The 72,089-nt window shown below is 37.1% G+C and overlaps 1 protein-coding gene and 1 long non-coding RNA gene across 2 annotated transcripts; one reads left to right on the top strand and one right to left on the bottom strand.

The window, feature by feature from the left end:
- Window positions 1-14,109: 14,109 nt before the first annotated feature.
- LOC129071204 (uncharacterized) lies at window positions 14,110-48,412 on the bottom strand. Its single transcript, XR_008529221.1, has 3 exons — window positions 47,759-48,412; window positions 45,120-45,214; window positions 14,110-14,226 (listed from the first exon to the last, which is right to left on the bottom strand). It is a non-coding gene; the product is annotated as an uncharacterized LOC129071204 (long non-coding RNA).
- On the top strand, window positions 44,180-61,388 carry SLC10A2 (solute carrier family 10 member 2). Its single transcript, XM_054574380.1, has 6 exons — window positions 44,180-44,556; window positions 50,223-50,341; window positions 54,374-54,462; window positions 55,503-55,678; window positions 58,474-58,631; window positions 61,261-61,388. The coding sequence occupies exons 1-6, from the start codon at window positions 44,180-44,182 to the stop codon at window positions 61,386-61,388; spliced, it is 1,047 nt and encodes a 348-aa protein (XP_054430355.1).
- Window positions 61,389-72,089: the final 10,701 nt, after the last annotated feature.

The raw sequence follows: 72,089 nt of genomic DNA, 5'->3' as shown, positions 1-72,089 counted from the left end.
AGGAAGCACAGAGAGTTCCAAACAAGATGGATGCAAAGAGGCCTACTCCAAGACAAATCATAATTAAAATGCCAAAGGTTAAAGATAAAGAAAGAATCTTAAAAGCAGCAAGAGAAAAGGAATTAATTACCTACATGGTGAGTTCCGATAAGACTGTCAGCAGTTAGTTACCTACAGGGGAGTTCCCATAAGACTGTAAGGTGACTGTCAAAAGAAACTTTGCAGGTTAGAAGGGATTGGCCTGCAAAGTCATGAAAAGCAGGGACCTACAGCCAAAATTGCACTACCCAACAAAGATATCATTTAAAATCGAAGGGTAGATAAAAAGCTTCCTAGATAAGAAAAAACTAAAGGAATTCATCACCAAACCATTATTATATGAAAGGTTAAAGGTATTTATTTAAGAAAAAGAAGATTAAAACTAAGAACAATAAAATTAAAATAATTTTATTTATATTTATATAAATAAATGTATAATTTATTTATACAAATAAATATGTATAATATACATTATATTATATTTATATATTTTTTATATATATATATAAAATCAACAACTGAATCTATAAAACAAACTAAGCAAACAAGAACAGAGGTAAGAATCATGGATAAGGAGAGGGTTTTGATGGTTGCCAGATGGGAGAGGGCATATGAAGGAATGGATGAAGAGTGAGGGTATTAAGAAGTTGAAATGAGTAGTTACAGAATAGCCATGGGGATATAAAGTGCACTATAGGAAATGGAGTAGCCAAAGAACTTATACACATGACTTATGGACATGAACCATGGTGTGGGGACTGGCCGAGGGAGTGGGGAGTGCTGGATAGAGGGCAGGAGGGGAAAAAAATGGGACAGCTATAATAGCATAATCAATAAAATGTAATTTAAAAAATAAAATAAAATAAAATAAAATGGTTAAAGGACATGCATAAACACTTCTCCAAAGAGGACATACCAATGGCCAATAGACATATAATAAGATGCTTAATGTCACTAATCATCAGAGAAATGCAACTTAAAGCCATAATGAGATATCACCTCACACTTGTCAGAATGGTTATCACCAATAAATTAACAAATTTTGGAAAGGATGTGGAGAAAAGGAAATCCTCATGCACTGTCAGTGGGAATGGAAACTGGCACAGCAACTGTGGAAGGCAGTATGGAGTTACCTCAAGGAAAAGAAATCAACAGAGACAAGAGGGAAGGAGGAAGGGGTGGGCAGGGAAAGGGAAGGGAAGGGGAAAGTCAAGGAACATATAGCAAGAACTCATGGACAAAACCAAAGGGGAAGAGCTGAGGGAGGGAAGAAGGGAAGGGGCAAGGGAAAGTGGTGGGGGGGAGGCAGAGACAAGTGTATTTAAAAATAAATAAATAAATAAAGGGGAAAAAAAAAAGAATCCAGGCTACAATGTCAGCTATAACCACAGAATCTAAAAAAATAAAAAAAATAAAAAAAAATTTAAAAAAAATTAAAAATGAAACTGCCTTATGACCCAGCAATTCATTTCTGAGAACATATCTGAAGTAATCGGATACACTAATTCAAAAGAATATATGCTCCCCAATGTTCATTGAAGCATTATTTATGATAGCCAAGATTTGGAAGCACCCCAGGTGCCCATCAGTAGATGAGTGGATAGAGAAATGGTACATTTACACAACTGCTCATCCCAGAAAAGGAACTCTTACCTTTTGTGACAGCATGAATGGACCTGGAGAGCATTATGCTAAGTGAAATAAGCTGTTCAAAAAAAGACAACTATCATATGATTTCACTTGTATGTGGGAATTTAATGAACAAAATTAACTAAAAAACAAAACAGAAACAGATTCATAAACACAAAGGACAGATTGACAGCTGTTTGAGGGAAGGGTGGTTGGGAGCTGGGTGAAAAAGGTGAGGGGATTAAGCAGAAAAAAAGCCTCATACACACATATAATAGTATGGTGATTATCATTAAATCATTTTTTAAAAGATTTTATTTATTTTTAGAGAGAGGGGAAGGGAGGGACAAAGAGAGGGAGAGTAATATCAATGTGTGGTTGCCTCCTGCACACCCCCTACTGGGGATCTGGCCTGCAATCCAGGCATGTGCCCTGACTAGGAATTGATCCAGCGATCCTTCAGTTCGCAGGCCACCACTCAATCCACTGACTCGCACCAGTTAGGGATTAAATCATTTTTAATCATGGCGCTTGCATGTTGCCATTGTTAGCTGACTCCTGACTTTTAGATTACCCTCCTTTCTTGGTACCTGTACATGAAAACATTTGACTTCCACTGTTCTATTCTTCAAGCTCCCTGTAAGCATGGTTTCGTAGTTGGCCTCTAGCTCCAATCTCTTCTAACTGTCTTGGGTAACTTTATGCAATATCTATTCTCTAGTGCCTCCCTCATAACACCATTCCCAAAGGTAACTAAACAATGTCAACAGGTACCTGCTCAAGTGCATGCTCGGAGTGCATCCTGAGACGACACTAGGTAAATCAGCATGGATGCATCTTGCTTGTTTGAAATGAGCCTTTGTTATATCACTTGTGATTAAAGAGTAACAGATAATATTTTTAAATACTTCTGATTTTTATATTCAAATGGAAGAAAATTTGCCAACAACGAGATGGCGCCCATCACACATCTCTCCTCCTGCTCTGCTTTTTCACTTCCCGGAAAGCCCAGAATAGAGGAAGTGTTTGGAAAAGAATGAGACACACCTAAATCAGAAGCAGCAATGAGTTGAATTAGTCAGGCTAGTCAGGCTTTCTTGAAAGCCAGCAGCAGGCTACAGCACGATCATGATTTACGCTCTCAGCTCTCCATGGTTATTGCCACCAACCTCTTTGTGGGCTTGTTCAAAGCTCATTATATGTTAGTCTCAACCTACTTTTCTAGCCATAGCTTCTTGGATCACATACATACATAATATACTCCAGAAAAGCTAGGGTATTTTATGTGCCCCAGCTATCCTTCTGAATGACTTACAACATTATTTTCACCACAAAGTTTTTTCCCTTTTCTCCCCAAGTCTTCTTCATTTTCTATACCAAATTATACTTCCTCCCTGATCACAATCACCATGTCCTCCCACTCTTGCAACAAGATGTGCAACAGTTTGCATGCTGAAAGCACTGAGTAAATATTTCACAAGTTAAATTGAATGTTGTGTTGTGGATAAATATCCTTTGATTTACTTTATATTTATTTAAATTTAGTGTGTTTTATTTTGCAAAGACTACTGAATATGTCAAATTAATTTTTTTCCGTTTTGTTCTTGTTACTGATGATGAACAATATTTTCTATAGACTGAGTATATACTGAAAGCCAAAGAAGAAGAGGGAGAAAATAGAAAATGAATCCTTAAACTTAATCTTCATGTTTGACATTTCCTGATGAAAGTCCACCAGCGTTTCACCAAACTCTCAGATAATCTGGATAATGTACTAGGCTATGGCTCCACTTAAATAAAATTTAAATAAAATTTAAGAAGCAATATTCTGTTATTATTCTTTGTGACCATACCTCTCACTTATCCTCCAGTTTATTTCTAAATAGTCTTTCATTCCCATGAACTTTAATGTTCTCTCCTTTTTTCTTTGTAAGCAAATGACTTCACAAGTGCAGAAAAATGAAATTAGGTTTAAGAATCCAAAGTTATGAATGCTGATAGAAAATAAACCACATCTCTATCCTCCCTGTGCTGGCTCCTTCATCTCTGAGATTTCTTATATCGGACTCTCTGCCTCTTAAATACCTTAAGGTCTAAAACTTGAAAGATGGAAAAGATGAAATTAATTATTTTAATGAGAACAATTGGGTACTGTGACTCTGTGTCAATATTTTAAGTACAAAGCAAAAGAGTGTTAATTCAAGAAAATACCTCAGATGTTTCATCTTGTTTTCCAACAGGAGCACCTGAAATTTTGTACTCAATTTGTTTAAATAGATTTTTTCTTTTTTTAAAATTTGTTCTTATTGTACAAATATATTTCTCTCTAATTTGGTGCCACCATTTTCCCTTGTCCCGCCCAACCACATCTCCCTCCCTCCATCCTACCCCACTTTGGCTCTGTCCATGGGTCCTTTATAGAAGTTCTTTCATTTGACCCTTCCCCTTTCTTTCCCTGTTACCTCACTCCTTCCTTCCCTCACATTACTGTCAGTTTCTTTTTTCTTTCAATATCGCTGGTTATATTTTCCATGCTTATTTCTTTTGTTGATTAGGTTCCACTTATAAGTGAGATCATATGGTATTTGTCTTTCACCCCTTCGCTTATTTCACTTACCATAATGCTCTCCAGTTCCATTCATACTGTTGCAAAGGGTAGTAGCTTTTTCTTACTTTATGCTGCATAGTATTCCATTATGTAAATGAACCACAGTTTTTTGATCCACTCATTTACTGATGAGCACTTAGGTTGCTTCCAGCACTTGGCTATTGTAAATTGTGCTGCTGTGAACACTGGGGTACCTAGGTTCTTTTGACCTGGTGTTTCGGGATTCTTAGGGTATAATCCCAGAAGTGGAATTGCCAAGTCAAAAGGCAGTTCAATTTTTAGCTTTTTGAGGAAATTCCACACTGTTTTCCACAGTGGCTGCACCAGTCTGCATTCCCACCAACAGTATACTAGGGTTCCCTTTTCTCTACAACCTCACCAGCACTTGTTGTTCATTGATTTGTTTATGATGGCCATTCTGACTAAGGTGAAATGGTATCACATTGTGCTTTCAATTTGCATTTCTCTGATGGCTAGTGATGCTGAGCATCCTTTGATATGTCTCTGGGCCCTCTGTATGTCCTCCTTGGAGAAGTGTCTGTTCAGGTCCTTAGCCCATTTTTTAAACAGACTGATTGTCTTTCTGGTGTGGAGTCATGTGTGTACTTTATATATTTTGGAGATCAAACCCATGTCCGAGATATCGTTAGCAAATATATCTTCCTATATGATTGGTTCCTTTTTCATTTTTCTGATGTTTTCTTTAGCTGTACAGAAGCTTTTTATTTTGATGAAGTCCCATTTCTTTATTCTTTCCGTTATACCCCTTGCTCTAGGGAACATATTGGTGAAAATATTGCTGCATGGGATATCTGAGAGTTCCCTGCCTACGTTCTCCTCTAGAACTTTTATGGTGTTGCGACTTATATTTAACTCTTTTATCCATTTTGAGTTTGTTTTTGTGTATGGTGTAAGTTGGTGGTCGAATATCAATTTTTTGCATGTAGCTGTCCAGCTCTCCCAACACCATTTGTTGAAGAAGCTATTTTTACTCCATTTTATGCTTCTGCCCCCTTTGTCAAATATTCATTGACCATATAGACATGGTTTATTTCTGGGCTCTCAATTCTGTTCCATTGATCTATATGTCTGTTCTTATGCCAGTACCAGACTGTTCTAATTACAGCAGCCTTGTAATATAGTTTATCATCAGGTATTCTGATCCCTCTTACTTTGTTCTTCTTTCTCAAAATTGCTGCACCTATTCTGGGTCGTTTATGGTTCCATACAAATTTTTGAAATGTCTGTTCTAGGTCTGTGAAATATGTCATTGGTAATTTAATAAGGATTGAGTTGAATATATAAGTTGCTTTGAGTAGTATGGACATTTTGATGATGTTAATTCTTCCAATCCGTGAACACAGTATATGCTTCCATTTATTTGTGTCTTCCTTAATATCTTTCTTTGGTTTGGTATAGTCTTCTGCCTACAGGTCTTCTACCGACAGTCTTCTACCACCTTGGTTTAGTTTATTTCTAGGTACTTTATTTTTCTTGTTGCTACAGCAAATGGGATTTTTTTTCCTGGTTTATGATTCTGATATTTCATTGTGTACGAAAATGCCTTCTATTTCTGAATATGGATTTTGTATCTTGCTGTTTTGCCAAATTCATTTATTAAGTGAAATAGTTACTTGGTGGAGTCTATGGGATTTCTATGTACACTATCATGTCATCTGTAAACAATGACATTTTTTCTTCCTCCTTTTCAATTTGGATGCCTTTTATTTTTTTTCTTTTCTGATTGCTGTGGATAGAACTTCCAGTGTCGAGATATGTTCTCTCTACTCCCACATTGCTGAGTGTTTTTACCATAAATAATTTTCCAAAACTATTGATAAGATCATGTGATTTGTGTCCTTCACTTTGTTTATGTGATGTATTGTGTTTATTGATTTGTGAATATTGTACCATCCTTGCCTCCCTGGAATGAATCCCACTTGATGATGGTGTATGAACCTTTTAAGGTATTGCAGGATGTGTTTTGCCAATATGTTGTTGAGGATTTTGGCAGCTATGTTCATCAGTGATATTGGCCTGTAGTTTTCTTTCTTTGTTATGCCTTTATCTGGATTTGGGATTAAGATGATGCTGGCCTCATAAAAAGAGTTTGGGAGTCTTCCCTCTTCTTGGATTTTTTGGAAAAGTCCAAGAAGGACAGGGGTTAGCTTGTCCTTAAAAATTGTGTAAAATTCTCCAGTGAAACCATGCAGTACAAGGCTCCTGTGTGCCTGGAGTTTTTTGATCACCTCTTCAAATTCACAGGCTATTATCGGCATTTCCAGGCTTTCTTCTTCTTCTTCATTCAATGTTGGAAGGTTATATTTTTCTAGAAATTTGTCCATTTCACCCAGGTTTTCAAGTTTCTTGGCATATAATAGTTCATAGTAATTTCTTATAATATTTTTTTATTTCTGCAGTATCAGTTGTTATTTCTCATCTTTCATTTCTGATATTATTTATTTGGGTCCTCTCCTTTTTTTTTTCTTGATGGGTCTGCTTAAAGGCTTGTTGATTTTGCTGATCTTTTCAAAGAACCAGCTCCCGGATTTGTTGGTCCTTTGAATTTTTCTTTTAGTCTCTATGTCATTCAATTCTGCTCTGATCTTGATTATTTCTTTCCTTCTACTTGCTCCAGACTTTGTTGTTGTTACTCAGGTTTTTGAAGCTGTAGGGTTAGGTGGTTTATTTGAAATGTTTCTATCTTTTTTAGGGAAGCCTGCATCACTATAAGCTTCCCTCTCAGGACTTCCTTCACTGTGTCCCATAGGTTTTAGACTGTTGTGTGTTCACTTTCATTTGATTCCAGAAAATGTTCAATTTCTTCTTTGATCTCATTTTTGACCCATTCATTGTTTAATAACATACTATTCAATCTCCATGTTTTTTAATGTTTTTGAGTTTTTTCCTTGTGGTTGATTTCTAGATTCAAGCCCTTGAGGTCTGTGAAAATGCTTGTTATGATTTCAATTTTCCTGAATTTGTCGAGGCTTGTTTTGTGTCCTATCATGTGGTCTATCTTTGAAAATATTCCATGTGCATTTGAAAAGAATGCATTTTGGTTCTTTGGCATGAAAGATTCTAATTATGTCGGTTAAACCCATTTGACCTAATGCATTGTTCTGTTCCACAATATCCTTGTTGATATTTTGTTTGGGAGATCTATATATTTTTGACAGCGGGGTGTTAAAATCCGCTACTATCAGTGTGTTGCTGTCTATATCTTTCTTGAAGATGGCCAAGATTTTCCTTATATATTTGGGTGCTCCTATGTTGGGTGCATATAGGTTTACAATGTTTATGTCTTCTTGATGGATTCTTCCTTTCAGTATTATAAAGTGTCCTTCTGGGTCTTTTTTATGGCCACTGTTTTGAAATCTATTTTGTCTGATATAAGTATTGCTACCCACGCTTTTTTTTTTGCCTGTCCATTTGCTTGAAATATTTTTTTCCATACCTTTAATTTCAGTCTGTGTAGGTTCTTTGTTCTGAGGTGGGTCTCTTGTAGACAGCATATGTGTGGGTCATGTTTTCTTATCCATTCAGCTATCCAATGTCTTTCGATTGAAGCATTTAATCCATTTACATTTTCAGTTATTATTGACACCTCTGTTTTTCCCTTTGTACTTGTGTTCTTCTCTTTCTCACTCTTTTTCTTCATCTTCTAAAAGCAGCCCCTTTAGCATATCTTGCAGTGCTGGTTTGGTAGAGGTGTGTTCTTTTAGCTTCCTTTTGTCTAGGAAACTCCTTATTTCACCTTCCACTTTAATTGAGAGCCTTGCTGGGTAGAACAGTCTTGGTTGCAGACCTTTGCTTTTCATGACTTGGAATATTTCTTGCCAGTCCCTTCTGGCTTGCAGTGTTTCTGCTGAGAAGTCACCTTCTAAACTTTTCGGGGCTCCCTTGTATGTGACTACCTCTTTCTCCCTTGCTTCCTTTGGGATTCTCTCTTTGTTTCTATTTGCCATTTTAATTATAATATGTCTTGGAATGGGCCTCCTTGGGTTCCTCTTGAATGGGACCCTCTGTGATTTCTGGACTTGCATGACTTTTTCTCTCCTCCAATTAGAGAAGTTTCCCATTATTACCTTTTAAACAGGTTCTTTGTCCCTTGCTCCTCTTCTTTTCCTTCTGGTATCCCTATTATACAGATATTATTACGTTTCAGTTTGTCTTCCATTTTCTTCAACACTTCTTCATTCTTTTTGAGACTTTTTTCATTTTCTTGCTCTTTCTGGGAGCTTTTTCTACCTTGTCCTCCAGCTTTCTAATTCAATCCTCTGCTTCATCTAGCCTGCTTTTGATTCATTCTACTGTGTTCTTCAATTCAGAAATTGTATTCTTCATTTCCTCTTGTCTCTTCTTGGTAGTTTCTATATCCTTTTTAATGCTGATATAGTTTGAAGTAAGTTCCTCATAGTTTCCCTGTAGTTTTTGGTAACTCTCTTTGAGCTCACTGAGCTTCTTTAGAACCATTGTTTTGAACTCAATATCTGATAGTTTACTTGCCTCTATTTCATTTAGTTCTCTTTGTGGAGATTCTTCCTTTCCCTTAGATTGGGGGGTGTTTCTTTTTCTTCTCATTATTTGTGAGGCTCTGCTTTTTTGTTTCTGTTTCTTAAATTGATCTGTATTGACTTCCTGACTTTGTGTGATGTGAACTTCTATGGTAGGAGAGCACTGTTTTTTTGGTTTTTTTGTTTTTGTTTTTGTTTTTTTTTTTTTCCTTTCTGGATCTGCTCCTGATGATGTCAGCTGCAGTTGACTCTGACTGACCTTAGGCAACTTTGAGAGACTTTCAGGAATCTGCTATCTGTGTCTGTCTCCTTCAGTTGTTAATCTAGTCACTCTGCTCTGTGCAGTCGGGCTTAAGCACCACATGGCAGGGCAAAGCCCCTCCTGTGTGGGGGGTTATTGTGTCCTCTCATGCTGCTGCAGCTCAGTGGAGTGGTCTGCCTGAGCAAAATGGCTGCTGCTATATGGGTGAGGAGTCAGCACCAGGTTCCTGCCAGCAACTCCCTCAGTTCTCTCCCCAAATCTTCGGTCTCCAGTCTCTACTCAAGCAACTCCAGATCACTAGGCAACCCCTTTGGCCAGGGATCTGCTATCTATGACTGCCACTGTGTATTCAGCAGTCAAGCTTGCACACCATCACTAGGGCAGAGCCTCATGGTTGCAGGACTATTGTGTCCTCTCATGCTGCTGCCACTCAGGGGCATGGTCTGCCTGAGCACAATGGCTGCTGCCACACGGTGGAGGAGTCAGCACCGGTTCCCACCAGCTACTCTCTCACTTCTCTCCCCAAAGCCTCCTTCCCCAGTCTCTCATCAAGCAGCTCCAGCCCACTCTGCCCCTCACTTTGCTGGAGACCAGGGTAAGTGGCTGCCAATACAAATGTATGTGTAGACCCTTTAAATGGCTCTTTGCGTCTCCAGCTGCTGTCTCTGGCAGAGAGCAACTCTGCCACTTTTTGTGGCTGGCTGTTTTCTGAGTATTTTGTGGGCTCTCATGCTGTAAGCTGGAGATCTCCACCCATTGTTCAGACCTCACTCTTCTCTGGGGGATCCAATTGGCCATTTAAATATCCCTCTTGTACTGCCACCCATGGGTGCCCAGACTGTCTTCTCGAGTCTCTACCATACTCCTTACCTTTTAAATTATGTTAAAGCCAATTCCTCTCTGCCCAAGGTTTTACAGCTCCTCTCTAGCTTTTGTTCTGTTATTTTCCAGGTGATTTCTCCACAATTTAGTTGTAATTCCAGATTGGTCCTGGGAGGAGGTCAGTGTGACTTCCATTCACTCCTCTGCCATCTTGTAGTCCCTTGTATAGATTTTTATAAGACCCATCATAACCCAGAATATTGTGATAAACAAGATATTTAATAGAAACAATAAAAAATTGATAAAAACTTTCAATATTTTTCCCCTTTAGAGTTTCCTTTGTCCTTTTCTTTTTTAAAATTATATTTTATTGTTTATGCTATAACAGTTGTCCCAGATTTTCCCCCTTTGCCTCCCTCCTTCCAGCCCCCAGCACACACTTCCTCAGGCAATCCCCACATCCACACCATTGCCCATGTCCATGGGTCATGCATATATGTTCTTTGGCTAATCCCTTTGCCTTCTTTCATCCAGTTCCCCCTCCTCCTCCCTTTTTACATGTCAGTCTGTTCCATATTTCTATTCCTCTGATTCTATGTTTTCTTCTTAGTTTATTTTGAACCAGTGGGAAAAAGGAGAGTACAGAGAGAGAGAGAGAGAGAGAGAAGGAAAAGAAAAGGGAAAAAGAAGAGAAAAAATACCAACATTAGGAGAGTTAACACAAACTGTCCTGTTATGAGCAGATTAAAAGAGCAAAGGGAAGACTTTCAACTAACTTAAACAGCATTTTTCAAAGCCCAGGGCTGAATCTCTCTAAAGAAAAAATTATGATCACTTTCTACATTAAAGGAATCCAAAAAAACCATTTGAAAAGTCCAAATGTGTGTTATTGTGACTCCATCATGTACCCATCTGTTATTTAGTCTGTGACATTTAAGTTATCCTCGTATGTTCAATGACCAAAAGGCTAAGTGTCTTAGAAGCTCTTTGTCCTTTTTCTTTTTTTTTTTTTTTTTTTGTCCTTTACCTTATATAGCACTTCTGTGCTGGAGGGAAGAGAACAAAGTGGGGTGAAAGGTATTGAGAAATTGGAATATACATTTTTAAAGAAAATAAGCAAGGAAGAAGAGAAACTATTTTAGTCATTGCCCTCTATCACAATTCTCCATTCAGACATTTCTATTCAAAGACTCAGATTTTCTTAAGAGCAAATGTGTCTGTTTGTTTCTCTTGCCATTTCCTTAACTTAAAATGTCTTCTATTTTCTATTCCCATTATTAGGATTGCCAGACTTAGCAAATAAACTTACAAGGCACATCCAGTTAAGTTTAAATTTCAAATAAACAACAAATTATTTTTAGTATTAAGTATATTCCACATAACATTGGGAAATCTTTTACTAAAAAAAAGATTCATTGTATATCTGAAATTCAAATTTAATCAATGTATCATTTATTTTAGTATAAGTATGTCCTAAATGTTTTATGGGGCATACTTACACTGAAAAGTTATTTGTTGTTTATCTGAAGTTCAAATTGAACTGGACCTCCTGCATTTTATATAGCAACTCTGTTCTTATGTAGATTCTCCCATCATTCAAGCCCAGATCAAATCTCACTTTTCAGTGAAGGCTTTCATATGCATTTTATTTTGAAGGGATTCATGCATTTATTTATCATCCTCTCCATCAACAAATATATATGGAACACCTGTTTTCCCCCCAAGAACTGCATTAGGAGTCCACAGCTGAAAGGCAGAGGATGGCCTTGAAGGCAGGCAATAATGATACAGAGGAATAAGCACGATGAGAGAGATATGCATGAAGCAGCACAGGAAATAAACAAGCCTCTTTGTAGGAATGCTGGCTATCCATCCTTATCTCCTACCTGTATCTCTATCAACATTTGCAGCTATATCTTTTATTACTTGGTCTCTCCCCAGTATCATATTTTGTTCATAGTAGGTGCTAATATTTGTTTTAGTGCAATGAAGCTCTGTTTCTTTTCATTCATTTACTCTTCATTGGAGTTTTTAGAAAGATACCAGAGGACTGGGGTTGATTTGTTTTGCTTTAACCAACGTGTGAGAAATTGTGCCTTTTTCAACTGTACTAAATGTGACCGGCTTCAGTCTGTGTGCCTTACATAGCCATTTAATCCTTACACGCTGTTGATGAACTAGCACAGTTTATATGTAATTTTATAGGAGAGGAAACAGACACCTATGGTTCAGTAACTTGCACAAATCACATGAATAGCAAAGGTGAAGCTAGGAGTCAAACCCAATAGTCTGGCTTTAGAGTGCTGTGTTGGCACTCTATGAAAGAGGAGGTAATTTTAAAAATTAAAGTTAAGTAAGCTTCTGAAATTTTCTGCAGATACTTCATATGTTCTTTTTTTTTTTTAAAGAGCAATTGTTTTTATATTTCTAATGATCCACAAATGAGCCACGGTAGCTCAAACATAATTCCAGGGAAGAAACTTTAAGGAGAAAGAAGCTAAAATTATACCATCTTATGTAATAAAAGTATATGTTAGTTCATTTCCTTTCCCTACTGTACCATCTGACCAATTCTTTTGGTCTGTGCTGTTACAGTCCAGAGCCCGGATCCAATGGCAAGCACTGTGCACATTCCAGGTCAATAGCCAAACTGATTGAGCTGAGAAAGCAGAGTCATGAAATCTTTTTCAAGTAACTGTTTAACTTGAGGTTAGTTATCATGTAGTTAAAGTAAGTAAAAACACCCTTCAGCATTTGGTAGAAAATTTAAGGAAAAGAAACGTGATACAGAGAGATGTGCTTATTATTGACAAACTTAAGTATACTGAAGGCTCTATAGTCTTAGTGATTTCGTAAATTTAACCTGTAAAAAAGCTACTTGATAAATATTTTAAAATATCCATTTTCTCATTTGCATAAAATGTGGATACTTAAACCATAAGAGATTAATTTGGAAGCACTCCAAGTCCTCATTCTCTAAAAAGAGGACTGTCTATTCCCACTATTAACGGCTGGGATTTCTAGCAAATTCATCATGATTTAAATTTCAGCTGCCTAGGATAGCAATAGGAATAGATTTTTTTAAAAACATTTTTACAATGGAGAGAGATGAAGAACTAACAGTGCTCATGAAAAGATTTTCATCTTCGTGAAATCATCTTCCTCTATGAATAGCAGAGGCTACTGGGGTCTGGTCCCAGGGTTTATGTTCCACTTGGAGTAGTGCAGAATATCAGGAGATTAGCTTAGCATAATCTTGGCTAGTAAATTATGGCATAAAAAAATAAGCAAAATGGTTGGAATGAGCTGTTTGTCCCTAGATGGCATACTGATATCAAAGCTAAGCCTCCATTAATACTTTTTTATATCTGTTTACTGTAAAAAACAGTCTATGGCCTTTATTACTTTCAGAGTCAGAAGGCAGTACAGAAATGGGAAGTTACAGCAAACTTTGTTTAATACTTACATAAATCAAAAGTTTTAAAATTTCAAAAATATACAAAATTATATTACTTTGGAAAAATTGTCCAATATATATTATTATTATGAACTTAATATGTAATTGATAATAGTATGACATTTAGAAAAATATAAAATGTCAACAGAGACATTTTTTGTAAACATGTCATAAAGATCTTTGTTCATAACAATAACAGATAAATAGATTTGGAGAAATAATGGAATATAAGAGGTTGAAAGAACTTTAAAGATTATTCTGTTCACTCACCTGAAGATTTAATATACTCTCTAGTATCTTCTCCCAAGTCTAGAAGGTTATAGCTTAAATGGACTTAAGACTGTAGAACATCACCCAGTAGTTTAGCCTATATTTCCATTTCTTACTTATATTATTATGTGTTGATCATCTTGTCTTCATACTGACACCTACCAGTAAACTTGTCTTTAAAATATGATGATATATATGCCCCACCACAAGAAACCTTAATTCTCAAGTTTCCTAAAAAGAGACATTAGAGAAGTAAAGAATATGATATGCAATTTAATACTATGGAGAGCAAGCATTTTAATTTTTATTCATTAACTGTGCTAAATAACATTATTACAAGCCTTCTGGCATTCAGGACATGTTAATTGGATCTAACTGTAGAGTGATTGAAGCTTACAATACTGTGTAGAAAGCTTTGTTTAAAAATATTCCTGAGCTCTGGTAAAATGTGTATTTCCAAGAATCAATTGATGTAAATTCCCATAAAAAGAGGTGGATTCACCACAATTTACTTACATATAGGCTTGATTTCTCTATGGCGTATCTTGTTTCCACAAACAGAAAATCTCATGGATTTGGAAATCATCCATCAGAATGCCCTTCCCTGTTATGGAAGGAGGGACTAATAGGAGGAAAAAAGAGAGCTTCTCAGATGTGGTAAGAACTCTAAAAATCTCTGCAACATCTTGAGGAATAGCACCCTGGAGTTTTGGACTCTCTGGAAAGTTGCTGCAGCCCTAGTAAATTTTTAAATATTTAACTATAATCTATTCCACCTGTTTCACTGAGGATTATCTTAACATTTGATAATTGAGAAAAGCATTTTGAATTTTTGATGCACATATGGCAGAATAATTTTTGCGATGTTAATATTGGGAGTTTGCTATAAGAGTTCCATCTTTATTTCTAGCAGTTGGCCACTATTTGGATTTCTGTAACTCAGAATGGCGGAGAGAGATCGCATTGCTTAGCAGAAACCAAGGTGATGACCATGAGTAGGGAAGGTAGAATTGATGACCTGGGCCAATTTTTGGCTCTGGCTCTTCTCTTTTACCTTGTTTTTTCAAAGCTGGTTTTAGGATTACATTATTTTTTTCTGCATGTTTTTCCCTTGGGTTTGTCCTTCTGTGACTTTTTAAAGAAACAGAGAACAAAGATTAAATTAGGTGGATATAAAAATAAGTCTAAAGATACATGGTGAGTTGTTTTAGATTAAGGGTTATGAAGCAAAGTGCTAAAGAAATACAATGTAATTTTGTGCATCCTTATGTTTTGTGTATATGACTCCTCTGGCAATTTTGGAGGTGGCTGTAAATACAGTTGATTCTTGAACAAAGTGAAGAATAGGGACATTGACCCCTGTATGGTAGTAGAAAATCCATGTAAAACTTTTGACTTCTCTAAAACTTAACTGCAGTCATCATCCCTTGGTATCTGTGAGGGATTTGGTTTCCAGGACCCCTCTCAGACACCCAAATCCACAAATGCTCAGGTCCCTTATATAAAATGGTAGAAAACAAGGCATACAGTCATCTTTTGCCCTCTGCAGAGTCCCACCACTGCCTTTGCTGACCATTCATTATCTTTAAATAGGTTTTTGTTAATGTTTCTGTCTTCTCTCCTCCTCACCAGTGACAACCAAGATGTGAACAAACAAAAAACTGCAAATAAATAAAGACCCAGAGAACAACTGGGCCATAGGTAACTAGATTAAACATTGTTACTGGGTGTGTGAGATGGTATTTCTGGATGGGATTAGCATTTGAATCAGTGAACTCAGTATTTCACCTTCCCCAGTGTAAGTGGACATCATCCAATTGACTGAGGGCATGAATAGAACAAAAGGCAGAGGAGGGAAGAATTCACCCTTTTTGTCTGCCTCACTGATTAAACTGAGTCATCTCATCTCATCTTTTGCCCTCAAACGGAGAACAATTGGCTTCACTGGTTCTCAGGCCTTTGGACTGAGACTGAATTGTACCACTGCCTTTCCTGGGTCTCCACCTTGAAGATGGTGGCTCTTCTCAGCCATCATAATTACATGAGCCAATTTCTAATAACATCTACTTCTGTCTCTATCTATCTCCTGCACCCCTCCCTGCCCTTAATCCTGACTAATATACCAATCAGGATTGGGCTTCTAGGCCCTGGTTTTTCAGACTTCTGCCAAGAAACACCAAATCAGTTTTTTACTTGACATGTTTATTTATTAATTTAATTCACAGGAGATACCTTAATTTTAGATTTGGAGTAGTCATTATCTAATTCTATAAGTAACATAACATTATGTTGACGGGAGAGACCTGGTTCTTCTTGCTGATGAAAAGAATTACATATCAGCAAATCTATTAGTGTACAATGAGAGTTCATTAGTGATCCATTCCCATGGAAGAGAATGGGCCTAACTAAGATGCGGGGGGGGGGGGGGGGAGGGGCAGGGGAAGGTCAAGGGATGGGGAAAGACAGAGGTTCAGGGCAAAGCAGGGTGGCAAAAGTAAGAATAGCTGAAGGCCAAGGTGAAAAGGCCCTGGGAGGCCTGAGGCCTGCCAGTCAGAGAGCCAAGAATGCCCAGAGCATCAAGAGCACCCAGCACACCAAGAGAGCGAGTCCTTTGTTCTGAGGACTTATATACTTGGTGGGATGGGAGTAAAATGTTACATATCGATTAATGGGTAATTATGGTTCCAGTTTTCCTTGGGGAGATGTGACTACCCAAATTGAGGTATGTGTGCTGTGTGGGGGTCTGTTAGCCTAAATCCTCATCTTCCTCCAGACTCCATTTATTCATCTTGTGTAATACAGATATGTGACAGGAGACTATTAATTACAGTTGGGGCAATTACTCAAAGTTATTTGTGGGCTGATTCTTTGGGCCCTGTGGACCCTCTCTCGCATTTCAGGCCTTGAGAGGAAAGCAAGTTTCAAGGCTTTCTTTCCCAGATACTGGAAATACTACATAGAATTTCAAGGAATTCCCTCCTTCTGTGCTAACATAGTGTTTCTTGTGATGTTGGAACACTTGACAGTATTATCGGACCAGGCTCAAGACTGCTGAGTCAGTGGGTGAAAAGTGTCTCCCTCTCCCTCCATGCCTTGGTTTACTATTCATTCTATCTAAATGGTAAAAGGTGTTTCCTGGTAACCATGATGCTAAACGCTGGTCAATAACAGCCATGCAGACTCAGAGTTCTGCCTATGCTGTCTTCTGCCTCAATAGCATAAAGACATTTATTTACACATATTTCATTTCAAATAAACACAAAAAATACTTTTTTCCAAAAATATCTAAGTTCTTATTTCCAAAGAATAGATAAAAAAGATCATTCCTTTGAAACATAAATTGTGTTTTCATCACTGGCAGACTTCCTTCAATGAAGTCTTGATATAAAAACAAGAAACACTTATTAGAGGGGACCAGCATATTCCCAGTCCACAGGTAGTAAGTGAAGAATAATTGGACTGGTTTGATCTTTGGAGACCTATGTAAAACAGAGCCGAAGCCTTGGTTCAGTTGCAGCAGTTCCTCCTAAACTGTATAGGAGGAACCATGAACACGGTATATGTTTCCATTTCTTTGTGTCTTCCTTAATTTCTTTCTTCAGTGAAGTGTAGTTTTCTGAATACAGGTCTTTTACCTCCTTGGTTAAGTTTATTCCTACATACTTTATTTTATTTATTGCTATAGCAAATGGGATTTTTTTCCCTGATTTCTAATTCTGATATTTCATTTTTGGGGTACAAAAATGCCTTTGACTTCTGAATATTGACTTTGTATCCTGTTGTTTTGCCCAATTCACTTATTCAGTTTAGTTTTTTGGTGGAGTCTATAGGGTTTCCTATGTACACTATCATGTCATCCACAAACAATGATAGTTTCACTTTCTCCTTTCAAATTTGGATGCCTTTTATTTCTTTTTCTTGTCTTATCACTGTGCCTAGGACTTCCAATACTATGTTGAATAGAGTGGTGAAAGTGGACATCCTTGTCTTGTTCCCAATCTTAGTGGGAAAGCTTTCAGCTTTTGCCTATTAAGTATCATATTGGCTGTAGGTTTTTCATATGTGGCCTTTATATGTTGAGGTATGCCCCCGTTATTCCCACCTTGCTGAATGTTTTTATCATGAAGGGGTGCATCATTAAAATATCCATACTACCCAAAGCAATTTCTAGATTCAACACAATCCCTATTAAAATACCAATGATGCATTTCATAGACATAGAACAAACATTTCAAAATTTAAATGGAACCATAAAAGACTACAAATAGCTGCAGCCATTTTGAGAAAGAAAAACAAAGAAGGAGGGATAACAATACCTAACATCAAACTATATTACAAGGCCACTGTAATAAAAACAGTCTGGTACTGACATAAGAACACACACATAGATCACTGGAACAGAATAGAAAGCCCAGAAATAAACCTATGTCTTTATGGTCAATTAATATTTGACAAAATGGCAGAAGCAAAAAATGGAATAAAAATAGCTTCTTCAACAAATAGTGTTGGGAGAGCTGGACAGCTATGTGCAAAAAATTGAAATTCAACCACCAACTGACACCATACACAGAAATAAACTCAAGATGGATAAAAGACTTAAATATAAGTCACGACATCATAAAAGTCCTAGAAGAGAACATAGGCAGGAAAATCTCAGATATCCCATGCAGCAATATTTTCACCGATATGTCCCCTAGAGCAAGGAACATAAAGGAAAGAATAAAGAAGTGGGACCTCACCAAAATAAGAAGCTTCTGTATAGCTAAAAAACATCAGCAAAATGAGAAGGGAACCAACCATATGGGAAAATATATTTGCCAATGATACTTTGGACAGGGGTTTGATTTCCAAAATATATAAAGAACTCATGATGCAATCAAGATGGTGGAGGAGTGAGTGGAAGTCACAAGACCTCCTCCCAGGAACAACATGGAATAACAACTAAATTGTGGAGAAATCACCTGGAACAAACAACTGAAAATAGTGAAAGAGGAGCCTTGTAGCCTCAGAGAAAGAATCGACTTTAGCACAATCTAACTGCTAAGGAGTGCAGTACAGACTCGAGAAGGTGGGTGGGGCACCCAATGGTGGCAGCACCAGAAGAATATTGAAATGGCCAGTTGGCTCACCCTGAGAGGAACAGGGTCTAAACCAAAAGCAGGGATCTCCACCCTACAGCACCAGAGCTCAAAAGATACACAGAAAACAGCCAGCTGCAAAAAGCAACAGGGTTGCTCTCTGCCAGAGACAAGGTGACTGGAGATGCAAAGAGCCTTTCAAAAGGTCGATGCAAAATTTTTATTTCCAGCCACTTATCCTGCTCTCTGACAAAGACAGGAGCAGAGTGGGCTAGATACACCTGAGGAGAGACTGGGGAAGGAGGCTTTGGGGAGAGAACTGAGAGAGTAGCTGGCCAGATCTCGGTGCTGACTCATCCCCCATGTAACAGCAAACATCTTGCTCAGGCAGAGACCACTTCCCCTGAGTGGCACCAACATCAGAGGACCCAATAGGCCCACCTCCAGGTGGGGTTCCACCCCACCCTGTGCTGGCTAAGCTGCCTGCTGAGTCCAGAGTGGTAGCCACAGAGAGTAGCCCTGGCTAAAGGGGGCACAGAGAGGTCTGAGGACACTTGAGGAGAGTCTCGGGATGGGGGCTTTGGGGAGAGAACAGAAAAAGTAGCCGGCAGGATCCCAGTGCAGACTCCTCCCCTATATGACAACAGCGAAAGAGGATCAATTAACCCTGCACCCAGGAGGGACTCTGCCCCACCCTGAGCTCTCTAAGGTGGCCTGCTGAGTGAAAAGTAAATAGATTGACAGCTGAAGGAGACAGCCACAAACAATAGATTCCTTAAAGTCTTGAACAGACTGCTTAAGTTCAGATAGGGATGACATCTGACATCATCAGAGACAGAGCCAGAAAGTAAAAACAATGGTCTCCTATCATGGAAGTTCATATCACAAAGTCAGGAAATCAAGAGAGATCAACTTAAGAAGCAGAAGCAAAAAATAAGAGTCTCACAAACAATGGGAAGACAAAGAAATACCCCCCCATTCAAAGAGAAAGGAGGAATCCCCAGAAAGACAACTAAATGAAATAGAGGCAAGTAAATGATCAGATATTGAGTTCAAAACAATGGTTCTAAAGAAGCTCAATGAGCTCAGTGAGCTCAGAGGGAATTACAAAAAACTACAGAGAAACTACGAGGAACTTACTGTAAACTATATCAGCATGAAAAAGGACATAGAAACTATCAATAAGAGACAAGAGGAAATGAAGAATACAATTTCTGAATTGAAGAACACAGTAGAAGGAACTAAAATCAGGCTAGATGAAGCTGAGGACTGAATTAGTGAGCTGGAGGACTAGGTAGAAAAAAGCTCCCAGAAAGAGCAAGAAAATGAAAAAACACTCAAAAACGGTGAAGAGGAGTTGAGAGAAATGCAGGACAACCTAAAACGTAATAATATCCGTATAATAGGGATACCAGAAGGAGAAGAGGATAAGGAAGAGATAGGGAACCTGTTTGAAAAAGTCATGATGGAAAACTTCCCTGATTGGAGGAGAGAAAAAGTCACACAAGTTCAGGAAGCACAGCAGGTCCCATTCAAAAAGAATTCAATGAGGCCCACTCCAAGACACATCATCATTCAAATGGCAAAAAGCAAAGACAAACAGAGAAACCTGAATCAAGCAAGGGACAAAGAGGTAGCAACATATAAGGGAGCACCAGTACAGCTAGCATCTGACTTCTCAACAGAAACCCTGCAAGCCAGAAGGGAATGGCAAGAAATATTCCAAGTCATGAAAAGCCAAGGCCTGCAACCAAGACTACTCTACCCAGCAAGGCTCTCAATTAAAGTGGAAGGTGAAATAAGGAGTTTCCCAGACAAAAGGAAGCTAAAAGAATACACCTCCACCAAACCAGCACTGCAAAATATGCTAAAGGGACTGTTTTAAAAAAATGAAGAAAACGAGTCTATGAATACCCAGTTCCTTTCACAGTTGCCAATACTTGATATTACCAATATTTTTTTAATATATATTAATATGGTTGGGACAATAATGTATTGTTTTAATTATTCTTTTATTATCTGTTGAAACTAACCCTGTTTTAGTATATTTCTTTCCTATTTCTATTATTTTTTTAATAGTTTTAAATGACTTTTTGGTATTCTTTATCCATTTTTTGATTAAATGTCTGTAGAATTTTTTCCTTAAAAAAAAACCCATTAACCCTCTTTTAGTTGTGTTGCAGATACTTTCCTATTACTTACTTGTTCCTTAACTTTTTTATATGTATATTACTGTACAGTTTAAATGTTTAATATAGTCATATTATCAATATTTTACTTTATAGCTTCTGGGTTTGAATGTTTTACTTCAGGATAAGAAAAATATAATTTTGTATTTTCTCCTAAAACTCCTTAGATTCTACATATTGATTTTTAACAAACCTGAATATTTCTTGTATAATGTGTGAGATAGGGTTCTATGTTTGTTTTCTTTCAAGTAATAGTGGCCCAGGCACCTTATTTGTTGAATAAGCCTTATTTTCCCCATTGATTTGAAATATCAATTTAATCATATATTACATGTTAGGCAGATATATACGTTTGTTTCTAGAATGCTTATTATATTTCATTGATCTACTTGATTATTTCTGTGCTGGTGTCATGTTGGTTTAATAGCTGAGACTTTATAATGGTTTTAAATTTTTTAATATTTTATAATTAACTTTGACATTTAAAAAATAAATAAAAAATTAATCTGCATTTAAGAAAGAAAGAGAGAGAGAGATGGAACTCCTTCCTTTTGCAACAACATAGATGGAATTGGAAAATATTAAGCTAAGTGAAATAAGCCAGTCCCTGAAAGACAAATACCATATGATCTTGCCTGTAAGTGGACTCTATTCAACAAAATAAACTAACGAACAAAATAAACCACAGGAATGGAAACATGGAGTAGGCTGAAAATGACCAGAGGGGATGGGGAAAGAGGACAATGGGAGAAAGAAGGGGAAGGGACTAGACAAAGAACATGTATGAATGACTGATGGACATGGACAACAGACTGGGAATTGACTGTCGGAGTTGGGGGTAGGGGTGGGATGGGTGGAGGGGGGTAAAGGGGGGAAAATCGAGACAACTGTAATAGAATAAACATGATTTATAAATTTTTTTTAAAAAACCTCACATGACTGTACTCCAAGACGACAAACAATCGAATTAAAAAATGGGCAAAAGACCTGAACAGACACTTCTCCAAGGAGGATATACAAAGGGCCCAGGGACATATGAAAGGATGCTCAGCATCACTAGTCCTCAGAGAAATGCGAATTAAAACCACAATGAGATACCACTTCACACTCATCAGAATGGCCATCATAAACAGATCAACAAACAATGGGTTCTGGTGAAGTTGTAGAGAAAAGGGAACTCTAGCCCACTGTTAGTGGGAATGCGACTGGTGCAGCCACTGTGGAAAACAGTTTAGAATTCCCTGAAAAAGCTGAAAATGGAACTGCCTTTTGACCCAGTGATTCTACTACTGGGATTATACCCTAAGAATCCTAAAACACTAATTCAAAAGAACCAATGCACCTCAATATTCATAGTATCACAATTTACCATAGCCAGGTCTGGAAGCAACCTAAGTGCCCATCGGTAAAAGTGGATCAGAAAACTCTGGTACATTTACACAATGGAACACTACACAGCAGAAAGAAAGAAATAGCTACTACCCTTTGCAATAGCATGGATGGAACTGGAGAACATTATGCTAAGTGAAGTAAGCCAGAGGGCAAAAGACAAATACCATGTGTTCTCACCTATAAGTGGAACCTAATCAACAAAACAAATAAGCAAGGAAAATACAACCCGCATCATTGAAAGAAAAAAGAAACTGACAAAAACAAGAAGGATGGAGTGAGGGGTGTGGTGGGGAAAGGAAGAGGAAGGGTCAAATCAAGGAACATGTATAAAGGAGCCATGGACAAAGCCAAAGTGGGGAAGCATTGAGGAAAGGAGGGGGGTGGATGGGGGGCTGGGGAAGGTGGTGGAGGGGAAAATGGAGACAAATGTATTTGAACAGTAAAATAAATTTAAAAATTAAAAAATATATAGTATAAAGAAAATTAAGTATTTATTAAAATGTTTGGGTTTAAATCTAAAAAAGATAAAAATAAAACAATAAACTGCATAGGAGAAACCAGAGGAAGATTGTCCCCAGATGTCCTTGGAGAGTTTAAGAGCCTCTGGTTTCCAAAATAGCAGAGTGACTCAAGGTGAACTCATCCTTCTGCAAATAACAATTATAAATTAAACATTAACAAAAAACTATTTGGAGGTAATGAATAGTCACCAAAGGCAGGAAAGAAACAAAGAAAGATTTGACCCTTTATAAAAGAGAACTACTCTGGGTAAGGTCTATGATTACAAAGATCTTTCTTAGAGATGGCCATTGATCAATACTTCATGGTTTGGAATTAAAGCAGAGAGCCACACAGGCTTGTGATCTCAGGGGAAAATAAAAGGTTTGGGGTTGCCAAAGAAACTAAAAATTAAGGGAGAAATCCCAGAAACATTCCCCCAATTTCTTGTGTAAATGACCCTCAAATCTTTTGCTTTCAAAGAGAAAAGCAAAAAGAAACAACTGGAAGTCAGGAAGATGGTAAATGTCAGCTCCTGCCCATCGCAGCTGAAACAACTTTGGATTTGAGTTCCTCCAAATTAGAGGGGGTTTGTAAATACCTCAGGTTTTCTACTAAAATCAAAGCAGGGCCATGTCTCAAGAATAATTTTTGTGTCTTAGGACTAAGAGTCTAGCCATAGGACTAGACTAAGTGCATAGCAAACCTGTTCATACTCGCAAAGTGAATAGTCCATACAAGTTCAATGTAATAAGCTAGTAGTTTAACTGCCCACTGGGTCAGTAAGCAACACTCTTCAGAGAAAGATTCCATAGCTAGTGTCTCTGCAAAAAAATAATGCACAATGTCCAATATACACTTAAGAAAACAAATCCTAGACATATGAAGAAAAGAAAAATGTGACCCACGGTCATGAGAAAAAGTAATGAAATCCAAAAAGAGATATCAAAATGTAGCATTTTTGCCTCAAAATATAGGCAAGACCAGCACTCTTTCCCTCTGCCTCCCAATCATCTGGAAACAAAGAAGTTGAGATACATAATATAAAGCTAAGAATATCAACAAGTCTATAAGTTAGGGTATAGACGGTTATAGCTTCTGTTGTAGCAGGGCTCCTAAACCTGACCCCCAATTACCATCCATTCTTCCATAATAGGGGAATATTACAAAACTAATCACTGCTATTCCAGAATATGGAACCAAGGGAGCTGAAGTGGTATTCTTATCTTTTTTAATTTTCATATTTTTTTAATCAGGAGAAAGGGGTGAGTAAGGATATAAACTGTATGGGGCTGTCACCATGCATGTTTTAAAGTACATACTGAACCAGAAAACAGTTAAAAGTTCAAGAATGGAATGCACCTTCCCCTTTAGGTGGGACAATTCTGGCAAGGATAGTCAGCAAAATCTAAAAAGTAAACAGAATCCATACAAGATGGCTGCAGAGTAGCAGGAAGCTCCATCCACCTGTTCCCAGCCCAGCACCAGTCTTGCAGCTAAACTACAGAGCAATCAACTTGAAAATCCAGTTGAGTGTAAATGGGAGCATGTTTGAGTGAGCATGTGCACAGGCAACTGCACAGGTATGTGTTTAAATGTGTGAGTGCCTGTCTGCCTGTGAGGACACTAAGGGCTAGGAGGCCCAGGCTCTTCTGGCAGAACCACTGCTGCTGCCACCACCCAGACTGGCACTTCTGGCTACACAGATTTGGAGTGGAAGCCATTTTGTGGAATTTGCAAAATCCTCCTTGGGAAGAAGCCACCAGAGTGGCCACGCCTTGGTGCCTGGCCTTGCTTCTGTGCTCTCTGCACTGGGCCAGGCCACGTGCCCTGCTGCCACCAGGAACCAGGGTGTTGGGACTGCAGTATTTGCCAGGGAGGGAGCCATTGCCTCCCCAGCCCTGGGCACAGCTGAAACTGCTAGCCAGACAGAGTCAGGCTGAGGAGGCTGCAAAGCAGCCGAGAAGCTGGGAGCACCAGAAGCAGAGAGAGGTGGCCAAGACAGCACTGGCTGCAGAGACCACAGTGGGAGTGCAGTGGTGGGAGCCTGAGGCTGAAACTCACTGGAGGGAATGTTACAAGTGCCCTGTTACCATCCTGTGCTATAGTTTTTCAATTGGACTCTTCCCTTCCTTCCTCCACCCTATAAGGATGATATGAGACTTAAAAGTAGATGATGCATGCAGAATAAATTCTATTGATTTGGACGGGAGAGAGAGGAGTTTGTGTGTGAGAGAAATGTCCATATGTTGCCTCCTATACATGCTCTAACTGGGGATCTAATGTACACCTAGAAGCCCTCTCAAGGCAAAGGTGGGCAAGGTAGAGGTTGAGCCTCTTAGCCTGACAGGGGAAGTTTCCCACCAACGAACCAGCAGATGACAATCAGGACCCAAATATAACAGGAGAGTCCACATAACCCTAAGAAGATCCCTAGAGCATCCAAATCAGATCAAGGAGTCTGAAGTGTGGAGGCTCTCTGCTCTGGGGAGAGAAGAAAACTGCTAGAGACCAATCCACCATCATTTTTTTTTTCCTTAAAGGGGCAAAGCACAGGTTTTGTGTTTGTAGCAACCCACCTTGAGCCCCAGAAAAGGGAGGGCAGCATGGGCTGGAGTAGCACGAGGAAAGTCTAGACCAGGAGGCACTGGAGAGCAATTTGAGGGAGTGGCTGTGGGATTTTCAGGGACCGGATATACCTGGGCTTCAGCATTCTTGAGAAGAGCTGGCCCTTCCTAGAGGAAAATTGATTATCTTACCATGTGGGATACTACTCCTGCAGTCTTCTGGAATTCCCCTCGACCACATTAAATCCTGTTACCTCCACCCAGCAATTTTTTTTGTTCTTTTTTCAGTTCTGTTCTGTCTTGGTATTCTGTTTTGTTTGGGTTCTTTTTTTCCCCTATTTCTCCCATCATGTATCTTAAGCTTTGCTGTGGAGACAGCAACATAAATAGACTCAGGGGTGTCAGGGACTGGCACTAGGGTACAGCCAATCCATACAATATCCTGGGAAACAGACTGGTGCTTCCCCCTCAAAGGAGAGCCACAATAACACCCTCCCAAGCACCTGAGCTCTGGAAGCCTACTAGGGTCCCCACCTTGACAAGTACAGAGAAAAAAATCCCTGACAAACTCAGACTAATGGCTTGGAGGAGGGGAAACACATCCACCATCTTACCTGAAGTCTGAAAAGCACCTCCCACAGGAGATCTAGGAATTACAGCTATCTGTTTCTACCAAAAGCCTTCTCAGAAATAGTCAAGTCTGCTACTAGTCTAGGATTGACATCAGGCTAGCAGGTCAGCAGGCAGAGACAGGCAGAAGCAGATCCTATGGTAACTTAGGACATTTGCTAACACACCTGTGTTGCAGCCTCTCTAGGCTGGGCAGGTCCACACGGGGCTCAAGTAGGCAGAAGAAGATGCATGGAGCCTTGGGGATGCTTGACATGTCTTTATTTGGGAAGGTCACACAGGCCACAAGTCTGTGTCCAGGGAAATCACACAGGCCACAAGCCCATGTCCAGGTAGGCGCCCTGACTCCCCACCTTGTCCGAAGCTCCTTCCCCTTAAATAATATCCCTAAACAAAGCAGGCTACAGGCCAGCAAGTTAAGTAACTATCATGAGCTGTGCATGTGAGCCTAATCGAGGCTACAGGGCAGTTTATCACATCTGGCCTTAAGGCCATGGGACCCTAGCTCAAGGCTGTGGGAATAAACACTGCTTTATCAGACTCCTTCAATGTTGTGAGGAGCTGCTCCCCCTGGTTACCCACGCATCTGGGAGAGGGAGCCAGGCTGCTTCCATCTGTCCTATAATACCCCTGGACCCAGTGCTGATAAAAGCCAGTTTTGCAGAGCAGCTTGGCCCCTGGGAATAGCCAAGACCAGAGGAATCAGCCACAAACTATGAATCACGTTTAACTTCAAAACAGTAGCCAAGGACTAGACATGAACAGCACCTGACATTGGCACCAAACTCAGACATCAGCAGTATCCAAACAGAAAAACCAGTAGGCAAGGTCTAAACTCTGCTGAGAAAAACCAACTTGATTCTTTTTTCATTATTTTCACTTTTTTTCTTTTTTATAGTCTTTTTATTATTTTTTATCTATTTTTTCTTTTTCTTTTATTTTTGGTACTCTAATTTTTTTTCATATCTCCTGTTCTACTGTCAATTTTGATTATCCATCATTCCCTTCTTCTCTCATTTTATTATTTTTGTTACTTTTTCTGTCTCTCTTATCCCCATTTTTCTCTTTCAATTCATTATGAGTATTAGTTCTCTTACCCTTTCTCTGTTCATAATCACTTTTCTTTCCTTTGGTCTTCTCATACTCTTTTTCCTTTTACCCTTTCTCTACTATTCCATTTCTTTTTATACATGTATTATTCTTTGTTCTCTTGTCATTGATATTGCTGTGATGGTCAGGGTGAAGAGGTTGCTTGTTTTGGTGTTGTTTTTGTATCATTTTGTTTTGTTCTGCCAGCACCTATACAACAGCATACAACACATGGTAGAGGTTGAGCCTCTTAGTCAGCCAGCCAGAGGGGAGTTCCCACCAATGAATGGGCCAATAACAATCAGGACCCAAATACAACATAACCCACACAGAGTATATTCTTAGAGCATCCACATAACCCACACAAAGCACATTCTTAGAGCATCTAGATTAGGAGATCAAAGAGTTTTCACCACTGGTTCTCACAGGGCTCCTAACACATAAGCCCACTCTACAAGACAGAAAGTCAAAGCAAATCAATCTAATACATAGAAAAAAATACAAAGAGACTACCAAAATGGGGAGACAAAGAAACAACTCCCAAATGAAAAAAAAAAAGGAGGAACATCCAAAGAGCTAAATGAAATCAAGACAAGCAATTTGTCAGAAATAGAGTTCAAAGTAATGGTTATAAGGATGCTCAAGGAACTTGGCAAGAACTATAAGGAACTCTGTGAGAACTACATCAACATGAAAAAGGAGATAAAAACCTTGAATAAGAACAAGTTGGAAATGAACGATGCCATATCTGAAATGAAGAACACACTAGAAGGAAAAAAAAAAAAAAAAACAGGCTAGATGAAGCAGAGGATCAAAACAGCAAGTGGGAAGCCAAGGCAGAAAAAACAAATGGTCAAAGGAACAAAATTTTAAAAAGAATAAAAAGAATGAGGCTAGATTAAAGGAGCTTTGGGACAACATGAAACAGCACAATATTTGCATCATAAGGATACCAGAAGCAGAAGAAAAGAAGTAAGGGTTAGAAAACCTGTTAAAGAAGAAAATGACAGAAAACTTCTCTAACTTGGTAAGGGAAAAAGTCATGCAAGTCTGGGAATCACAGAGGGGCCCAATCAGTATGGACCCAAAAAGGCCTATTCCAAGACATTACAATCAAGACACATTACAATCAAAATGACAAACATCAAAGACAAAGAGAGAATCTTAAAGGCAACAAAGGAGAAACAGGTAGGACACCCAAGGGAACTCTGATAATGCTATTTGCTGATTTCTCAACAGAAACCTACAAGCCAGAAGAGAATGGCAAGAAATATTCCAAGTAATGAAAAGCAAAGTTGTCAAACCAAGACAGCTCTACACAGCAAGACTCTCAATTAAAATGGAAGGCAAAATAAGGAGTTTCCCAGACAAACGAAGGCTAAAAGAATACACCTCCATCAAACCAGCATTGCAAGATATGCTACAGAGACTGCTTTAAGAAGAGGAAGAAAAAGAGAGAGGAACACAGGTACAAAGGAGGAAAAATGAATAAGTACCTATCAATAAGTACCTTAGATGTAAATAGACTAAATGCTCCAATCAAAAGACATAGGGCAGCTAAATGGATAAGAAAACATGAGCTATACATATGCTGCCTAAAACAGACCCAGCTCAGAATGAAAGACCTGCACAGACTAAAAGTAAAAGGTTAGGAAAAAAATATTTCAAGGAAATGGACAGGAAAAAAAGCATGAGTAGCAATACCTATATCAGACAAAACAGACTTCAAAATGAAGGCCATAAAAAGATACCCATAAGGACACTTCATAATACTCAAAGGAAGAATCCATCAAGAAGACATAAACATTGTAAACCTGTATGCACCCAACATAGCAACACCCAAATATATAAGGAAAATCTTGGACATATTCAAGAAAGACAGAGACAGCAACCCACTTATATCAGGGGACTTTAACACCACTGCCAACAATGGAAATATCTTACAAACAAAATATCAACAAGAATATTGTGGCATTGAACAATGCCCTAAATCAAATGGACTTCACTGATATATATAGAACCTTTCATTCCAAAGAAGCAAAATACACATTCTTTTCAAATGCACATGGAACATTTTCAAAGATAGGTCACATGATAGGTCACAAAACAAGCCACAAAGAATTCAAGAAAATTGAAATCATAACATGATTTTCTCAGAACACAAGGGCTTGAACTAGAAACCAACCTCAAGGAAAAAACTCAAAAACATTCAAATTCATGGAAACTGAAGAGCATGCTATTAATCAATGAATGGGTCAATAATAAGAGGGAAGTTCATAGCAATACAGGCCCAACTAAAAAAAGATAGAAACATTTCAAATAAACAACCTAAGCCTACATGTACAATAACTAGAGGAACAACAAAAAAACAAAGCCCAGAGCGAGTAGAAGAAAGGAAATAATCAATATCAGAGCAGAATTGAATGACATAGAGACCAAAAGAAGAACTCAAAGGATCAACCAATCCAGGAGCTGGTTCTTTGAAAAGATAAACAAAATTGACAAGCCTTTAACCAGACTCATCAAAAAAAAAAAAAGAGAGAGAGAGAGAGACAGAGGGCCCAAATAAATCAAATCAGAAATGAAAGGGGAGAAATTATAACTGAGACCACAAAAATATAAAGAATTGTAAGGAATTACTATGAACAAGTATATGCCAAGAAATTTGAAAACCTGGGTGAAATGGATGAATTTCTAGAAAAATATAATCTTCTAAAACTGAATTCAAGAAGAAACAGAAAACCTGAATAGACTAATAACAGCTGATGAAATTGAAGCAGTGATCAAAAAACTCCTGGCACACAAAAGCCTTGGACTGGACAGTTTCATGGGAGAATTTTACAAAATATTTAAGGAAGAGCTAACTCCTATCTTTCTCAGACTATTCATAAAAGTCAAGAGGAAAGACTTCCGAACTCTTTTTATGAGGCCAGCATCATCCTAATTCCAAAACCAAATAAAGACACAACAAAGAAAGAAAACTACAGGTCAATATCACTGATGAACATAGCCGCCAAAATCCTCAACAATATATTGGCAAACCACATCCAGAAATACCTTAAAAGGTTCATACACCATGACCAAGTAGGATTCATCCCAGGGAGGCAAGGATGGTACAATATTCACAAATCAAAAACACAATACATCACATAAACAAAATGAAGGACAAAAATCACATGAGCATATCAATAGATTTGGAAAATTATTTATGGTAAAAACAACTCAGCAAAGTGGGAGTAGAGGGAACATACCTCAACATTCAAAGTTCTATCCACAGTGGTCAGACAAGGAAAAGAAATAAAAGGCATCCACATAGGAAAGGAGGAAGTACAACTATCATTGTTTACGGATGACATGATAGTGTACATATCCTTATAGACTCCACCAAAAAACTACTTGACCTAATAAGTGAACTTGACAAAACAGCAGGATACAGAGTCAATATTCAAAAATTGAAGGCATTTTTGTACATAAATATGAAATATCAGAAACATAAATTAAGAAAAAAAATTCCATTTTCTATAGCAGCAAGAAAAATAAAGTACCTAGGAATAAATCTAATGAGAGAGGTAAAAGACATGTACACAGAAAAGTACACAACACTGAAGAAAGAAATTAAGGAAGACACAAATAAATGGAAACATATACCATGTTCATGGATTGAAAGAATTAACATCATCAAAAGTCCACACTGCACAAAGCCTTTATAGATTCAATGCAATCTCTATTAAAATACCAATGACATATTTTACAGATATAAAACAAACATTTCAAAAACGTATATTGAACCATAAACATCCCTGAAAAGGCTTAGCAATTTTGAGAAAGAAGAACAAGACAGGAAGTATTACAATACTTGACATCAAACTATATTTAAGGCCACTGTAAACAAAACAGTCTGATACTGACATAAGAACAGGCACACAGATCAGTGGAACAGAATACAGAGCCTAGAAATAAAGCCATTTCTCTGTGGTTAATTAATATTCAATAAAGGGGGCAGAAGCATAAAATGGAATAAAAATAGCCTCTTCAACAAATGGTGCTGGGAGACCACTACAGCTACATGCAAAAAATTGAAATTCAACCACAAACTGACACCATACACAAAAATAAACTCAAGATGGATAAAAGACTTAGAAATAAGTCACAACACCATTAAAGTACTAGAGGAGAACATAGTCAGGAAAATCTCAGATATTCCATGCAACAATATTTTCACTGATATGTCGTCTAGAGCAAGGGACATAAGGAAATGATTGGATCAAAAAACTCTGGTACATTTATACAATGGAAAACTACACAGCAGAAAGAAAGAGCTACTACCCTCTGTGACAGCATGGATGGAACTGGAGAACGTTATGCTAAGTGAAATAAGCCAGGAAACAAAAGACAAATACCATATGATCTCATCTATAAGTGGAACATAACCAACAAAACAAACAAGCAACATTGAAAGAAAAAAAGAAACCAACAGATTCAAAACAGAAAGGGGGGTGGCAGGGAAAGGGAAGAGAATGGCCGAGTCAAGGGACATGTGTGGAGGACCCATGGACAAAGTCAAAGTGGGAAAGGATTGAGGGAGGGAGGGTGGGGAAGAGGGCCGGGGAAAGTGGTGGTGGGAAGGTGGAGACAAATGTATCTGAACAATAAAAAAAAAAATTTTAAAGTAAGGGAAAGTAAGCCTTTACAAACATAAAAATAAAAGAACCTATGCACCCCAATGTTCATAGCAGCATTATTTACAATAGCCAAGTGCTGGAGACGGAAAAAGTGCGCATCAGTAAATGAGTGGATCAGGAAACTGTGGTATATTTACAGAATGAAATACAGCAGAATGAAAGAAGGAACTCCTACTCTTCCCAGCAACATGGATGGAACTGGAGAGTATTATGGTTAGTGAAATAAGTCAGGTGGCAAAAGACAAATACCATATGATCTCACCTATAAGTGGAACCTAATCAACAAAACAAACAAGCAGGCAAAATAGAACCAAAGACATTGAAATAAAGAAGAAGCTGACAGTGTCCATAGGGGAGGGGATTGAGGGATAACGGAGAAAGAAGCAGAAGAGCCAAGTCAAAGAACATGTATAAAGGACCCATGGACAAAGTCAATGGGGAAGAGGATTGAATGTGGGAGGTTGGTGGTAGGTAGCAGAGAGTAATGGGGGAAAATTGGGGACAACTGTAACTGAACAACAACAAAGAAAATTAAAAGCAAAATAAAAAATAAAATTGGGTTAAAAGTAAAATAATATTAAAAAGAAGAAATAAATATCCTAGAAGCTAAAAAAATTAAAAGTAAATTAAAAAACAAAAGTAATCAGAATCCAGATATTTTACACACAACTTTAAGCAAGTTCTCCTGTGCCTCAGGGCTCACAAAAAAATTTTACCATAATGCATTACTAACTCTAGAATTACCTCTCAGAAAATTAAAGAAAATATGCCAGGTAAAGTATCAAAAGGTAAAAGAAAAACCACCAATATTATGTAAAAGGAACCATAAGATATGAACTACTAAACATTCTTATTAAACATGAGTAAAATAAGAAGAAATTTCATATTAAATATACAAATGTGATAGAGTCAGAGAGAGGCAGAAAGAACAGAGAGGAACAAGAATGTGTAGAGAAATTTTAAGAGAAAGAAAGGACAAAAACAGTGAATATAAGATATAATAATAAATAGCCTACTCTGGAGCAAACCCTAACTCAAGGAACAGAAAGAAATTGCTTGTGAGTACTTCCCAGTGTAGAATAACAAAAAAAAAAAAAAAAAAAAAATTCAATAAAATAAATGCCAAAAAATACAGAAGTAGATGAAAATGGACATTGAAGAATTAATTAACAATTTGAGGATAAAAATATATAATTTCTATGGTAAAAAATATAATTTGGAAATGACAAGGAATCAAACAGATAAAAAAATTGAGATACTATAAATGAAATGGAAGGGGGAATATTTTTTAATTAAAGAAATGGAGTGCCAAGATAATTTATCCAAATTAGTTTTCTTAAATATAAAAGTTAAAATATGGAACAAAGTATTCAGAGATAAGATATAAGAAAACTTTCTTGACAAAAAAAAATATTTGAATCTAAACATGTTGGTACAGTATGACCAACTCAGATATTCTGTTTAGGTTTCTGAAATTCAAAGGCAAAGAATAAATTCTTCAAGTATTCAGGCAGGATAAAAATTTACTACTTATAAGGAGGAAAATAAACCAGTCTCAGACTTCTTCACAGCAACATTCAGTGCCAGAAAACAATGCAGTCATGTCCATAAAGGCTGAGAAAATACTGTGAAACAAGAATATTTTCCTAATTAAGTTGTTATTCCAATATAAAAACAACAAGATATATAGTCTCAAACTGGAAAGAACAGAGAATGCAAACTCCATGAGATAGAACTAATCAATGAAATACCCACAATTACAAAGAGAATCAAAATTTTTTTAAAAAATTAGTGAAAACAAAAATAAAGAAGTCGTCTGTAGAGAATTAAAATTGGCCAAAATATTGTTTGTCATTTTCTTCAATGAAAAACAGACACTTGTTTGTTCTGTTTTCTCTCACTGGAATTTACAATAGAAATGGCACTGTGCCAGTTCTAGACCTAGACTTTAAGGAGATTGGAAATTTGGGGGATGTTCTTTCTGGGCACCATGCCATGAGGAACCCTAGTAGCCAAATGGAGAGACAATGTATAGTTGTTCTGGTTGAGCTTCCAGCCCACAGGAAACATTAACTGCTAGCATGTGTGTGCACCATATTAGAGATTCTAGTCAATCCCCAGAATCATGGGAAATAACATCATGGTTATTGTATTAAATCACTAAGCTTCAGGATATTTTGTTACAGAGCATTAGAAAACTAAAACATTAATACAGAATGATTGACAATATTAAATCCATTTTAAAAAACTAAACATCTGTGAAAATTATAGCTACAAAGCAGAATATAAATATTGTAATGACTACACTGAGATAAAGAATATTGTAATTAATAATGATTTCCATTTCACTTCAAGTATAATCCAAAGTCTTTACAATGGCCTATAGGGCTCTACTTGATCAGCTCTGCCATCTGTAAACTTCTGTCCTCTTCCATAATATCCTCTTCGCTCACTCCATTATAGCAGTGCTGCCCTCTCCACTGGTTCTAGAACTTCCAGAAATGTCTTTAGGGAATTAATCTAGCTTTTCAGTGTTTCAAATGGTTATCCCAGATATTCCACTCCACTCTCCTTTTTTCTGCAATCTTGCTGTCACAATTAATTATTTAAGAACATGACCTTCTTCTCTCACTCCCACACCTGGCACTCTTGCTCCTTCTTACCCTGTGTTTTTCTATTTTTATTTATTTTTTATTTACTAAGTTATTATGTTTCCCTTCATTATTTATTTTCCATCTCTCCTTGAAAATACAATAAACTCCACAAGGGTAAGAATCCAGTTTAGCATCCATTTTATTCACTAGTATCTTAAACATCTGAAGCCATTCCTGGTTTATAGTTGGTGCTCAGCATATATGAACTAATACAATTAGGAAGCCAGAAGTCAAGCAGTGGAAAAACATAAGAATGCTGATTTTCCTATCTATTATGCTAGATAGTCAACATTGCATAAAATACAGTGCTTTTAAATGAATTCAACATCTTATTTCAACATCTCAATATTTATAAAAAGTTTTATAATTCCTTTATTTGATATTTTTCTGTTAAACTCACATGAAATAATTTTAACACATCTAATTTTTACAAAAGTGTGCATACATAATCCCATTTTTGTAAGCTTATCTTTTTCTATGCAAACGGAAAGGCCTTATTCTTCCCTCTGTTTATGTGCACAGGAGTACATATAGAGTGACATTCAATATCAACAAAGGCTGTTTCTGGAGTCTAGGATTTGGGCATATCTTTACTTCCTTCTCCAAACCTGTTTGCATTCATTAAAACTTTTATAATAAATATGTATCAGTTATAAAAATTAAGAAGTCAATTTAAAATATAAATTACTTGCTGCTTAATGAGATACTCTACCTAAATATCCCAAAGGTAACTCATATCCAAAATGTACTCCCTCTGCCAAAAAAAAAAGAAAAAATAGTCTGGCTTTATCCTAATATTCTGTTTGTTTTCTTGTGTTCCATCAAGGATGAGACAGGCTTATCAAACTGCAACTTGAAATTCAAATCTAGCATTGACTCTTTCTGTCTTAACAAGACAACTGGTTATAATCATTCTTTGTTTCTAATTTTAATTAGTACCTCAAATTCATCTCTGCTCCTCAATTCCATTGCCTTAATAGATATTTCTGAAGGAATAAGTCCAAACTGTTTCACACATCACTCAAACACCTGAGAATCTGTCCTCTTTCTTACCTCAGTCACTAAATTTCCCCAGCCTCAGCATCCCTTTTACATCCTTAAAGCTTCTTCCTTTGCTTCCAAGCCATGAGAATATTATGGGGAAATATGATCTGTGTACAGGGGAAAGGGGAGTGCACATGCTGAATAAGAATAAATGGCTCCACAGCCCCTCTTCTCACTGACATAGGAAGATGGCAAGATAGTGCAATATGAGTCACTTGTTTGTTTAATACCAATCCTGTGCCCAAATTGACCCAAGGCTCTGAAGAGAATCCTCCCCTCCCTACACACACACACACACACACACACACACAAATGGAGATGATATACTCAGGTCTTCTATATACTGCTTGTGTGAATTTGGGCAAATAACTCAATTCCTTTTAGCCTCAGTTATTTCATATGTAAAATGGGTGAGCTAATACCTTCCTTACCATGTCATATACTATTATTCTTTTACTGGCTCTGGGTAACTGTTGCTCTGCTCCATGTGTCTTCTCATTTCAGGAACAGATGAATGGTCAACTCTTACCTAGGAATTGCCATTCCCATGACAAAAGAAAAAGCCAGTGGGGGAAAATGGAGTGCAAATATACAATGACTGCTAAGAGTTTCTGCTCAGAAGTGCCATACCCATCACTATCACTAACATTTACTTGGCCAAAGCAATTGAAATGGCTTTGACACTCACACTTAAGACATGCTCCTTCAACAGGGAAGCACTGCAAGTCAGTTTCAACAGGTATGGCTATCTAATTTCATTACAGGGGAGTAGGAAACAATTAAATTGAGGGCAATAATATATCTATTACTAGGTATGTCAGGGATTCCTAGAAATTTACTACTCATCAAGGTTCTAAAATGTACTGTGCTTTTCATGGAAGGTTAGTGATAGGTTACTAGAGATTATGTGGTAGAAATAATTCAGAAGAAAAGGTGACTTTCTTCATTTAATGACAATAACTTGGATGCCAAAGATTAATGAAAAGTGCCCTGGCTGAGCTGCTCAGTTAGTTGGAGTGTCATTTTAATGCTCCAAAGGTGCAAGTTCAATCCTCAGGCAAGGCACATACAGGAAGAAACCAGTGAACGAATAAATGAACGGAAAAACAAATTGATGTTTCTCTCTCTTCTCTCCCCAAGGTCAATAATTTTAAAAAGAGTAACAAAAATGTATCTTATTCTTGGAAAATGTAGAGAGAATAGTTACTAAAGAGTATTATCAATAGAACAAGAATAGTATGTACATATTTGTGTTTAATATTGAATTTCTCCCATTAATGTTTCCCACTGTTTTATTTGAAATTTATCTTAGATCTCATATTTTAATGAATACAATTTAATCATGTTGTTGCTATAGCAACAAGAAAAATAAAGTAAGTAGGAATAAACTTAATCAAGGAGGTAAATGACCTGTACTCAGAAAACTACAAAACACTGAAGAAATTAAGGAAGACACAAATAAATGGAAGCATATATCATGTTCATGGATTGGAAGAATTAACATCATCAAAATGTCCATACTACTCAAAGCAATTTATAGATTCAACACAATCCCTATTAAAATACCAATGATGTGTTTCACAGACATAGAACAAACATTTCAAAAATTTATATGAAACCATAAATGAGCCCAGATAGCTGCAGCAATTTTGAGAAAGAAGAGCAGAGTAGGAGGGATCAGAATACCTGACATCAAACTATATTACAAGGTCACTGTAATCAGAACAGTCTAGTACTGGCACAAGAACAGTCACAAAGATCAGTGGAAATAGAAAGCCCAGAAATAAACCCATGTTTCTATGGCCAATTAATATTCAACAAAGGGGGCAGATGCATAAAATGGAGCAAAAATAGCCTCTTCAACAAATGGTATTGGGAGAGCTGGACAGCTACGTGCAAAAAAAATGAAACTCGACCACTAACTTACACCATACACAAAAGTAAATTCAAGATGAATAAAATACTCAAACATAATACTCTACACCATAAAAGTCCTAGAGAAAAACATAGTCAGGACAATCTCAGACATTTCACATAGCAGTATTTCCACCAATATGTTCCCTAGAACAAGGGACATAAAGGAAAGAATAAACAAGTGGGACCTCATCAAAATAAAAAGCTTCTGCACAGCTAAAGAAAACATCAGCAAAATGAAAAGGGAAACAACTGTATGGGAAAATATATTTGCCAATGATACCTCAGACAAGGGTTTGATCTCCAAAATATATAAAAAATTCACATGACTCAGCTCCAGGAAGACAAACAATCCAATTTAAAACTGGGCAAAGGACCTAAACAGACACTTCTCCAATACACAGGGCCCAGAGACATGTGAAAGGATGCTCAGCATCACTAGCCATCAGAGAAATTCATATGTAAACCACAATGAGATACCACTTCACACCAGTCAGAGTGACCGTCATAAGCAAATCAATGAACAACAAGTGCTGGTGAGATTGTGGAGAAAATGGAACCCTAATACATTGTTGGTGTGAATGCAGACTGGTGCAGCCACTGTGGAAAAAAGTTTGGCATTTCCTCAAAAAACTAAAAATGGAACTGCCTTTAGACTCAGCAATCCCACTGCTGGGATTATACCCTAACAATCCCAAAACACTAATTCAAAAGAAGCTAGGTACGCCAATGTTCATAGCAGCACAATTTACAATAGCCAAGTGCTAGAAGCAACCCAACTGCCCATCAGTAAATGAGTGGATCAAAAAACTATGGCACATTTACACAATAGAATACTATGCAGCAGAAGGAAAGAAGGAACTCCTACCCTTCAAAGCAGTATGGATGGGACTGGAGAGCATTATGCTAAGTGAAATAAGCCAGGGGGTGAAAGACAAATACCATATGATCTCACCTATAAGTAGAACCTAATCAACAAAACAAACAAGTGAGATAAATATAACCAGCAACTTTGAAAGAAAAAACAAACCAACAGTAACCAGAGGGGAGGAGGGAGAGGGGTAATGAGGAAAAGAAGAGGAAGTGTCAAATCAAGGAACATGTATAAAGGACCTAAGGACAAAGCCAACTGGGGAAGGATTGAGGGCGGGAGGTGGGGGTGGGTGGGGCCAGGGAAGTGGTGGCAGGAAAATGGAGACAACTGTACTTGAACAATAAAAGAATAAAATTTAAAGAAAAAAGAAAGAAACTCAAAATTGTAAGTAACTGAAGTTTTTTCAAGTTCACAATAGATAGCAGGAGATGCTAGCAAACATATAAATCAATTTTCTACTTTAAGTTTATGGGTTACTAATGAACTAAAAAGGACACAAACATTGGCTTCTGTAAGGAGGATTTGTGTGAAGGTTTATCTAGAAATAATTAACTATAATCTACCTTATTAAAGATTTACAGGGATTGAAGTTTATAGACATTTAAAAATGTTTAATTGACAACAAAATTACTAAGCCATCGGATGGATAATAGAGCCAGCCCTTGTTAAAATGACAGAAGTCAAAATATCCATCTCCCACTCTCCCTCCTAGTCCTAACCCCCAACTTCTATCTACTCCCTGCTTTGTTTCCCACAAAATCTTCTCAGGCCTAATGTTACCTTTCTGTCTCTTGCCTTCTCTAGGCCAGTACGTATATCTTTTCCCAGTCTGTTCTTACCAGAACATGTGTTTTTCTTTTTAAACTTTATATTGAAGTATGGCATACTTGTGACTCTTTCAGTCTCTGCTCTTCTACACTCCAAGAATAAAGACCTTCCCGACTTTCAATGCCATAGAATTTCTTTGCCTATTTTTATGTATGCTCCTGGGTGTGTGTGGTTTCTTTCACTAAATATTGGCCTTGCCATTGTAGATAATTCATCCTAATTGATGTATAGCATTAAACTATGTAAATAGATCACAATATATTTACCCATCTACTCTTTAGAGACATTTAGATAGTTTCCAGTTTAGCCCTTCTATGAATGGGGTTACTATTGATATAGTAGGCAGTTACACAGACATGAGCAGAATAGGAATGATGAGCCAGGAACAGAAGGTCACCAGAACAGAAAACCTGGGGTACGTAGGAACAGGCACAACTGAGAGGACAAGTATTATGGGGTAGGACCTCACCCCCAGGGAGACTCTTCCTTTTCTAGCATATTCTTGGCCAAGTGGCTTGGGCCCCCTGACCTTTCATATCACTGGCCATGTCACTCAGACCCTCCCCTGATCTTTCCTCCTCTGACATGTTGCTAATCATTTAGTAGACCCCCTTAGAGGAGGAATAGAGGACCAGAGAAGAGCCTCACACACCTTCAATACAAACTCTTTAATATCCACTCCCTTAAGCATTAAGCCTTCAGGAAAATGAGGTACTGACACACCTTAAGAACAAATAACCTTAGGAACAAAACCTCAGGTCTCTTGATCACAGAGACAGAGTTTTGGCCAAATGGAAAGGTAACATCTAGGCCTTAGGTGTGCTTCAGCTCCAGACACAAACAAGCAGCAAAGGCCAATGAAGTGACGCCATAGTTATACCAGTTGTGATGACTAATGATCCTCTGTCCTGGCGCTGACCAGTGGAGACCATGACCCTGAAGAGACACACCTGAAGAACTGGTGAATAATCTATTAAGTTTCTCCCCTGAGACCTCCAGATAAAAGCCCTTAAGATGAAAAACCCAGCGCTCATTCTCTTGCTATCATGCCTGCACCTTGCCCCATCCTCTTCTTTCCCCAAGCGAGCTCTCTCTGGAGCACACCTGTGCCTTTTTCCCTCTCCTTCCTTCAGGCTGATTTTCTTTGTTTTCTCTCTCTTAAGCTCCAAGGGCCCTACTTTTGCCTCTGCAACTTGTTTCCGTAGTCCACACTGCCCAATTGGCTCACTTCTTCCATGGCTCACTTCTTCTATCCCTGTGACTTTCCAAATAAACTTTTGCTTGTATTGGAGTTTCTTGTCTCTAGATTCTTTTCTTAGCCAAACTCAATGACCAAAGTCTAACATCTGGTGCCATTTGCCATTAACACTATAAACATTCTAGTTTGCATCTTTCTGGGCACTCAATTTGTGGATTTCTTTAGACCTTTACCTAGGACTAGAATGACTAGGTCACAGGGCATGTATATACTTAGCTCTAATAGTTTTTTAAAGTGGTAGTACCATCCTCCAGACATTTTGAGGCTTCACATTCATTCATAAAACCCTTAGCAGTTGGAGCAGTATTTTCAAATGAAGCACACCTAGAACACATATCTTCTGATTCCAAGTCCAGTGCTTTCTGCATTCAGTAAATTTAAACCCTTCTTTAAACAATACTTTTCTCTCTCCAATACTTCACTGCTTTCTTCCTTCAACACCACTCAGATCGATGAATGGACTGATTCCAAGTCCAGTGCTTTCTGCATTCAGTAAATTTAAACCCTTCCTTAAACAATACTTTTCTCTCTCCAATACTTCACTGCCTTCTTCCTTCAACACCACTGATAGATGAATGGACAGCTAGTCATTCATGGGCTATTCTCCCCAGAGTATTTTTGCCTTAAAGAGTGTCAGTAAAGACTTCAAAAAATAACTCTGTGGGACTTTCAGATTCCATAAAAGTGCAAGGAATGGGAAAGAAGAGAGAAGGAGACCATTTCAGTCACAGGGAACTATTTAAAAGAATCACTCAAATCCCAAATGACTGCTGACCTGAACAGAGCAATCTCCAGTGAAACACAACAGGAAATTGAAAGCTTTTCTTTTATCACATGAGCTTCAGGGCAAGCTCTTTGGAAAGCTATTTAGCCCTTATTTCTCCAAAGTGATACACAGAAACCAAAAGGAAGCCTAAAAGGTCATATTGACCCACCACCTACTGTGTTTCCACCTGAGACCAGGAGCAGGAATTTGCTGCTGGTTTCTTGAAGATGGCCTGTCCCTGAGTCCAGCGTATGAAGAAACTGAGCAGAAAGGTTGAGAAAGGTAACTATGGAATTCAAGCCCCAACCTCCTGATGACCCACTCAGGTGTGCATCTGTTCCCTAATTCTATGTTGTAATTGAAGAGAATTGTCTTAACATATTCAGATATTTTCCATTTATCTTGGTCTGATGCCGGACTTTTCATGTAGTTGGAGTTAAGGGTACTAGTTGATTGTGAATCACTCCAATACTTGCATATAAGGAAGGCCTCTTGAGCCTAATGTGCAAATTTATGTAAAAACAATGTGAAAATTATAAATTCATTGGCACATTTTTGAACCAGAATTGTAGCACTCTTGTCTAGTCAAACAGACTGCTCATTTGCAGGTTGTCTAAATGCAAAGCATTCTGCCTCTGGGAACCTCAAACTACTTAGCAAGTCATCTGAAATTTGAAAAGAGCTTTGTTCTGAACCTGCTATCTGGCCCCTTCACTTTCTCCTCACTGCTTCCAGCAGTGTGGGTAAAAGGCTAAGTAGAATTTCACCTGGCAGCTCCAACTATGGCCAGAATCTGAAGCTCACCCGAGGAAAAATCTGAATTACCCCCTCCACCTACAAGACTCAAATTTCTTTTTGCAGACTGGACGTGGCCTGTTGTAGATAGGCCCTGAGCCAGCTTTTGGACTCTCAGTAATATTTGAGGTTAAAGTAGGGCAGCTGCTTCGAAAATCGATCAACATTACAGATGTGCCAGGCTCTGGATTCTACAGTTCTGCTCTCAGGCCCACCCAAACTTTGGAGAAAAGAGCCAGCATTGACAGTATCCCGGTGCAGCAGCAGGGGGCGCTTTTGGTTCATTGACCCTTGGTCTGCTGGCACCAAAGCAAAGAAGTGGGCCAGAGGTCAGTCCCAAGAGATGCTTGGAGGGGGCCAGCAGGGCAGGGCCAAGTCATTCCACATCCAGAAGTGGGAGGGGAGCCCTTCTGAGTATTACCTAGCTAATCATATAGCTGTGGGAGGGGGAAGGGTGATGGGAGAGACAGGAGGATCTTCTAGGAACTGGCAGCCAGCCAGGCAGAGCTAATGGCAGCCCTCCCTCCCATGCAAGATAAGGCAGGCAGTGGAGGCTGATAGCTAAGAAAGAGCACTCCTGGGACAGGAAATACACCTACAGTGAGTGTGAATCACGATTGCCTCTAAGAGGATGGCTCAGGGTTTTCCGAGCAGCTCAATCTCATATTAAAAGGACATCATCCCTTAGGCCCCCAGCAGCTGGGACATTTGACTCCATCCATGTCTCTGCTCAGTGGCCTGCTCCACTGCCAACAGCTCATGTTTACTCAAGTTATGCAAAAGGTTTATTTTCCATATTGAGTTGCTCTATAAATGCTGCTTTCCCATGTGACCAGTACATTCAATTTTCACCAGTTTGGATAGTTGTCATCACCCTGACACTGGTATTCTAAAGCCTTGATACTTAAAGTTTGGTCCCTGAATTAGCATTATCACCCTCAACTCTGAGCTTCTCAGAAATGCAGAAATCTGGGGTCTACCCCAGACTTCCAGAATCAGAATCTTCATTTTAACAAGACCTCCAGGGGATTTGTGAGCACACTGAGTTTTGAGAAACTCTATTCTAAAGACTTTCTCTAAATCTCCACCAAGCTAAAGTGAGTTTCAGTGTTTCCAGTTATCAGCTGGGTAACCTTGAATAAAATACTTCATTTCCTCAACCCTCAATTCCTCATCTGTAAAACGAGGATGCTACTCTTACTTAGTTTAAGATGATTAAAGTGAATAATAAATTATAATTTGTCCTATAAGTTGTGACTCATGATCAAAATATTCCATTTTATCCTTATGTTGCATCCTGACAAAATGATTATATCATAAACTCCTGAGAACAGGAACAATTCCTCCTCTAACTCTTTTTTATCTTCCCTATACAGCAAGTGCAGTGTTCTGCCCATAATGAAGTTGACTATTTGACATTTACAAAAATCAGCTTCCCTTGGAATCTCCAACTGCCTCCACTTTCCAAAAAAAAAAATTCTAATTTCAATTCCTGACTCCAAGGACAAAGAGCTCTTGTTACTTTGACCTAATCCTCTAAGGTTCATCCCTCTATATAATTGTGTTGTCACTATCTATAAAGTGCTTTGTTACTATGACAACTCACACATAATTGGGTATATGAGGAATTGAGGGTGGCTCTTCAAGACAGCTGCCCTCCCATCAGACTGTACTAAAACATTCTATCCTTCCACATGTTTTCTCAAACTTACATGTACTTTATGAACACTACAAACCAATAGCATTGATACAATAAGAAAATTATTAGAGGAGGAAATTGGAGGTTTCAGTTTCAATTCAGGGTCAGACATTATTTTGCAATCTAATTTGGCACGTTGTACTTGACTTTTCAGGACCACCCACCCCTTAACTTAAAGAAGATGAGTGAATAACATGCTTTCCTACAGCTTAATCCCTCCAATGTTCTCAATGTTCTGTAATATCTGAGTGTTGCTTAACTGAAATTATTTAACAAACCTTCCCAGTATTAAACATTAACATAGATCTTTTTATATGGCACGGTTCATTACCATGCCAATAAATGATTAATTATAATTCTCTGTCTGGACCAATAATTTGGCAGGATTTTTATGATTCATAATACGTACTGTGTTGTAATGTTACCTCTTGAAACTGACATACTAGCATTTATTGTTTTTTATTGCCTCTCTGAAGTGGCTTTTGAAAGACACCAAATGACAGGTTTAAAAAGGGTTTAAAAGTTTGATGTGATTGCAGTAGGCATTACTTCCCCAGCGAGGAGCGGAGGATTGGTGCTTCTGTGGATTTCTGTGACCATTTGAGCCAAAACCCAGCAATGAATAATTCAACGAGCTGTTTGGCCACTGCAACAGTTTGCAATGGTTCATCCTGCGTGGTACCTGTCAGCAATTTCAATGCCATTCTAAGTGTGGTCCTGAGTACCGTCTTGACCATTCTATTGGCTATGGTGATGTTCTCCATGGGATGCAATGTGGAAATCAAGAAATTCCTGGGGCACATAAAGCGGCCGTGGGGCATATGCATTGGTTTCCTCTGTCAGTTTGGAATCATGCCTCTTGTGGGATTCATCCTGTCGGTGGCCTTTGACATCCTTCCCATCCAGGCTGTAGTGGTGCTGATCATGGGATGCTGTCCTGGAGGAACTGCATCCAATATTTTGGCCTATTGGGTCGATGGTGACATGGACCTCAGGTAAGATATCTAAATCTTTATCTACTACAATCATATTGAATTAATCTTTCAGAAGCCTACGGCATTGTGAACATCCACCTGTTCTGCCACTGAACTAAGCTACAACTGTGGAATTAAACAGAAGGGAATAAATGCATTTACTTACCTTCCTGCACAGCTGAGATTACGTATTAGAATTTGTGAGTTATATTTTGTTTGTGTTTTTTAAATCTAACTCAGATAATAGGGATAACTGATGTTTATTTTTGGGAAAGACTAAAAAATAAATCTTTTCCAAGCCCCACAAGTTGCAGCTGAGAAAGTTTTCCTCTTCGGTATCAGAAAGAAAAAACCAACAGCTTTGTGGTGATGAGTTACTCTGAATACAATTATGAAATAAAATTATTCATTAAACATTAGAACCTATGATGAGACAGTCAACTCCACCAAAAACAGCTAGTTCTTTGGATGAGCTTTTTCTTGGCATAAGGACTAAGAAATAAATTGTACATTTGTTTTACTTCTACTGGTATTGAAAGAAAAGAAAAAACAGCAGCTTTCTTTTTTCTTTTAATTATGCTTACCTTACTATAAAACAGGAAATTGTTTCTCTCCTTCCCAGAGAGTAATCTACATTGCAATATTTCCTCAATTCATCTTACACCAGTCTGAAATAGCACTAGGAAAAAAAAAGAAATAATGAAAATAAGACAAAACATTAATGTGATGAGACTGAAAATTTTAATGCTGAAAGTCAAATAGACAGATTTTTTTCTTACCTCACAATTCCTCATTTCCTATGACAAGTATGTATTTTTGCAAACCATCCAGATGTAAATATAATGTGTCCTTATTAAACACCGTATACCAGGAAATCAGCTCTGTTAATCACCAGATTCTATACTCAGAAGTGAGAAGCTCAAAGTGTAGAAATGTAACCATTGCAAAATGTAAGCTATTCCAGGTTGATCCAGTGCCTACTGAGCTATTGGGAGGCAGCCACTACATGACCGGTACTAATTTCACCAGGAGCTTTAGAAAAACCATGCAAATTATATACCTTCATAGTACATATTTTTCACATAAGAAAATACTGTATCTTCCTTGCAATAGATTTTTTTTCCCCTAAGGAAAGTCCTGTAAAGAACAAAGGATGGCAAGTGCTGTTCAGATTTAGTTAATTTATGAGCCACCATATAGCAATAAGGTCTTTTTAGACTTCAGCTTGGTCTGACCCAGGTATAGGCACACAGAGGTGAGAATTCTAAAAGACGGTTGATGGGAGTAAACCAAATTGAATATGGAGCTCTGATTTCCACTAAACAGCTTTGACATAATACTCATTGGCCCTTGTACAACATGGGTTTGAACTGCGACAGTCCACTTACACATGGAATTTTTTCAATTAATACTGTAAATATATTTTCTCATTTTTATAATTTTCTTAATAACATTTTTCTTTAGCTTACTTTGTTATAAAAATACAGCATATAATACATATAACATACAAAATATATGTTAACTGACTATTTATGTTATTGGTGAAGGTTCTGGTCAAAAGTACCTTCCAACTACTGGTAAAGCTTTTGGGGGAGTTAAAAGTGATACATGGGGAAAAAAGCAATACATCGATTTTCTGCTATACATTGGGGTGTGAAATCAATGCCCCTAAACCTAACAGTTGTTCAAGGGTCAGCTCTACTTGCAAATGTTAACAAAATTGAAGAGTCTTGTACTTCAGCATAATGCCACACATGGAATGATTTTGTAAGATAGAAAGGTATATGTGATGCTGGGCTGTTTGGCTCTTGAAACAGGTTCTCTTCTACTGGCTAAAACTGTAAAACCCTAAAGCTCAAAGTTACACTCTTCTGTGGTTTTAAGGAAATCTTACTTCTCTTGAGATGATTATATAATCTAGTCTACACTATATACCAATTCCCATAAGAAACAATAATATTAAGAAATAAGAACCAAAAGCAGAATTTGAAAACTTATCCTTCAACAAGACAAAATAAGCCCTATAATGGGAGGGATGGCACTGAAAATTTTAATGTTCATTCTAAAAAGTGTGCACCCCACAGATCCCCTTTGTCTTCAAAATAATACCAACACCTCTCAAGTCCAATAGTAACCTTTCTAGCAATTTCACCTATCTAGAACTCAAACAAGACCCAACAAAAGACACTGCATACCCAAAATAAATCCCACTTAATCTCATAAACATTCATCACACAGGCCTACTTACTCTCCTAATTGTAATACTCTATCATGGTATTTCCCAGCCCAGAGGATGAGAAATATGAGTGGGGAGGGAGGGCTAAGGAGGCAGGTGTGAGTCCCACAGCACCAAGTGGAACCGGAAGTTTGACCTTAAGAGAAAAAAAAAATGCCTCCAGAATAAGGAGGATAACTACCAAACACAGCAGCTTCTGCATTTCTGACTTTAGGAACAAATATAATCACCCACAAGAAGTATTTTAGCAGAGCTAATAATGTTTATCACAATGACCCATAATCATTACAAAGAGGTTATGTTGCCACGTAAGATGATGACATTATACATTGCATATGTTACAGGAAAATTGTTCAATTATTTCTTTAAAATTCATTAAGAAAGTCATACGTCTGCTATTGGGAAACAGTTTTCCAACACTTCATTCTTCTGAAGTGAGCGCTGGATAACTAAAGTCTCCTGATAATTTATTTAGATACAATACCATCTACCATTTATATTTCTAATTTGGTCTTCTTGGAACTTTACCTTCTTCATTTCCACTAGAACTCTAAGAATGGTAGTAATATGATTCTTTATACCAACAGGTATCTTCACTAGTTGAACAGATACCCTAAACCTAACACACTGTCAGCAAAATAACTACCTGGCTTTAACTTTCCTAGATGTAGTTCCTGGGAAAAGAAACCAGATCATCTTTCCCTCACCCCATCGTCTCTTCCAAGCCTGGGAAACTATTGCATTTTGAAATCTCTAGTGACAAAAGAAAGAAGGGAAGGAAGGAAGAAAGGAAGGAAGGGAGGGAGGGAGGGAGGGAGGGAGGGAGGGAGGGAGGGAGGGAGGGAGGAAAGGGGAAAGGAGAGGAGTTATTTCTATAACTATCACCTCTCCACTTTCCAGCATCAACCACATACACTCTTCTTGATCTTTAAACTTGGTGTTTCATTTCTAATATGATTATAATTTTTTGCATTTCTTATCACTTACCTCACCAAATTCCTCAACATTCACTGGCTTCTCCTTCATTGCTTTATTCCTGAAAAGCAAGTAAAGTGATTCTCTCTGGTAGTGAATAGAGCTAAAGCCAAGAATTAAGATAAGAGCTTTTTTTTTTCCTTTTTCCCTTATTCCAATATAAATTCATGGTACATTTCTATTTTTGGCAACTATGCTCTTTATAGGACTTCAAATTTCTTCATATAAAATAATGTTTTCTTTTACTAATGAATTCCCCAACATTGCTTCTTAAAATTATCTGTGAATTTTCACCTAATTTTGAATGGTTTGATGGTCTTCTCATATCTTACTTCAAATGACATTGACTTCTAGTAATCTCTTCCACTGTCTCCTAGCAGAACCTCACTGTCAAGATGTCCACTAAAGCTAAACCATCTCTTTCTCCATCTCCTGCCTTATCCTTCTCATGTCCTTTAACAAACTGCCAAACTCAAAACCATGATTCAACTTCATAAATTGTCTTAACGATAACTCAGAATTGAAGCTTTCACAAAGGGAATTTCAAATAAAAACAAGGAGAAAAACAGAATTCCTTCTAAAAGTTTTTCTCATAGTTTAAAACAAAAAATTCTCAGGTTTCTCTTCACTGTGATCCAGGTAATGAATACTGCTTTCTTCTACCACCACCTTCTCATTTGCTACACTTGAGAAAACCTATAGGATGTGCTGGAATAAAAGTAATTTAATTATGGTTAACTTGAAATCCATTCTCATTTACTTTTTTAAATAAAATATAAAAGAAGAGAATGGTATAGAAAGTGAGGAAGGTAGAGAGGGGAAAATCTTTAACAAACCCCAGTACTTTAATTTTAAGTAGAACAAAGTACAATTTATAACAAATTAATTTATTGTGCTGTAGAACGCTGCCTCAGCATCTTATTTTGTATATAAATTAAGTTAGCCTGTCACCATAATCAATTGAACTTCTTAGAAATGGTTTACATACACTCTAGCATTGATTGTTACTACCCTACTTTAGTTCTACTAAGACAAGTGTTTTTTCCTAAATTCTTTAAAACACATTTTAAGTGAGGTGATTCCTGGTTTTTTATTTTAAAAAATGATTATTAGGAAAGTTAAGCCCCCTAATACATATTGTTCCTATCCTTTATTTTGCCAGAACTATGCTAAGTTGAATGCATTGAAATGAAATTTTGCACCTGCAGTTGTTTTCCTTAGCATTGTATAAGGTAGTTGTATTTGTTGTTCTTTCTTGGGGAGGAGGCAGGTGGTGTAAATAACTTAGCATCTTCCTGAAAGTCTATATATAATACCTTTAAGAAATTATTACTCTGATAGTTTCAATGCTACAGCTATTGGAGAAAGTAACTTTCAGAAAAATTTCTTCAATTTCCTGATTTAGAATTAATGAGCACCTTGCACTATTCTAAGTACTGGACTCAACTGGCTTAGTCAGTCTTCATAGTCTATGAGGTGGTAGTAATTATGATCTTCATATTACAGATAAGGAAGTGGGTAAAGAGAAGTAAATTTAAGTAAAATACCCAAAGTCACAGAGTAAGTGGCCATGCCTGCTTCCAAACCAGGCAGTGTCTGACCTTACTGTCTGGCCCAGCTATTTAAGGCTCTGTTCCTTGAGCAAAGGATGTACTTCTGTCTGCAGGGCACTTTAATGGGAGAAGGAAGACTCATTACCCAAAAACCTCTCTTCCATCCACTGTCACAGTACAGAAAATAACATAATTCCATATTAATCTTTTCATGTCAAAAGTCAAAATCCACTTACTTAACCAGGGCCACCCACTAAAACACAGATGCTCTTGGCAGAAATGCACCAGACCCTGGTTCTTTCTGAGTACACACTTGGTAATTTCTTAGCAGAAGTAAAATCCAGGCCTACCCTGCCTGCTTATATGTTTTCTTTGTTTTTTGGGGGGTCAGCCTCTCTTCTTTTCTCAAGATATGAGCATTTGGGGTAATAATTTGTCTCTTTCAGGAAATACACTGAAGCTTCCTCTCTTGGACATGAATTTCTCCCCTCAGGGCTCAGGGAGGCCCATCTCATCCCAATATAGACAGACAGTGTGAAGCCCCTGATGTCTCTTCTGTATAAATCTGTTTTCTGTTCTCCCATTAAAGGTTCAAAGGGTGGCACGTCCAAGCACCTTGGATCTTGTTTAATGATGAGCTTAAATAGCCATTAAATATATTCTCTAATTTTTGAGAACCAACAGGGAGGAATGGATGGCACAAGACAAAGTAGGAAGCTACAAAATACAGATCTCACCATTTTGCCCAAGGCTGAACCCTGCACAAACTGGGGCACATGTATATTTCTGTCCATCAGACTGGATGGTGCTGCTGGTTGAGACTGTGTTTTGTAGAACTTTCTAATCACTAATTGGAAACTCACCTTAGAAAATCCACCTTAGAAAACTCAGGTGGATGTATCAACCTGCCTGTTTCTTTTCAGCGTCAGCATGACCACATGCTCCACGCTGCTGGCCCTGGGAATGATGCCGCTGTGCCTCTTAATCTATACCAAAATGTGGGTGGACTCTGGGACGATCATAATTCCCTATGATAACATAGGTAAGTCATTCCTCTGCAAGATTTCTGATTATTCTTCTACTCTCTGTTTAGCCCTGGCTACATTCTCAGGGCAGGGTCAGACCCAGCTAGTGTTTATCTCTTGTACCAGCAGCAGTTTGTGCCCAATTAGGATTTCATTACAAGTGAATCTTTAATTTGAATTCAAGTTGACAAAATCTAAATTCCAAACTTTGACACTGCAAAAGAGCTTGTTTTTCCCTCCATTGAGATCATCAAGGAGAGGGGCCGACTTAAAGGGTCTCCTGGCACAGCTGTCTGGACCTGAGGAGGACAAGTTGCTATAATTTTCCTTAACCCACAGTGCAACTAGTTCATAAGAACAAGAGTTTGCTCCCAGACACTTACACTGAATACAAAAAACATTCCACCAATGATTTTAAAATAGGGCACCCAGTAAGCAATCACAAGTATGGCCATAGGAAACTACTATAAAAAACAGATTGTTTTATAACATTTAACTGTGAGCCACACCTTGATTCAAAAGTTTATCTACTGGCATAGTCTGGTACTGATGCCCAGGAAATCAAATTTGCTGGTTATGGCTCTGTCTCCACTCTTTTCAGCTCCCAGGTATTCACACCATCCCAATGGAGCTCTTTTCTATTTCTGGGACAATAAATGATGGTGGAAGACTAAGTTGTTGGTGTAACATGGTGTTAAGAACAAGATGGTTCCTGGTCTATCAAAACCAGGCATTTTCCACAGAACTATCATCATCATGGATGAGATGTTGGGGAAATAGTACTTCAGTACAAGTTGCTAGGTTCATTACAAGCTAAGCAGTCTGTTTTCAGCTGACTTTGGAGACAAATGTCTCCCTAACGAGATGCCTCACAGAGGTATATAAGTGTCCTATTGAAGGGAGCAGGTAAGCAAAATCTAAATGATGACTCAGCAGGATGGGATTCCTATTGTAAAAGGAGTAAAAGGGATTCCTATTGACATGGGAAGCTGGAATGGATGGCACCTAAAATCCCTTCCATTTCTAAGGAGTGTTGTTTTCTGCAATAAAACATGATTCAGGATCTACACAACTGATTTAGAATGAACTTTGGAAATACTAATCAGGAACAATCTGTATTGCAATATTTTCAAATAGTCTCTTCTCTCTCCCCACCCCATTAGAAAAACAATTAATTAAATTTTTTTTTTTTAGTGGTCGTCCTTGACACACTGTGTTGAGTATGGGATTTTCCTGGTCAAAGACCTTCTATTGAACTTTGGGAACTCTTCCATATCAGACATAATCTCCTACTGCAAACAGGTTTTAGGATGACCCTCCAAAACCACCTGCTTATGCTCATGCTGCTGAGCTCTCTGCCTGTTCCTCTAAAAGACACCTTCCTTAGAGTTAAAATGTAGTTTGCTTGAGTGTCATACATTGTAGGCCTATCAAAGAACATAGCTGTGGAATGAAGAGCTTTAATTCTATATTAGTCATTACTTAAGAAAATAATTTAAGCTTCAAAATATTCTCTTGGTATGTATTTCCTCCTGGAAAATACCTTATAGTAACATGAGTTATTATAACTATGGTGTGAATGACATAGCACATCCTTTAAAGTGAGTAAATTTTGAAAGGAAGAGAAAGTAATTAGGAATGGAATAAAGGATCATCAGAGAAGTAAAAGGCAAAAAAAGAAGAAAAAAGAAAGAGAGTAGAAGAGAACGGAAAGATAAAAAAACATTTAAATGAGAGTTTGAAAAACAAAGATATTAACTCAACTTACTCTCCATCCTGCCTAGGTCTTTTTCCAACCTAACCTTCTTGCTATTGGTTTTCTAATCCTTTAATGTATAAAACAAACAACCTAGTTTCTTCAAAAGATGTTATTACTACTTTTTAGATTAGGAAATTAAGGTTCAGGATAACTATTTAATTTGTCAAGATGACCAGAGAGGTGGAAACAACCCCCTGATCTGCTCTCTGCTCTGCTCTGTGAGCAGGACTGTTGGACACAGGCTCTACACAAGTGCTCATGATGCTCTGAGGATTCAATAAACACCCACTGAGCCCTTTCAGATGATAATATCTGGATGAAGGAGGAGGCAGCTTTACAGCTGGTCCCACTGAAAACCCACTGCAGCAAGTTGTTGTTCTATTCCTCTCTACCCTACATTTTTTCACCACCTAATTCTCACAACAACAGTGTGAGATATACATAATTTTACCCATTTCACAAACAGGGAAACCAAGACTCAGAGGTCTTAATTGATCTGCACAGTTCTCACAGTTTCTGAATAAGGTTCAGCTCGGAGATTATCTGGCTCCAAGTTCTACCACATGACTCCATTCACTATTCTCTTTCATTCTCTTCTTCTACTTTTCTTTCCTCCTAAATATCTACTGTGTAAACTTGATTAAATACCAAGTTATGATTCGAATAGTATAACTGTAAGCAGATGAATAGACAGGCATTTGACAGAAAACATAGGCATAAGAGGAATAAGAAAAACAAATAGAGCCTGGGAGAAGGAAAAAACAGGACCTCTAGAACACTGAGGAGTAAAGAGTTAGAACAGATCACCTTTCCTGGAAGGAACCACACACTTTGAGTATGAAAGGCAAAAAGTGTCTTCTCCAGTCAAGTTGAAGTCCTGGAAAAATTTTATGTGGCTTCATGTGTCTAGGAGAAGAAATGTGCCATGGATTTCGGCAGGTGGTCCTGCTTGCTTATTTATTCAGTATCCTTGGGCTGTCCTGAGAGATAAAGCCTCCAAGCAAGAGCAGCCAAACATGGGAGTGGGCTGCCCTTTCACAGATTTAACACATTAAAAATATATATTAACAAAATCTAACCACACACATTCCAAGCACAGTATTTGCACCGAGATTTAAGCTACCACAGTACAATCACTTCACACAATTTAGGGAATAGTCTGGAGATCCAGAAGAGGAAGTTTTCTCCCAAAGTATCAGAATGTAAGGATACCCAAAGGGGACTTCTCTGAGAGCTCTTACTAGTCAGAATATCTGTGAACAACCCTTCTACATATCCATTGTCCCGTCATTTTCTCCTTATTCTCCTCATCATCTTTTTTCTTTTTCTTTTTCTTTTTCTTTTTTTGTCCTGCTCTTGGTACCCTTAGCCATCAGAAGGCTACAAAAAATTATGTTTCTATCACTATTATATTTATTTTAAATTCACAATTATAGACCTGGATTCTAGAATCTCTTTTCCAGTCCTAGTTAAATCTGTTCTAATCTAAGCAACATCTGCTTTCAGAATTTCATTAATCATTCCCACTTCCTCTTACTGATTTAAAAGGATGTTTAAAAAAAAAAAGCCCATGAGCAGCTATTGGACAAATGAGTGTTAAATATGGAGAAACAAACCATATGTCACAAGAGCAGCAGTAAATTTAACATGGTGAAATCGAAGTATGACTCTTTTATCTGGCTGGGTGAGCACATTCCTGCAAAGAATTGTAATTACCTGAGACATTATCAAATATATTATCTCACAGAAAATTTAAAGCATGCTTTTGAACCTATTCTCTCACCTTTCTGCTTTAGATTTGACTAACCAAAGTCCATCTTAATCAGAAGTCATTAGCCCACCAAAAGCCTGGAGCAGTTTGAACTTTTCTTCTATTTCTACTACCATTAATTAACAGACATACAAAATACCATCTATGTCTCTCCAAGAAAACATGCACACACACACTTTGAAAAGATATTTGCCCAGAATATAAAGTTCCTAACATGAACTAAGTCAAGACTCTGTCACACTGAAACTAAAATATAGTGATCGGCAGTATAAAGAACTCTAAAAAAATTAACCCAGGATTTAGGGAAAGGATTTATATCAATATTTTTATTCTTTCCAATAATATTAAATTATCTACTGACATGGATAAAAGAGGAGAGTTTGTTTTTATTCTGTTTTGTGTATTTGAGAAGGAAAACTGATTTATTACCTAAACCTTTCTTCAGGCTGCTTACTCTTTTGTTTTCTTCTTTACTTGTGCTGTGTCCTGTTGATTGAACTGCTCTTCTATCATCTTCAGGTACATCTTTGGTTGCTCTTGTTGTTCCTGTTTCCATTGGAATGTTTGTTAATCACAAATGGCCCCAGAAAGCCAAGATCATACTTAAGGTAAGTGGCCCATGACAATAGGCGGCATAGCCAAATGCACCACAGTGTGAGTTGAAGTGGTAGGTCTTTGCAGCTACTATACTGGTTTTCTTATTATACTATAAACCTAATTTGAGAGGGGTAGTTGCTTGAAGTTATTAGACATGCAGTCCACTCTTCTAGGATGCCCTTCTTCACTCAATCTACAGGAAAAAAAATTTCTATTTACCCTTTGAGATGCTCAATTCACACATCACATCTTGGTTTTACTTTACTCTGTACTCCCACAACACTTTGCTTTTCTCTCTCTTATGTGGGTTTGTATTATAAAGTATCTCTACACATGGTCTTAAAAATAGGTCACATCTTTCTTATCCCTTTATCTATATGGCTAGTTCAGTGCCAGGTAATTAGTAGGTGATATATATAATAATTTACAACTATTCATTTCCCTTCATTAACTATGTTCTAGCTAGATGATATGTATACAGTAACGATGCTACAGACACAGATGACATAGATATATAAACATAGATAGAGACATAGTCATATTCTAATGATTGGGGAGCAAAGTGAGTTAGTTGGTATTCTCTGGACAAAAAAATAAGTTCTAAACTCTATTTTTTTTAATGTGAAAGGGAAAAAATAATAACAGCAGTGGCTTTTATTTTTATAGAGTTTTATATCTATTTTCTCATTATTGTAACAATCATAAAAGGTGACTAGGGCAAGATTTTATCCTTAATTATAGATCAAGAAGATTCAGAGAGGTTTCAAGATTTATCAAAACAAGGAGAGCAGATGTGGAATCTGGGAGCCAGGTCTTCCAGTTTTTATTGAGTGGGTTTTCTTCCTCTCTGATAAGAATAATATCCAAGCGAAAATATCTTCTGCAGGTCACTCCAGCATGGACGTTATATGTCTGTTATTTTCCTAAAAATTAAAATGTGGTACAAGCATGCATTTCTGGTGGGCTGACCATGGTGGCCATCAGATGAGGAATACACTGAGAGGAAGCTTTGTTATCACAATTGTTGGGTCTGCTTGTGTCTTTCTTCCAGATTGGGTCCATCACAGGTGCAATCCTCATCGTGCTCATAGCTGTGGTTGGAGGAATATTGTACCAATCTGCCTGGATCATAGCTCCCAAACTGTGGATTGTAGGAACAATATTTCCTGTGGCTGGTTACTCTCTAGGGTTTTTTCTGGCTAGGATAGCTGGTCAGCCCTGGCACAGGTATGATATTTTGGTAAAGCTGACTGGGAAATTTTTTCTATAATAGCTATTGTATTACTTTGCTAGTGCTGCTATAACGAAGTACCCCAAATGGGTTCACCTATACAATAGAAATTTACTGTCTTACAGTTCTGGAGGCCAGAAGTCTAAAACCAGTGTGTAGCACCTTCAGTTCCTTCTGAGGGATGTGAAGGGGAATCTGTCCCAGGCCTTTCTCCTTGGCTTGTAGAAAGCCATATTCTCCCATTTCTCTTCATATTGTCTTCTTCTATGTGTATCTCTGGATCCAAATTTTCCCCTTTTATAAAGACATAGGTCATATTGGATTAGGATGCACTCTAATCACCTTATCTTAACTAATTATATATGCAATGACCTATTTCCAAATAAGATCACATTTGGGAGGATACAATTCAACCCATAATAACTGCAAATAAATACTGATAACAAATTCAAAAATCTTCCACCTGTAATAACATTTGCCCTATTTCTAAATGTCATTTTTTCCTAAATTATGCAAGCCTCCCAGAAACAAAATACTGTCTCTCTTTTGCTGACATTCTTTTGGACCATATCCTGTACAATGCAGGTTGAGTTATCCCATTGTCTTCATCCTTTTTGTCCAAGCAAAGTATTCTCTACAAAGGCACTGAGCTTGGCCTTATAATACATGAGGGTCCCTTCAGCCAGCAACAGTCTTAACACATTATCCAAAGGTGCTGACTCTTAGAATGGGGTTTAGCATTTACAGGTTTGATATTGAGTGAAAATATTTCCTCTCCACTCCAACTAGCCCATTCTGAGTCAATAGGCAGAGGAAAGTGCCAGTACATAGATGAGATTGGGAAAGAGATGAGAAGCCCTGAACAGTAGAAAGAGTGTGGCATGAGTCTAGTTGACTGGGTGTGCACTCCGACCAACAGCTTACCAGCTGTGGGATCTCAGGCCAGGCATTCATTTCTTTCTCTGACTTTTCTGTTCTGTAGAATGGGGGCTGGAACAGCTGCCACGAAGATTTTTAAACAGTATTTAAGGATTAAAAATAGAACTAGCACCGGCCCATGGTACTCAGTTGGTTGGAGTGTTTTCCCTTAAACTGAAGTGTTGAGGGTCTATTGGGACACATACCTGGATTGTGGGTTCAATCTCCAGTCAGAGTGCATGCAGGAGGTAACAAATTGATGTTTCTCTCTCACATTGATGTTTCTCTCTCTTTCTTCCTCCTTTCCTCTCTCTCTCTAAAAGCAATAAAAAAAAATGTGTTAGGTTGAGGATAAAAAATTTTTTTAAACAACTTAACAATAAAACATCAAATACTTTACCTTGACTGTTCCCTCAGCCCCTGCTCAGTGCTCTGCACTCTTATCATGCATGTAATGGAACAGAGTGAAATGAACCCCCTTTTATGGACATTTATGGAACACTAATGTAAATGAGCTGCTTCTTTTATATATATGCTTTTAATTTATATATACCTCTTTTTAATGTAATATATTTATTCAACATATATTTTTATTTATGTTGAATAGATACCTTACTTACTACTAAATATATGATATATTAAATATAATACAAATAAATATTCTCTATGCATATATATATACACACATGTATACATATAGGTATAGGTATAGGTATATTTCGCTGCTCATGGGGCAAAATAAGCTATCTGGTGTTCATTGTTTCCATGGACAAAAAGATGCTATAATCTCCAGGGGTTTTTTTTCTTTAATGTAAAAAAGAGAAAACAACCACCATGGATTTTGTTTGCATATGACTTTTTAATTTACATAGAGTTTTATATCCATTTACTATCCATAACAACAATTATAAAAGACGATTAGGGCAAGAATTCATCTATGTGTATATATGTGTGTATGTATATAGAGAGAGAATATTTATTTATATAATATTATATAAGTTATATATTTATTCTATGTAAACAAAATTATATATTGCATATATATTAAAAGCACACCTACATATATTTTATACACACACACACATACACACACACACACATATATATGTACTTGTTCTCATTATATGAAGTCTTTCTAGAAAACATCCAGTCATGTAATATGAAAAATAGAGACATTTATTGAAGACACAAGAAACATTGTACATAGGACAGTGATGTCTCAGTCCCTTTCAAAGTAGGCACCTTGGGACCTCACACAGTTCTCCTAATCGCCATCAGCTGCCCCTTCATATTTTCCTGAATCTCATTGATGGTATGAAATCTCTTCCCTTTCAAAGGTTATTTTAGTTTTAGGAAAATCCAGAAGTTGCAGGGCACCAAACTTGGGCTGAGTCACCTGGTTTATTTGATGTTTTGCAAAAAAACCCTGCACAAGTTAGGAAGCATAAGCGGGTACATTGTTGTAATGATGCTGCCAATCACCAGTTGCCCACAGTTATGGCCTTCTGAGTCATCCAAATATTTTCCACGGAGGAATGTTCAAGCTTCACACAAAATTTGATGCAGATTCGTTGTTCTACTCAACATTCTTTAATGCAACAGCCACACACAGTACACATGCTTCCCTCAATGGCATCTACTGCCCCCACTGACTAGTACAGTGAAGTCATCACTATTCATACATGTGCATTCCAGTCCACTCTCTTTGGCTGCCAGGTTACATCGATGTCACACAAACCATTCTCATTTTATTAACAATAGCTTGTCTTTTTCCAGACAGACCACATGTCTGCTTGTAATGTAATACAATAACAAAGTAAAGCAAAGCAAAACAAAACAATAAAAACATATATTTTCTTATCATTTTTTTCAGATGCAGAACAGTTGCTTTGGAAACAGGAATGCAGAACACTCAGCTGTGCTCGACCGTAGTCCAGCTCTCCTTCACCTATGAGGAGCTTAATCAAGTGTTCACCTTCCCACTCATCTACAGTATTTTCCAGCTTGCCTTTGCTGGAATCTTCTTAGGAAGTAAGGAATAATACTAATTATGTTTTGTTATGATGTTCTTTGAGAAATCCTGGATTTACTAATGTGGCTTTTTTTAACAAGTTTTTTTCTGGCAATGAATTATATAAATTCAATTGCCTTTTTTCTGGCAGTGAAAAAAAAATGGATGGGTAAAGCCACCCATAATATTATCATGACTTTCCAACTGCTGATGAAAATTATTGTAATTTTACCAAAAGGTTCTAGTAAAGATTATTTTTAAGTGTAAAATAGTGAAGATCAATTCTCTCCATTGACTTTCTTTCCCTCAGCAGTTAGGGAGACATATTGACCTGTTAGCACCATATTATTGTGTATCTTTCTCCATGCTTTCAGGAACCTTGAACTGGTCATTTTTTCTTCAAAAGACTGTGTTGATATAATTCATAAATATAGAATATTTATCAGAAAAATGATATAAAAAGATATTTATCATACTAAGTTATATTGGAAGGCAGCTATATGTAACTACATATATTTTTAAATGCCTATATAATTGAAACAGTTGAAGCAAATGTGTTTTATTTCAAATACTAGGGATAGCTAACCTGATTTTTAATTTTACTTTGATGAAGCACATAGCTTTGATACATTAGCCCCTGTCACATGCTGGCCTTCACCTTATTGAAACTTTTTTCTACATTTTTTTCCAAGGATTCAGGATGTTGAACCTCTATTTTTAAATTCTATTTTTTCAAAAATACAGAAACTGCTGTTTTAAGTAAGCTTCATGGCATTTTAACCAGGATTGTATAGTGAAGGTGAAGGACACAAATGATATGAATGTTAAGTTATAAAATGACCAGAGATACAGTTTTGTTTGGGTTTGGTTTTACATTTTTATTCTAATAGGTATTCAAACTTACCTGTGGATGCTAATCATTTTCTGTACCACTATCTTGAATGTTATTCTCAAAGCAGAGTTTACCTTTCTAGTCTAGGATTCACTGAAACCATTGGATGCCTTCCACTGATTTATCACCAATGCAGGAGACAGGGGTTCATGGCCTAATTACCTTGTTTTTGTGTGATGCAGATATACCCATTTGGTACAACTTAAGACTTTCCAAATAATTAGCTCGTGATGTCTACTTGGCCAGCCAGAGAAAGTAGACTGGTTGATAGGCCAACTAAGTAGATTAATTAGTTGAATAACTAACTCAAAAGGAATTAATGGATAAGCTGAAGGAATGATGAGGCAGGCACCAGTAATGGTCTCATATTTTCCAAGTTTAGCGGTAAAATATTAATTCCAATTGAATCCACGTATTGATTTAGAAAACAAGGAAGGCATCTTTATTAACTATATGTAATATTTGGAAGCATATTTTGGTGAAAAGATTAGCTGTCTAAATATTTTTTGGAACAAGAAAAGAGAGAGGGGGAGGGAAAGGAAGGGAGGGAGGAAGGGAGGAAGGGAGAGAGGGAAAGGAATAAAGAGTTTGGTTAAATAAAATCAGTGGTGTATGTATAAGTTGGGGGCACTCCAGCTCAAAAGTGTTTATAATAAAAGTGTTGGGGTTTTTAATTAACCACAAGCTCAATTCAATGATTCAGTAAATCAGTGGCTTTACATCTAATATATTACTAGAAGTGAAGGAATCAACCCAAGAAGCATTGATCTTGACATACTAAGATCTTTGAAGAAGGACATTGTCTCTCTCAGCTGTGTATCATAATGATAGTTAATATTTTTTGAGCATTCACTATTCTTTTAGGGCCATGCTAGTCACTTTTATCCCATTTAATGTCCACAACTTGCCCTATGAGATAGACAACATTATTAAACAAATGTTAAATGTGAGGTACTGGAATCTGAGGATAAATAAAATCTTCTCTTCCCCGGTGAACTTTGGAACCAACTAAGAGGTAGAAAAAATCAGATATCTAGATAGCAAAATAGCACTGTTATTACAGACAAAACAAAATTAGAAAATAGGGCTTGAAACTGCAACCAAATGGGCTTGTTAATACCACTCCTTTCCACTGCCTCACACATGTGCACAAATATACATCTATACACATAAATTACAGGTTTCCCCTTGCAGGGCAGTCTGTCCAATTAAGCTGATCTCAAAAATATGCTGAGAAATAGCTGTCACCAGAGACTAGCAGTTCCATATACCAGAGGAAGGCATCATGATCACCAATCAGCCACCACACCCCACCCATCCCTTTCTCATGGGAAGGAATGAATGAAGGCTGGGAGAGATGGAGTGTTATTCCAGCTCAAGTTCTCTCACAGAGTCCATTAGATCAAGATCCTGGACAACACCCTTTAGCATACAATATAATTATCAAGGAATAGCACCTTAACTGGGAAAGGGTAGGTATGGAATAAATGTTTGCTACTGTTACTATTGATGAATACCACCTTCATAAGTCATGGGAGCAAGCATTCTGTATGGTTGTATGCTAGGTCTTCCTGAAGTTCAGTCATTCCTCTAACCATGAGTGTTCATGGAACTAGGAATGTCAATTGCTCCTTCTAAGTAGCCTCCAGCCTACAGAATGTACAAACTTCTTTTTGGACCATAGCTTTTAAACACTGTTCAAAGTGTGCAGCTAATTATTATAAAATTTGCTTAACTTCTTGTGTATTTTTTTCTAGTTTACTTGTCATATAAGAAATGTTATGGAAAAAACAATGAGGAATTTCCAGAGAGCAAAAACAATGAAACAGTCTCCGAGTCATCACTCTATAAGGTCAATGAAGGATTTCAACCACATGAAAAGTAGACCCCCAGTGGACAAGAAAGAAGAATTCTAAAGAACATACTTCAGCTATAACAATATTTAATTATTTGTTTTCATGGAATATTGGGCAGGAAAATGTCGAAGTGAAAACTTAAATTCCAATTGAACCTATATATTTATTTGTTTTGGAACAAAATGACTGGTGGTCCAAATCTTTAATGTGACAAATATTTATATGTGTATAAATATTTTTATGTCTTAAAATATGCCCCAATATACCCTCAGACATCAGACTAAACCTGCCAGAATTCCTGAACAGAATTGTTACCCAGAATTTCATAGCTTAGAGATGAGTACTTGGCTTCTTATATGATAAAATAGATCCACTGAATTATTATTAGAGTGATTAAAATTTTCTCCAGTATTTATTTATGATTGTTAAAAAGATTGAAATTAACATCTTCCATTGACATATTATTTTGAAAATGTTGCAACCTATTTATATAACTTTGTAATATAACATGGACAAATATCTGATTTCCTGTATTAAATATTAAATTTTTAAAAAATACAGAAATTGTCACTTACCTAAGTTACAACCCAGAAGCAAAAATAAGAGAAAAGCTACTAAATAGACTCTAGTAACAAAATTAGAATCATGACCATACTCATCACTGATATTATATACCCACTAGACTTTTTTCTTTAAAAAAATGGCTTGAATTTAGCAAAGTGTTCCTTTAGCCCTGGAGAGGGACTTCCTCAAGGTTTGCCCACATAAGGCAGGTCCACATTGGCTTATATGACAGCTATTTCCTACAATGTTTCCTACATTTCCTTTGTTTCCTACAAAGCCCCACAGTAGGCATCATGGAGAAAGAAGGTGGCAAGAAGCACAAAGACAGTAACAGTATTGAAAGAAGTATCACTACTCCAGTGGGTGAATTCAATTCAATGGGAGATAATGGCTAATACATGGAAGAGCACAAATAATAGAAACACACTTGAAATGCATGACAAGGGTCAAGTAGATATGCAGAAGTAAGTAGCAACAAGAGGAATGAAGTCAGAGAGCCATGGGGAAAGTTAGTATTAAACAGTATTTGAGAAAAAATGAGAACATGCCTAGGTTCCACAAGTAATAAGGACATTGTCAAGTGAGTTCCTTGAAGACTGTAGGTAGATGTAGCAAGAGGAAGCAAGTGGATTTGTTTAATGGCATCAGGATATTATGGCAACAGGAAAACAGCTGGCTAGATGTTGGGTTCTCAATTATATTGTCTAATTTAATTTCCCTCTTTCTCCAGCAAGATGCAGGCACATAACTCAGTTCAGTGTTTTAGTTCCATTCTCCTTTAGGACATTTTTACTGCCTCATTGACTCCCTTTCAAATGTTTTGGCTCAAAAGGGCCTTTTGCATTTAGATAATGTCAGTTCAGATCTGCTGGTGTGCCTCAGCATTACAGGAACATGAATATTAACTCTTAATTTAGCTTACAATGGAGGTGTGAGGGATTCTGCTTTGCAATCTTGTAACTTTTATACCTTTTTTATACAAGATTCACATTTACAATTGATAATACCCATATATTTTTCTATCATTAGACAAATATATTACAAATATATTACAAGGGACTAGGGACTTTTATTAAAGGTAGAAGGTACAGATTTTCTTATTAGGGATGGTCAAAGAACACATTTTCAACAGTGCAAAAGGGAGACTTTTAGTCTATCGTAAAATGCTTCCTATACTTTCCTCATCAAATAGATAACAGGCAGGTGCACTAAAGACACACTGTGAATTCATATCATAATTCCCACACACCCAAAGTCAAGGGCCTGGATGCCAGCAGCTGCAGCAAGCAGATTTTTTTATCCCTGCTGATCAAGACATGTTAGTGAGACAGAGCTTCGCTTTCTTAGATGATGTGGTATAGTGTGAGTTGCGGGGTTTTTTTCCTAATGTGCTAGAGGGAAGAAAAATAGCTGAGCTTTTTAAAATGACAGCTCTCTATTTTTAGATGACTTTGAAAGCTGAATAAATTATGTATTTTATTGTTTCTTTGAGTATCATATTAAATGAATATTTTATTTGAAAGGCTTGAATAAATGAAAATAATTTTTGTAATGTTTGGTCTATCTGAGTCTTTGTGACAACTGTCAAGATTTCTTTACCATTCAATTTTAGAGTATAAATAAGGTGAAGTTTCTCAAATAGTAAATTGTTCTTTGAAAAGTACCAAAAAGAAACTTAAACACTCTAGCTCTGGCTAATGTGGCTCATTTGGTTGGAGCCATGTCCCATCATGTCCCGCAGGTTTCATTTCCAGTCAGGGCACATACCTAGATTGTAGGTCTCATCCCTGTCCCCAGTCCAGGCACATATGGGAAGCAGCCAATCAATGCTCCTCCCTCACTTCGATATTTCTCTCTCTCCTTTCCACACTCTCTCCAAAAGCAATAGAAAAAAAAATGTCCTCAGGTGATGATAAAATTTAAAAAATTGTATGCTCTAATAATTAGGTCTCATGCTGATACAGATTGAGATTGTCCTGAAGAAAACCATACTAGGGGAGCATTGATCAAAGATTTAAAAATGGAGTGATGATGATAGCTGATTTAAAATAATAATAAAACTATTATGTATACTTAATAATAAGAGTACCACCAGCTCCTATAAAAAGTAGAAAGAGAAACAGACACTTCAATTAAGGTGTCAGTGCATTAAAATTTCTCATTAACAAGACAAAGAAATTCAGGTTATGAACCTCATTTGACTGCTCAAAGACATCACTCTGTTTTCCATCTAGGAAACTCTTCCAGCAGGAAACAACTGATCTTCCTTTGAATATTTGACATCCTATTGCCTCTCATGCCTTTACACCTTCAAAATCACATTAGTTTACAACAAAAATCTTCAAACTGCAGTATGGATACTACTGGAAGTTCCTAAAGTTGTCCAAGAGCTATGCAGGCCAGATAGGTAGATAATATGTTTCCATTTCTTCAACTTCCATATATATATTTTCCCAAAATTGCCCTGCTTAAAAGAATTGAGTTGCCTTGAGTTCTTTCCCACCACCTTTTTATGGCAAGATTCTCCCCCTTAAAAAGGAATACCTTACTCTCACCATCCCTAATCTTATGGTTCATTGGCTCAGGATGGTAAGTGAACACCAACTAAAGGAACAATCCATACTATTGGTGTTTGAGAAAGGCTTCTTATCTCTCTTGGTTGTATACAGGCTTCTTTAAGAATTTTAAAATGGGGTATTTTGGTCTCTGTTGGAATATTTTGAATATAGAAATACTACAAAGTGGATGGGAGTTTTCCATTAACATGCTGGCACTTCCATCCTTAGCTATTTACCCAAAGAAAGTATCCTAAGTATATTACTCTTGAGGATAATCTTGCAAGAGCCAGCAAAGGAGCATCAGTTTGAGGGGGGCGGGGAAAAGGAAGGGAAGGGGAAAGTCAAGGAACATATAGCAAGGACTCATGGACAAAACCAAAGGGGAAGAACTGAGGGAGGGAAGGAGGGAGGGGGCAAGGGAAAGTGGTGGGTGGGGGGTAGGCAGAGACAAATATATTTGAAAAAATAAATTAAAATTTAAAAAAAAGGAGCATCAGTTTGAAACATCGAAAGAACACCTTTTTTGCAACCAAGGGATGACAAACTTTTGACAAATATTTGAACCTTACTTGTCTTGGAATTGGAATTCATTTGTGTGGTGACCGACACAGTCACTCATATTGATGTATTGGTTAGAATAGAAAAATGAAGTCTGCCCTGGATGGTGTAACTTAGTGGATTGAGTGCTGGCCTGTGAACCAAAGGGTTGCTGGTTCAATTCCCAATGCAGGGCACATGCATGCGTTGCAGGCCAGGTCCCCAGTAGGGGGCACTCAAAGTGTAATCACATATTGTTTCTCTCCCTCTCTTTCTCCCTTCTGTAAAAATAAAGTAAAATAAAATAAAATAAAATAAAAAATGTAAAATAAAACGTAAAAAAAAAAGATTAAAAAAAATGAATTCAGGTTTCTTTTTTCCTGACAGAAAGTCTGATTTGGCTGGTTGGTTTGAAAAGAGCCTTGGTTAGCCAGTTAGGAAATATGAAGAACATTGTCCATAAATTATTTTTTAAATATGAAAAATATATCAAAATCACATTATTAAAATAATTGATCTAGAATGTATACTCTTACAATGCAATAATAATAAGGTAAGTAACTCATTTTTTTTTAAATGAGCAAAACATTTGAACAAACTTCAGCAAAGAATGACTTCTGAAGCAAATTAAGCACATGGCAATAGCGAATAAATGTATGAAAAGGTGCTTGATATAATTAATAGTTAGATAAGTGCACATTAAAACCATGAGGTACCACTGCATGCCCAATAATAGAGCTAAAATAAAAAATTATTGATGATAGTATATTTTAAAGATTTTATATATGTATTTTTAGAGAGAGGGAAAAAAAGGGAAAGAAATATCAACATGCAAGAGATTGGTTGCCTCTCGCACACCCCCAACCGGGGACATGGCCCACAATCCAGGCATGTGCCTTGACCAAGAATTAAACTGGTGAACTTTTGGTGTGTGGAATGACACCCAACCCAGCCTATTGGGCCACACCATTCAAGGCTGATAATAACAAGTATTGATGAGGCAATCAATTGTAACTCATAAATTACTGGTAGTATAGTTACTTTCAAAAAACAGTCTGTTGTTTCTTATAAAGTTAAACACACACTAAACATATAACTTAATCTCGTGTTTCCTGGCTACCAGAAGTAAAACATAGTGACAGACAGATCAGGGGCCAGAAACCTGTAGAAGGAATTGACCACGAGAAGCATGGGGAAACATTTTGGGGTGATGAAAATATTCTATATCATCACTTCGGTGGCAGTTATACAACTTTAAGCATTTATCAAAATGCATAGAACTGTAGGCTTAAAATTGGTGAAGTTTATTCTATGTAAAGTATACTATTAATAAAGCCAATTTAAAATTTTATTGGTGAATGTATAGCAAAGAAATTTATCCCATTTACCAAACTTTCTCTGAGAATACTAAGTTCAAGTGAAAGCATTACATGCTCTAAGAGCTATTTGAGAAGTCTAGGAAAGCCTTTTGTCGTATATTTCTTAGAAACTGAATCTAATAGGTCATTTCAGAAATAGTTTGAAAAATAAGTATTTACAATTTTTTTAAATTATATTTTATTGATTATGTTATGACAGTTGTTCTGATTCTTCTGCCTTTGCCCCGCTCCACCCAGTGTCCCCAACTCCCTCAGGAAATTCCTACACCATTGTTCATATCCATGGGTAATGCGTGTAAGTTCTTCGGCTTTTCCATTTCCTATATTGCATTCTACATTCCCATGGCTATTGAACTACCTGCTTGTACTTCTTAATGCCCTCACCTCTTTACCCTACCCATTCTTCCCCTCCCCCTTCCCATCTGGCAACCATCCAGTATCTGGCTTCTTTTCTCTTGCTTTTAAGAGTCTTTCCTTATCTTTAAACTTTGGCCTTTTAATAGTGATGTGTCTTGGAGTGGGCCTCTTTGCATCCATGATAATTGTGACTCTCTGCTTTTCCTGGACTTGCATGTCTATTTCCTTCACCAAATTAAGGAAGTTCTCTTTCAATATTATTTTCAGATAGATTTCCAATTTCTTGCTCTTTCTCTTCTCCCTCTGGTACTCCTGTGAGGCAAATGTTGGACCTCTTAAAGTTGTCCCAGAAGCTGTTTATACTATCCTCATTTTTTTTGGATTCTTTTTTCCTCTTGTTGTGCATGGTTGTTTTTTTGCTTCCTTATCTTCCAAATCATTGATTTGATTCTAGGCTTCACCCATTCTACTGTTGTTTCCATGTAAATTATTCTTTATTTCAATTAGTGTATCCTTTGTTTCTGACTGGGTTCTTTTATGCTGCTGAGGTCTTCACTAAGGTCCTTGAGCATCCTTATAAATAGTCTTTTGAACTCTGCATCTGATAGATTGCTTATCTCCATTTCATTTAGCTCTTTTTCTAGAGTTTTTATCTGTTATTTCATTTAGATCATGTTTCTTGTTTTCAAAAGAACTGAAAGAGGTTCTCATCAAGTTGCCAAGGCTTGCATTCAAAAATGTTTTAAGATAGACCACTGATAAAAAGTCATAGATACAGAAATTACATACATAGGAAATAACATTTTTTTCAATTTCCAAATAGTTACTGCCAAGCTATGTGTTGAAATATAACAGTTTGTAGACAGCACAATTATTATTTTTATTAATTCTCCCCAAACCATGTAAATTTCTTTACAGGATAGTTACACTTTCATTTGCTGTAATGAAAAAAGTCCTGCCTAATAGTGAACAGGTGGAATTAAAAGGAAAGAAAATTAAAATTATATAATCCTAATGAGTAGTAATAGTTTTTAAAGTTTTCAAATACACATAGTTTTTCTATTGCCTAGTGACTTCAGAGCTAGCACAATCTCATAGTTCAATGCATTAGTCACATGTCTGAGGTGATGCTGGTATAAACAAATGTACTCCACTGCCAACCATATAAAAGTATAGTACATGTAATCATGTAGAGTACATAATATTTGACAATGATAATAAACAACTGTTACTAGTTTATATATTTACAATACTATACCCTTTATAATTTTAAAGTGTACTTTCTACTTAAAAAAAGTTTGCTGTAAAACACCATGCCATGTTACAGCAGCAATAGCGTCATACAGCTTGTGTTTACATTTCTTAACTGTCATTTTCTCTTGTGCTTGATGTAATCTATGTTGTTTTGTAAATTCAGTGTAGCCTAAGTGTAACAATGTTTATAAAATCTGTAGTGTACAATAATGTCCTAGGCCTTCACAATTACTCTCCACTCATTCACTGACTTACCCAGAGCAACTTTCAGTTCTGCAAGCTCTATTCATGGTAAATGTCCTATACAGGTGTACCATTTTTTCATTATTCATACTGTATTTTTATTGTACTTTTTCTATGTTTAGATACATAAATGGCTATCATTGTATTATAATTGTTTACAGGATTCAGTACAGTAACATGCTGTACAGGTGTATAGCCTAGGGGTAATAGGCTATCCCATAGTGCCTATGTATGAGTAGGTTACAGCATCTAGGTTTGCATAACTGCACTTTATAATGCTCACACAATGGCAAATCTCTCAAGGACTGATTTCTCAAAATGCATCCCCTTCATTAAGTGGTTCATGATTGTATTAAAGTATTATAGATCTTTAAAAGACTCCAAATGGCTTTATTCTTTTTCTGTGCCACCTAACCAAAGGTTTCTTACACTTGGGTTTCAAAAATTTATTAGTCCTACAACATATTTCATAACTAACAAAATTTGCATTGGCTCCACACATATGTACCAACAGCCCACTCACAGTTATATCTTCTTATTTATACCAAAAGTTTCCTGGAGAAACAAACAAGCATTTATCAAGGGCCCATATAATCCTTGGAAAGACCTATAAGTAATGACAGCAGTTACCAAAGGGATAATTGTGTAATTATGCGTCTGTGTGTGTGTGTCTAATTACTACAATAAGATCCTGATATTTATGGGGAAGATATTTGCCATGAGAAACACTATCCTTGCAATGGCAAGATGCAAAAGAGAAAGTTTTGATTATGACTTTAGTGTGAGTTGTCCATCTTACTGTAGTTTGCTTGCCTTTGTTTATTATACTCACTTCTGACAATTCAGAAAAAGCCATGTGTAGTAGTAAAACCTACTCAGCAACTTCATTTCCCAAGGCAATCTGCCTTTTTGTATCTAGTCCCTGCCCCACCTCTTCTACAACTCCCTTTTCAAGGACTTAAACATTTTATAGATGTGTAAAGAAATTGTATCATATCTGATGATGATGATGATGATAATGATGGCAATGATAACATCAGTCACCACCTAAAGTTCTGTTCATTCCATATTCCATCTTATCTCTTTTTATGATTCTTTTTTTAATTGTCATTGGGATTACTGAATCATAAAGCTAAGGGAAAAGCTACTCCATTTAAAAATATCTTTTATACTATTTGGAGGTTATACCCATATTTTGAATTTTCATAACATATTGGATACCCATTTATTAAAATATCTGTGTGTTGTATCACATGGCATTAGAGTATTTCAAGAGCTCTTGCATTCCCCTATCAATAAATAACCTCCATGAGGTCCAGGACTTTTGTATTCAATCTTATAACCTTAGCTCTAAAACAGTGTTTAGCTCATAATAAGTACTAGATAATATTTGTTAAACAAAAGTCTCTGAAAGTCTATTGTTGAAAATATGAACATGTGAAATATTTTGCTTCTTCCATTTTCCTCCACTTACTTTGCTCCTTGTAAGTCTTTTCTTCATCTTTCTATAATCTCCTATACCAGTTGTGATCATCTCCAACACTTATTTCTTGGCTCAGTGATCTACTATAGTAAATAAATAATTTATCTCATTAAATTAGATTTAATGGTTTTACCTCTACACTGTTAACGACTCTAATAAAGTTTGTATTTCCAACCCTGATCCATCATTTAAACTCTAGTCCTATAACTCTAATTGCATATAGGATACTATTACCAGGAAGCAATATCTGTCTTCTTTATACCAAAATTGTGTCTATTTACCTAATTCCATTCTTTCTATCAATAGCATTCTCCAAGTCAGCCCAGATTTGAAAATCTGGAGGCATCCCCTAATCTAGCCTTTTTTAAATTCCCTATAATCAACCAGCTAAAATAACCAGTTTAGCATTAAGTCAAAAAGCCTCTTAAATCCAAGCTTTCCTCTTTGTTTACATCACTATATTCCAATACTGGCCCTCATTTCCTCATATCTGACCAACTATATTAGCCTCTTGCTTTCCCTTCCTTTAGTTTATCTTTAATCCCAAATCTGGAACACCCAACACTTGACAGTATATCCAACAAATACTAGGAATCAAAAACTATTTATTCAATAAATGAATAAATTAATTAATGGATAGATTAAAACATTATCATACCATGCCTTAGATACTTAGTTCATAAAGTTACTCCTGTCCCAATACGTCTCCACTCAGACTGATTCCAACTTTTGTCCACTCTTTCCAAACTACTCCCCTATCCCAGGTAGCTCTTCCTAAGTGGGCCAGAATCAAGTTTTTCCAGCTCTGAAATGCACCCCACTCCATCCCATTTTTCACACATGCAAAATTTGCCATTACCTCCATGAATAAATGTCAAGAATGACTTGTGTCCCTCACTAGCCATCCATCTTCTCTGAATTCCTATGGCATTTCCTATACAACAGTAATAAATTTGGACATTCTAATCTACAATGTCATTTCACTATTTCTTGCACATTTCTTTCCTGAGCAAGATTTACATAATCCTGGAAGATGGATACTCTGTCTTAAGGTCTTTGCTTGACTCAATACAACAATGTAAGGACTAGATAGATATTTTTTTAACTCTCTACTTACACTATTTTACCTTTGTATACTTCCTGTGAAGAATAAAAAAAGAAACAAGTTTTAAAGTGGAACAAATCTGCATGTAACAGGCTTATTAAAGAAGAGAAAACACACATTCTACATCAACTGATTAACATGAAGCAAATAATTTAAGAAGACCTTTGTAAGCAGAGCCTTCTAAATGCTTATATTTAGTGATGAAATAGAAGAAAAGTAAAAATAATCAGAACTAGATACATATTTTACTATTTTTATATTGCTTCTTAAAATGCCAAAATTAACTTACTAACTCTGTTTATTTGCAGTCAGTTGAAATGGAAAAAAACACATATAAACTTACTCCTGTTCATATATAATTCACTAGAGAAATTTATCCAATTTATGGTTTTCTTTATACTTAAGAATAAAAAAATGTGAACATGTTTAAAAAGCATCCATCAATAGTAAAATCAAAAGACAATAAACAGAGATAAAAATCAAATACCAAAAAAATACCATATAATTTTATTAAGGATAATTGTTCCTGCAACTCAAAAGTTGGAAGTGCTCTTATCAGATAAGTTTCAAAGATAAGAAAAATGACTAAAGATAAGAGGTTAGTTTTGACCCTCCAAAGACTAGCAGGCATTTGGTAAAGTGTTCAAAGTAATAAAGGAAATAACTCACATGTTTTAGTCTCAGGAAATACCCTGCTGTTTAGAGAAATAATCCTGCAATCTTTATCCCCTGGGTTTTCAAAAATAATTATTTCACCATTCATTGGGCCTTGGTACTTAATAGTAAAAGAAGAGTTTGTAAGGAACAATCCTAGACAAAAACACTAATGTGTCAACAGAGCCACCCCCAGACTATCCTGTGAAAGTGAATTACGTATCTTCCCCTGCATACTGCTGCCCTTTTCCAGCCGGGTGCTGCTGTGGGTCATCACATTTTTTTAGTCTTATACCACTTTCCCAGAAAACTTATTCTCAAAAAAGTCCAATCCACTCAATATTTTACAATCACTCCACAAATATACTTGACCTTAATGGGAACATTTTTGTAACCTCTAACATCTTCCTTTCACCTCTCAACTTATTCAAATTACATGCACCTTTTAAGGCCCCACTCTAGTTCCACCTCTCCTGTGGAATTCTTCCTTATCACATTAGCTCTTTGGAAACACTGTAGAGCTATAAAATTCATGCAAATAATATGTCTTCTCTCCTCAAGTAGGTCTGCTATGTCTTATTATAAAGATACCATAT

Source organism: Pteronotus mesoamericanus, unplaced genomic scaffold (assembly GCF_021234165.1).
Source record: "Pteronotus mesoamericanus isolate MK-2021 breed Mesoamerican mustached bat unplaced genomic scaffold, CSHL_Meso_final contig_26, whole genome shotgun sequence".
NCBI classification, from domain to species: Eukaryota; Metazoa; Chordata; class Mammalia; order Chiroptera; family Mormoopidae; genus Pteronotus; species Pteronotus mesoamericanus.
The sequence above is the reverse complement of the archived record's forward strand: the minus strand, read 5'-3'. Positions and strand labels throughout refer to the sequence as shown.

Excerpts from the sequence above, each read along its gene's own strand:
- SLC10A2 (XM_054574380.1), top strand. The coding sequence starts at position 44,180 with ATGAATAATTCAACGAGCTGTTTGGCCACTGCAACAGTTTGCAATGGT. Across the intron at positions 55,679-58,473 it reads GCTGGTCAGCCCTGGCACAG|ATGCAGAACAGTTGCTTTGG; the intron begins GTATGATATTTT and ends CATTTTTTTCAG. Across the intron at positions 58,632-61,260 it reads TGCTGGAATCTTCTTAGGAA|TTTACTTGTCATATAAGAAA; the intron begins GTAAGGAATAAT and ends ATTTTTTTCTAG.